The 58,766-nt window shown below is 28.3% G+C and overlaps 3 protein-coding genes and 1 long non-coding RNA gene across 5 annotated transcripts; 2 read left to right on the top strand and 2 right to left on the bottom strand.

Annotated features, from left to right (window-relative positions):
• Window positions 1–2,808: 2,808 nt before the first annotated feature.
• On the top strand, window positions 2,809–18,755 carry LOC145194478 (CCR4-NOT transcription complex subunit 10-like). 2 transcript variants are annotated; one of them, XM_090068276.1, is made up of 17 exons: window positions 2,830–3,151; window positions 3,290–3,335; window positions 3,825–3,914; window positions 6,123–6,186; window positions 6,285–6,346; window positions 11,898–12,026; window positions 14,174–14,254; window positions 14,415–14,670; window positions 14,846–15,048; window positions 15,247–15,368; window positions 15,458–15,619; window positions 15,830–15,925; window positions 16,669–16,782; window positions 16,915–17,048; window positions 17,592–17,704; window positions 17,864–17,939; window positions 18,236–18,755. In XM_090068276.1, exons 1-17 carry the CDS (start codon window positions 3,063–3,065, stop codon window positions 18,574–18,576), a joined length of 2,178 nt encoding a protein of 725 aa, XP_089924402.1. In that variant the 5' UTR covers window positions 2,830–3,062; the 3' UTR covers window positions 18,577–18,755. The 2 variants fall into 2 exon arrangements, with proteins under 2 accessions (XP_089924401.1, XP_089924402.1); XM_090068275.1 differs by having other exon boundaries at window positions 2,809–3,335.
• A 1,768-nt stretch (window positions 18,756–20,523) lies between these two features.
• LOC149881014 (uncharacterized) lies at window positions 20,524–21,008 on the bottom strand. The gene is made up of 2 exons (XM_090067917.1): window positions 20,987–21,008; window positions 20,524–20,900 (listed from the first exon to the last, which is right to left on the bottom strand). The coding sequence occupies exons 1-2, from the start codon at window positions 21,006–21,008 to the stop codon at window positions 20,524–20,526; spliced, it is 399 nt and encodes a 132-aa protein (XP_089924043.1).
• Window positions 21,009–21,416: 408 nt separating this feature from the next.
• LOC145194477 (importin-4-like) lies at window positions 21,417–53,993 on the top strand. Its single transcript, XM_090069357.1, has 38 exons — window positions 21,417–21,498; window positions 21,852–21,972; window positions 22,197–22,286; window positions 29,516–29,595; window positions 31,761–31,802; window positions 31,928–31,958; window positions 32,606–32,707; window positions 32,803–32,850; window positions 34,619–34,707; window positions 36,841–36,883; window positions 37,089–37,154; window positions 37,719–37,820; window positions 37,923–38,006; window positions 38,488–38,622; window positions 38,708–38,761; window positions 39,104–39,213; window positions 39,578–39,612; window positions 39,733–39,806; window positions 39,947–40,094; window positions 41,188–41,258; window positions 42,325–42,370; window positions 45,869–45,927; window positions 46,089–46,146; window positions 46,408–46,487; window positions 46,685–46,728; window positions 47,205–47,316; window positions 47,889–47,983; window positions 49,484–49,561; window positions 49,843–49,900; window positions 50,059–50,164; window positions 51,010–51,200; window positions 51,463–51,657; window positions 51,753–51,806; window positions 51,902–52,056; window positions 52,156–52,291; window positions 52,372–52,476; window positions 53,680–53,755; window positions 53,839–53,993. The coding sequence occupies exons 2-38, from the start codon at window positions 21,904–21,906 to the stop codon at window positions 53,940–53,942; spliced, it is 3,225 nt and encodes a 1,074-aa protein (XP_089925483.1). The 5' UTR covers window positions 21,417–21,498; window positions 21,852–21,903; the 3' UTR covers window positions 53,943–53,993.
• Window positions 41,123–53,413, bottom strand: LOC149881013 (uncharacterized). Its single transcript, XR_016445803.1, has 3 exons — window positions 53,280–53,413; window positions 43,092–43,234; window positions 41,123–41,810 (listed from the first exon to the last, which is right to left on the bottom strand). It is a non-coding gene; the product is annotated as an uncharacterized LOC149881013 (long non-coding RNA).
• Window positions 53,994–58,766: the final 4,773 nt, after the last annotated feature.

Genomic DNA, 58,766 nt, shown 5'->3' with positions numbered 1-58,766 from the left:
TATTATATATATATATATATATATATATATATATATATATATATATATATATATATATATATATATATATATATATATATATATACCCTAATGTAAAAATATCATCATCCTGCTTTTTCAAAATGTTAATGAAAATGATTAACACTCCAGACATTTTTTGTGATGGAACCCGAGCAACGATGTAGAGATCTCGGTCACAAAGAATCTATTGAATTCAACGAATCTTAAGCCAGTGTTTCAATGGATTAGTTTTCCTGTCCGGCAAGCTTCAACCTTCAATTACTAATAGATGAGCACAAAATAATCACTTTAACAAAATATAAATATTGCAGCGAGGACTAGTTAGTCTTAGAAGTTTGATTTTCAGGGCATTGAGTATTTTACAATTACAATTGCATTATTTCCTTTAATTCTAACACAATACTACTGATATTTTTTGTATCTTCGATTTTTGTTTAATTGTAATATTTTATTTTTTTCTGGTTGAAACAAAAAGTTTTAAAATTTTCATCAGCTTTCGGACAAAACAACACTCCAATGAAATATTGAAGAAATAAGTAATTCTTGTGTCACTCAACACTACTGATGCCAAAAAGGCTGGCCTGAGGATAAAAATTGGTTTAGGTTAAAGTATATTCAAGGTATTATCTAGTTTAGTTCAAATTTACCCCGGGTGTAGTTGGGCAATGTTACACTGGGTTTTAGTTGAAATAGGAAAGTTTTAGAAAATAAAAATTTCATATATATCAAAGAATATATACTAACTATAAATATTATTGTGCACCTTCTAATTTCTCAAAATCATATACACTGTATTGTAAACTAAATGCTGTTATTTTTTTATATTATATACAATCGCAAGAAATCGTTAAAGTGCATATTTTCGTCAACACAATAATGTAATTTGAAAGTGTAAAATGGGACAGCACCTGATTAAATGTGTATCATTTCACCCTACCACCAAAGGTCATTAAATTGTCATTATTTCTATTTACATTAGCGTGGTTCTTTTAACAATTATGCAATAATTAACTTACTCTTGTAATAATTATGCAAGAACTAACTTATTTTTTAAAGACTTTTAAAATATATAAATTATTATGCAGTCTAACATAATAATTTGAATATTTTAAAAGTCTTTAAAACATAAGTTATTGAGAACTTAACTTTAGTGTTTTTAAGTTTTTGGAAATTAAATTCTTGGAAAACGATTGTTAGAAACTTTGTAGAAAGAACCTGAAAATATTTCAAAACTATTTAAAACATTTTTATAATGTTGATTATTTTTAATTTATAGAGATATTTTGCTGTCTAAACTATTTCTCCTCACCCTATTTCACACTACTTTTAACTCACAATAGATGTTATGCTGGCCTGAAGGCTTTTTTACGGCTGCATTCAATAGTTTGAAACAAAAAGTTTTCATCATCTTCAAAAATTAGTTTTTCAAAAATTAAAAAACTTTTTGTAACTTAAAAAAAAACTTTACCTTGTTTTACCTTTTAAATTTTTAGAAACAGCTTTAATGACAGGACATTAGAAATTAATATTTTTATAAAATGTTTTTCAATTTTCTGTAATTCTATAAGACATTGCAAGGTGGGTCAGTGACTGGAAAAAAGTCAAAAAATGATTTTTCTATAAAAAAAAAAAAGAACAATTCCATATCAACTCAATTAAAGGAAGTATTTACTACAAATTATGAAAAACTTACAGTTCCACACAAAAATGAATTCACAAAGGGTGAATAGGAAATTTGCCATATCCACAAATTGTAGTTGCAACGCAAAAAAAAAGAAGGCTCAGCTTGTTAATACAATCCAAAAAAAAAAGAATTAAATGCGACATTTTAACTCTTCATAATTGGATCAGAATATAACTCTTCATAATTGGATCAGAACTATGGAATGCTTTCTCAAAATAAATGCTACAAATTAACAATAAACAAGTAGGGTACAATCAGAAAATATTAATAGTAATAATAAGAATAATACTGATAATGATAATAATTAAAGATAAAAAAGCATCCATTTAAAAGAAATTCCGCAATTAAATTGGGCTTTTAGTTTAATTCTTAGGTTTAATGGATCAACATTCATTGATCGTTTTTTCAAAATGCAGAGAAGACAGATGAAATTCTCCAAGTGGAATCAGCATTATTAAGATGTTTCATGTTATTTTTTGCACATTGTTATCAGGATATTTTACTGATTTATCTCTATTTAGAGACTTCTGCATCCGAAACGCTGAACGATAGGTGAACTAATACCCATGTTCATACATACCACAAGGCCTACACCAAAATCTTATGTGTGGTAAATTGTGGATTGAGCAGTTTTATCAATTAGCATGCTCAGTGAGGATATACAAGAGGAAGATAACAAGTACTTTAATAATTTCCGGGAGTCCTTTTCAAATAAAGACTTGTTAAGACTGATGTGCTCATCTGATCTTATCATTAGTAATTTTAAAACACCACATCATCCTAAGAAGGAAAACTTTCCAGATGTTGTGCTGAAGCTAATAAAAGAAGTACTCTTGAAAACTTTGTGTAAAAAATATTGTTATGCTATTGCTGCAATTCTATTTAAATTGTGTTTCATTATGGAACACTTTTCTGCCACAAATATTATTATTCTTTATTTATAAATCAAGCATTTGGATCTGTAATGTGAATGTTCTGTTAAATTTTAATTTTTTTTTTAATATTGGCAATATGGCTTTGTTACTACTTTTGTCCAGTTAAAGTGAATTCTGGACCATCGTGCATTGGTTCATTGGTAAGTTTCCCTTTTCAAATGAATTCTCAGAAATTCCCGTAAAGCCGGAGAGAGACTGAACTTGAAATCAATAAAAGTTAGCAGACTGCTGTCAAATGGTCCAATAAAATCGTGTGAGAGTATTTATTTCAAATTCCATGTTTCCATTCTTGCTTTGTGATGTTGTTTTATTTAATATTTATTAAAAATCTTCAAGAAACATTTAAAATCATTTATTAGAAAAGCGTTTTAAAGTGGAACCTAATTCAATTTTTAAGATTCAAAAGAACATTCAGAATAAGCATGCCACAAATTATGAAGCAGGATCCTCCAGCTCGAGAAATTGCATCGGCCAGAAAGACAATAACAGAACAAGATCGGCAGATAGCTAAGTCAGCATTTGCTCTCTTTAAACAAAAAAGCTATGATGAGTGTTTAGAACAACTTAAAAGATTGTCAGAATTACGACCATATGATGCTCGTGTGATAGGAAACAAGTCTATTGTTGAATATTATTTATCTAATTTTAGCAAAACTGATGAGTTTATTAAGCAAATAAATGGAGCAAAAAAGCAGGTACCTGGCTATATATATACAGAGCTAATGGTGATTTATATTTAACCTTGTATATATTATACTTTTCGTAAAATATTCCTAAGCTATTGACAATCAATATATTATACAAAACTACTTATGTTTTATGTTTTATTACATAAAGTATGTATTTTTAAAGATTATTTTCAATACATTGAAAACTGCAGTAAAATCATTAGAATTAATGAATTAAAAAAGACAAACAATAAAAATCTGATAATTCAAATGTTGCTGATTTCCTATTTCAAAGTCAGATCATAAAATCGTTTTTACTGTGTTTCTTGTTTGTATTCTATAGAAGATAATTATAAGCCTTAACTCCATTTTTTTTTTCAAAATGTTAAAGTAAATGCAATATCTAAATTTTTTTTTTATGCTTCCGAATTAAAAATTGTTATTTCAACTTATTATAATAGTAAAGCTTAAAGCTTTGCTCTGCATTTATGTGACCTTAAATATTGTTTAAACTAGTTGGAGTTCGGAATGGTTAATACTGGGGATGAACTGGATGACATTGACCGAAGTTACTTACTTTATAATCAAGCAGTTATTAGTTTTCATGTAAGTTTTTTAACATATTCTTTGAAAAATTGTTTGACGTTCTACTAAATATTATTTGATTGTTTTTTTCTCTATTTATCATCATCATCATCATCATCATCATCATCATCATCATCATCATCATCATCATCATCATCATCATCATCATCATCATCATTGTCATCATCATCGTCGTCGTTGTCGTCATCGTTGTCATGTTTCCTTTTTTTTAAATTTTTGTATTGTTATGGATCCTAAATAGTATAATTGATAATTATGACAATGCTACCTAAGCTGACTGACTAAGCATTTAATGTACAGAAAATTATGATTTTTTGATTTTTAAAGCTAATTTCTAGTAATATATTTCGTGTTTATTTTGAATACATTATTAACTGTTAACTACCTTAAATATATAGCTTGTGTATTTATACTTCTTAGAGGTAACTAGGATTATAACATAATTATACTAAATATAATTTTACTCTTTTGTTATAAAAGTATAGATATTTATAATCTAATTAGATATCAATTAATATTTTTTCTTAAGTGGAGCTTTTTAAAGTGTTAGACATAATTGAATAAAAATGATAAAAAACTGGATTTTAAAATTTTTTTAAAAATGTTTTAAATCGTTGGTTTTAGGACTTATTATCTCTTATATTCTGGATAAAATGTTAGAATATAGTTAAGATCTAATCAGATATCAACATTTTAATGGAGACAGAAACTAATATTTATTCCTTGGGAAAAAACATTTCTTTTTCAAATTCATCTCCACCTATAATTATACAACATTTAAGGTAAATAATTTTTTAGGATACTATATTCTTGAATAAATAATCAGGTAAATTATTTTAAGTTATGTAAAAATAATGTTTTTTAATGAATAAAAATGCTCAGACCACCTGAAGTTCTTCTTGCAATACTTATGAGTAATATGAGCATGGCCGCCGAGAGGGGGGTAGATGAGGAAGGTTCCCGGGGCCCTGTGTGTGTATAAATCATTTTTTTAAATAATTTTAAAAAGATTTAAATAGTTTTGACTTCTAATAGATTTAATTAAATTTTATTTTTAATTTTCAATGACCAGAGCACGCTTTTGGTCCTGGGTATATAATTGATTATAATGAGGGCCCCTTAAGAAAACTTCTCAGGCCCAAAATTTCTCACGGCTGCTATGAATATGAGTTACAGTTATGAATGCTTTTGTGTAACAGAGCAAAGATGCATTTAAATTATTAACCTTTAAGTGGCTATGATGGATATATACGTCATCAACATATGCATTGTAAAACGCCTAAGACAAACATATTTGCATAAAATTAAATTATGTATACCACTATGTATAAAATAAATATGTTTGCTTGTGTATAATATACGTATAAACATATGTTTTTAGGAGTTGGCGTATCTTTCGTTGCGTTTGAATTGCACGTAGTGGTCATAAATACTTCCATTTAATAAATATGATCCAAAAATATTTAAAAAATAAATTTTCATTTTTAATAAAATGTATATATGCGCTAGTATATATACACTAGTGGATAATAAAACTCGCTACTGAGGAGCGCATTTCGTTTGACAAAATAAACCACTTAAGAGGTTAATTGCTACTTTTTTTCCCTTACTCAGGAGATGTAACATTTTTTATAGAGTTATGTAACATGGTTATATAACAGTTTTTATAGAATTAGCTCTTCTCAGTCAGATAAATGTTTAAGTTTTGTAAAAATGTAAATCTTAGGAACCAATTTATGGTTGAATGCTATTCCACTGTTGTCAAAAATAAGGATAGCTCAAAGGATGACAAAATCTGCATTTATAAATGCAAGTACTAGTTATATATCTGCCAATTTTCATATGGATGCTACCAGTAGGTCAGAGTTAATAAGCACTTTTCTAATTTGCATTTGCAGGCACAATAAACAGTAGTTTCAACAATTTCTGTGGATGTCATAGTTGGATTTCCAAAGTTGGATTTTTGGACATTTGAATGTATCTATTTTGATCCCATGTAATTACACTTTTGGATCAGCTCAAAAGGCATTATACCTTTTTTTGAAAACAGTGATTCTACAACATTATAAAAGATAGACACAAACTTTTTTTTATAGTGTCATTTCTTGATGAATTCACTTGTAATTCATTACAAATTGTTATCACTTATTTTTTAGTTATTTATCATAAAATTTAATTATTTCTTTTACATGGCTTTTCTTGATTTAGATGAAGAAATTTACACATGGTATCAATATTCTAGAAAGATTGTTTAAGATCATTGAGCCATTGGGTTTGTTTCTATTTCTTTATTATATTTATAAATGAAATAGGAAAATAAAAAAATGGAATATCTGTGATTACTGAATGCAACAATGTTTATGTTTGTAGATGATTTGTTAGCAGCAAAAGTATGTATTCTACTCATTGAGCTATACTTACAAACAAACCAGGTATGAAAATGATTCCTTTAATTCTTGCTTATTGTTTTTACTAGTGTATCTTTCTATGAGTACATATTCCATAATACATGGTGCATATGGTATTTAAGGACAAATTGAGATTGAAACTGAATGGGTAACATTTTTTACAAGATTTATTATAATTACATTAAAATTTTTATAAAATCTTAATTGATTACTTGACTCTAAAATTAATCAATAAAATCTCCATTAGTGGCAACAACTTACTCAATATGGGGTTAGAAATGGCTGCATGTCCAAATAAAATGCTCCCTCTTCATATTGGCAGTAGTTATAGCATCCTTCAGCAAAAAAATGGTGTTTTGAGGATGTTTATTAGTCTCACATTCAAGTTCCAACTGTGATAGTCCAGGGGAGTAAGGTTTGGGGAGCTAGGTGGTCATGAGTTCAAAGTGATGTGGTCATGGAAATTCTTGGCCATCCAACCTTGTGTTCTCAATACTTTGTGTGAAGAAGCAGAGTCTTGCTGGAATATTTATGGTCTGTGCCTACATATACTATCAATCCTGGATTTCACAACACTTTTTAAAACCTCAATGTATGTGGCAGCATTAACCTGAAGCCTCTGGGAAAAGAATTGAGGTGGCATAACATGAGTTTTGTTGTGTGCAACTCCTAAAACCATAACAGTAGCTGGAAGTTCTGAATGTAGCCATCTAACATTTCTCTGATTGATTTTTTGGTCTTGATTAAATTACTGTTTTATCTCAGCAGAAAAAACATGTTGGGAGCTTTTGGGTGCTAAAGCTTGTTCAAAAAATGCTTTCCTTAAATAGTTCTCTGCTCATGAGTTTGTGCTGACACAAATTGTCCTCTGCGTATAATTTAGGACTTGTAGTGTAAGTCATTGTGAATGAATTAATGAACTAGGCTGTCAGGAACTTTAAGGTCTTTTGCAAAAACTCCTTGTTAAGAGCCCGCAACAAGATACAATATTAAATATTAGGCTTTAATCGAATATATAAAGTCACTACAATAACGACAACAAAGTAAGTTAAAAACGCAAGGAATAACATAATTAATAAATACGGTTCGCTCAAGCGTTAAACCATAAAGAAAGGGAAATGACGTCTTTAGATCAGAGCTTTTATTATACGACAGTCTTCTCCGCCTTTTTTTTTTTTTAATAAGAATTTTGAATTAATGAGTGATGTAATCGTTTAGGTATTTTGGTTTTTTAATATTTCGTCCGAATCTTGAAAATGTTCTGTTCTGTGTTTCTACGGTAGCAGGGCTTTGAGAAACAAACTGGCCGGGTGTGCCTATTTCTGGTGCATTGATATTTGTGGTGCCATCCATTGAAGAGTTCTCAAGATCATTATGTGGGGTTAAAACTATTTCACTGGTTTCGGTTGATGCATGCCGCCCTTGACTTTCCTGATTGTAGGTATCAGTATCAATAGATATTTGGTCTTTACATAATTCAACGGATTGCTGTTGGATTGGCTCTGCATAACTACTAGATTCTCCCGATGAGTCATTCTCCTGAAGTGGAGCAAGATCTCTGGTCGATACTGTGTCAATCTTACCATTTTGAAATCTGACGCGTGCAAAATAGGGAGATATTGTTTCTATCAGCTGGACTTTGTCAACGAGTGGATCTCCCTTCTGTCTGATTTGCCGTCTGTAAAGGATTACAGAATCCTGCTCAGCTAGAAAATCCGGTAGTACGGTACCTACAATGGATGAACGATGGAAGTTCATCATCCTTTGATGTGGTGTTTCATTGGTGGCAGTACAAAGTAGTCCTCTTACTGAAGATAGAGCCATTTGTAAGACTACTTCCCACTTTTCTTTTCCCAGGTTTAATGTTTTTAGGGCTAGACTAATTGCTTTTAATATAGTACCGTTTGTCCTTTCAAATTGGCCTTTGCCTTGTGGGTGATAGGGAGTAGTTCTGGTTTTGATGAAACCATTTCTTTCAAGGAATTTTTGAAGTTTTACGCTTTCAAATTATGTCCCCCGATCTGTGTGTATTGAAGATGGTGAACCAAATAATGAGAATAGGCTGAGGAGATGACGTATAACAGTATCTGCAGTTATATCGTTACACGGAAACGCAAATGGGTATCGTGAGTATTCATCAACTATCACGAGCATGTATTTATTTGCTGTAGTGGATTGTAGGGGACCAACAAAGTCCATGGATAAACGTTCCCACGGTCTAGTTGACTGAACAAGACGACCTGTTGGAGGCTTGTAGAAACGTGGTTTAATTTCGTTGCACGTGGTACAGTTCTTAGTTAGTTGCTTAATTTCTGTGGTCGAATAAGGTAAGTTTCGGCTTTTGCAATAATGTAGCATTCTTTTAACTCCCGGGTGACATAGTTGGGAGTGGATATAGTGTAATTTTCTTGAGGTACTTTGTAATGAACAACATCGGGAGAGGGCGTCAGCAGCAGTATTTTCGTGGCCCGGTCTATATGAGATTGTATAGTTGACGTCTGCCAATTCTAAGCGCCAGCGAGTAAGTTTATCGTTTTTGATTTTCGTAAACCCCTGTTTGTTAAAAATAAGTGATATTGATCTATGGTCTGTTACAATGTTAACGAGTGGAACCGAGTTGATTAGATGTTTCCATCTTCTGCAGCATTCCACTATAGCTGCAGCTTCTTTCTCAACAATCGCATGTTTCTTTTTGGCATTTGTTAGTGTCCTTGAAAAGAAAGCCACTGGCCTGCCTAGCTGTAGTAATGTTCCTCCAAGGGCTTTGTCGGAAGCGTCTGTTTCTATAGTTAGCGGGAGTTTAAAGTCAGGGGAGGCCAGGCATGCTTCAACTAGTTTATTTTTAAGCGTTTTGATTGCTAATTTGGCATGTGTGGTTAGGCCCCGAGATGAAAAATCTTTCCTTTCTTCAATAAGTGGCAGAGTTAGTTTGGTGCAGTTTTGAATCCATTTGGCATAATATGCAAAAAATCCAATCATTCTATTTAGTTCTCGTAAAGTTTGTGGATCTGGCATATTCATTAAGGCTTCGTATCTCTTAGGGTCGGGTTTTATAGTACCGTTCTCAATAACATGGCCTAAAAATTCTATTTGAGTTTTTTGGAAATTACTCTTTTCCATGTTTATCTCTATATTGACATCTTTAGCCACGTTTAGGAACCTCTTTAGGTTTATGTCATGCTCATGGTCATCTTTTCCACCAATAATCAAATCGTCAAGGTAAGCCTAGGTGTTTTCCAGCTCTTTGGTCTGGATAAATTCGTCCATTACTCGTTGAAAGATTGGCACAGCATTAGTGCAACCAAAAGGTAATCTTTTGAACTCGTAAAGTCTACCATTAGCTTCAAATGCAGTTAGTTTATAGTCTTCTGGTCGTATTTTTACCTGATGGTATGATACCACAAAGCATTGAGCACGCCAAGGGCTGCAGCTTACTTGAATGATATTTTGTTTGAGCATGCGGTTGATTTCTTCAGTTAAAAATGGGATATTTTTGCTCCGTCGTGATTTTGTTGAGATAGGCTTAATTTTATTGATATCTACTCCAGGTATTAATGCATATGTGTTACATATCATGCTGTTTGTAGCAAGACAAAATTTGAGTGGTTCTTTATTTCCTTTAAAGCTGATAATTACGGAAGAATGTTGTGACAGAACGTCCATTCCGATAATTACAGGCGCCACCAAGTTGTCAACGACAAGAAACTGTGCTTTTAGCTTTTCGCGAACCATTAGCAATGAACCTCGAAAAATTCCTTTTACTTTTAGAGTGGAGTGATCTGCCAGTGAAACCTGTGAAGTGCACCGAGTGTCGTAGACAAGGTTCCATTGCATAAGAAGTTCGGAAGTAATGAATGATTTGTCTGAGCCGGTATCCAATAATGCCTGAGTCTTATTTTTGTTTATGGTGACGTCAATTAATCTACTTGGTGAGTTAATTGCGGCTATGGCCGAAGATAGTTGTGTACTCTCATCCTCGTTGTCTGTGCATTTTTCGTTAATTGCGGCTGTTTTAGCGTAATTTTTTTTGTTTTTGACAGACAGACGGTTGACCAGTGACCTTTTCTTTGACAGTTTGTACAGGTAGAGTTACGTGCTGGGCATTTTGCTTTTGGGTGTAACTTACCACCGCACCAAAAACAAGGTTTGATAATTGCTTGATTTTTCGTAGCAGCAAAATTTGGTAGTACGGTGGAAGCCGTTGTAGTTGTTAAATTGAGAGCATCTTCGGCTGCTAGTTCCATAGTAAGTGCTGTTTTATAAAGTACATCTAGATTTTCTTCTGTAGATTCTAGTAGTCGCTGTCGAATAGTTGGTGAGAAAATTCCTGCAATAAAAGCATCGCATATTAATAGACTTCTATGTTGATCGGCGATGAGAGACTGTGTAGGACACTTTCTGGCAAACTGCTTTAGGTTGCACATAAAGTTTTCGACTGATTCGCCCTCCTGTTGTTTAAGCGATCGAAGTTTGTGACGCATCATGATAGCCATTGACCGTTTTTGAAACTTTTGGTCAAGTATTGTTATTGCTTCGTTGAATGAGGTTGAATCTTGAATTAATGTAAAGGCTTTAACTCCACATAAAACAAATAAAACTTCAAGTTTACTATCTGCTGGTATAACTGCTTTTTCTAAATAAATAGCTAGCATCTTTTTCCAGTAAATATAATCCTCTTCGCTTGGATCGTCACTAAGAACTTTTTTAAATATTTTGGCATCCATTTTTATATATATTCGATTAAATTGTTAAGAGCCCGCAACAAGATACAATATTAAATATTAGGCTTTAATCGAATATATAAAGTCACTACAATAACGACAACAAAGTAAGTTAAAAACGCAAGGAATAACATAATTAATAAATACGGTTCGCTCAAGCGTTAAACCATAAAGAAAGGGAAATGACGTCTTTAGATCAGAGCTTTTAATATATGACACTCCTATTGATTTTGAAGGATTTGTCAACAATTGCTTGTATTTGTTGAATACTTTGTGCAGTTCTAATTATTTCAGAACTATCCTTATGCTTTTTGTGTTTTGCGACAGATTGTGTATTGCCATCTGATGTTTCCAATTTATGGTGAATATTATGTACAAATGATCTTAATTTCTTGTGTTAGAATATAATCTTCTATCAATGATATAAAAAGAAAAAAATAAATAAAAATGATTACTTTGAGAAATTACAATCACTTATATGGATGTTCTTAAATAATCATATGCACGTTTTATGTTTAAGCTACCATTTTGTTTCTAAAAAAGAAATTATGACCTTAACACATTTTGCATAAAGCAACATGTTTTAATCGATATTAAAAACACATTATATCTTATAACAATTTATTACATAAAAAGATTAAAGATTCAAGAGATTTTTGATAATTAGTTATGTTATTTAACAATAATCCTATTTTATAAATTTATTGATTATTCTTTTGATGTCTTTGATTTGACTTTAGCAATTCTTTGTTGTTTGTGTCTTATTTTCACATGATTTTTCCCTTTTTTTTTTTCAAAATAGTTCAAATGTATGTAAGAGAATGTAGTTATAATTATTTGTATTTCTACCTTAGCATGAGCAAGCTTCAGGAATGATAAAGTTTGTAGAATCTGCTTTGTTGACTTCAAAACAAAACAATGAGATAAACAAATTAGTTACAAACAAAGAAATGATTGATATCTTTAAACCAAAGATTCATATGGTAAGAAGAATATGGTTCATTGCAATATTTAATGCATATAATTTTATAAATTGAAGTACATTGTAATTGTAAGAAGTATAATATAATTGAAATTCTTTTATTGTTTATTATAATGGGTGATAACTAAAAAATGCAACTAAGTTTGAAAGAACATTATTCCCTTAATTTAATAAATAAAGATAAAAAAGATGCTTTATTTACTACATCATTGTTTTTCAATAACATTCATGTGAATATTATTGAGTTGGTTCTGTGCTGGTGCGTAATTGATTAATTTACCAATTATGTATGTATACATCTCCTTTTTGTGAACCTCAAAAATCTTCATTTAGAGTTAATTTTGGCAAGTTTGCAGAGTTATCATCTTTCTTCAGAAAACTGGCATTCTTGTTATCCTTATTTTCAAGAAATTTTTAGGCTTAATGTGATGTTGTGAGATCAAGCTTAAATATATATTTGCTGGCAGAATAATGTTTTTTGACAAAAAGAATAAATTTACTCTCTTAAACACACTTGTTCATTTTATATGATAATCTAAAATTGTAAAAATACATATCTAGCCTATTTAAACAAGAATTAAATATGCTTTAATAAGGCATGTTGAAAAAAATTAACAACATATATTATGTTCAAAATTAATTGTATTTTTTAGTTATCACCATAACATGTAGTTCTATATCATATTGTCTAGTCAAGCAACTCATGATCATACCATTAGCCAACAAATTCCTAAGGGGAGTTTTAAGTAATGCAATCAAAACCTATACCAGTTGACCATTAACAATTTACAATTAAATCTAGTAAAAGCTAATTTAAAATTTTGGATTAGTGTTGTTTTATTGCATGTAATTGAAGAGAAATCAGGTCTAGGATTTAGAGCTTCATAACTGGATGATTTGACAAGGAATTCCTTTCAAAAAGTGTCGGTGTGTAAAGTCTTTACATATCTATTAAAATTAAAAAAAAGTAATAATAAAAATAAAATGTATTAATATTAAAACTTTTTTTTTAATGAACTTTACATTTTTTTTTTCCCAGTAAGTCAAGGGGATAGCCTTTTTCCCAGTAAGTCAAGGGGATAGCCTTTAGAACTGTCTGCATGTCTGTATGCAGAAAATTCTAGAAAACACTTCTCAAATGAATAGTAATGTTGTAAGGAAATTTTAGAAAATTGCTAGCTTAACTTATGATTTCAACAATAAATATAATAGGATGTTTCAGAATGCAAAACTAATACATTTTCTCTCCAGAATTCACATTAATGCAAGAATATTTTACTCAACTTTGTACTAACTAAGTTATTATTTTGTTATTCTATAAACAAAAACGTTTTCTCTCACAAGTTTACTCAATTATTTTTTTACAGAATTTTACAGAATTAACACCAAGAAATAAGTAAAAGCCAGTGAGCAAATATACTAAGTAGAAACCAGCAAATCAACTAAACAGCAAGATAATAATTAGTATTAGCTGTAGAAAAACAATCTTAGAGGACTGTATCAGAAAAAGTCTTTAGAAAACAAGCATCAGTTTGAATTAGGAAATTTTATAAGTTACCAAACTTACGTACAGCAGCTGCAAAGCTGTGTTAGTTCACTTTTAAGTGAGCATGCTTGTGCAATATATACAAGGTCCAGTCAACTAGTACTTTGGATAGCTAATATATTGTTATATGACTATTCATGATTGTGTTGCTTGACTATTCATGACTACTCATGACTGACACTTGATAGCTGTATGATTCTATCAGCAGATTTTCTTTGGCCTGCTTAATCACCATGTTTTTATTCAATTACGCCTATTTGAGTTGAATAGATGAAGGTTTAAACAAGAATTCAGCTTGCATTTACCTTGATACTGAATTTCAAGCAAAAACTGGAAGCCATTTGGAACAGGGTTCTGACTCAAAATTGCCAAAAAACTTGTTAAATTCCAAATTCTGAGGGAAAAATAAACTTTTATCTATTTTTTTTTTCTCTTATATTTCTTACTTTTTAAAAATAAGAAAAGCTATTTCTTTAAGTATGATATTAAATTTTAAAAAAATGACACGTCTGAATATAATATAAATTCTCTATAATACTTTGAAGAAACTGCAAATTAAAAATATGTAAAATAGATAAAATTTGCTAAACTACTTTATTTAGTTCAAAGTTCGATTTTTAATGAGGCAACCATATAATCAATGTAAAAAAGAGTTAAAACTTGCTATGAATAGCAGCCAAAAGGTAAGTTACCATTATGCTGTATTTTAATGTAAACTTCTATTAGGCTAATATTTTAATTTACATTCATAAGAAAAGATTGTTTTAGCATTTTTTTCTAATTTTATTGAATGTTTTTATCAATATTAAGTTTAATATTAAATTTAATTTTTTCCACTTCTAGTCTGCTGAAGCATTATTTTTGAAAAGCAATCTAGAATGTTTACATGGAAATTACCAGAAGTCAATTAAACTTTTAAATAGTGCTCCTAAATCTGCTGCTATAACTGAGGGTGGGCATGCATTAGCTGTGATGTACTATAATAACATGTCATTTGTACACTTTTGCATGGGAAAATATAATCTTGCTGTTTTGTATGCAATGAAAAGCTTGGATGAAAATATTGCTATCATGAAAATCTTACCACCTATGGAAAAATGTAAGTTTTTAGAATTTCTTTATTTTGTCATTTGTTTTATAAAAAAACTTGATGGCTGTTACTTCATAACTTTCAAATATTATGCTTTTATTTTAAGTTGGTGCTGTTAATTCTTAAGATTGTGCTGTTGTTTCTTAAGATTTTTTATTTAATTTTTTTTTGATGATCTTTTTAGTCAGCAATTCATCTGGTAGGTCTCTCCAAACACTCTCTATTAATCACCGAGCAAACATTATGTACAATATGGGTGTATCCTTATTGTTTGCCAATAAACCAGAGCAGGCATTTGAATGTTTAATGGAGTCTCAAAGTGAATATCAGTGTAATCCTAGATATTGGTTACGCTTAGCTGAAGCTTGCATTGCAGTTTCTTTAAAAGTATGTGGTGTTTAAATATCAATTTTTAGTAATTGAAAGTGTTGTCTAAATAGAATGAGAGAATTTCGGTTCTTGCAATCATCAAGGATATTTTATTTGTTATGAACCTCACTAAAAATCATGAAGTATAAAAGTAAAAGGCCTGCCTTGTTTATCAGCAAAGTTAATATTGTAAACAACAAAAATTTTTTAATTTAGTCTAATAAAGATAAAGAATCAATAAATCAAAAAAAGATGGATTCTATACGAGAAGTAGTTGGAACAGGAACCCATCGGAAAATTGTTATATGTCCTATCAGAAAGACATCTGACTCAAATAGGTAAGCTTTTCATTTTTGTAAACTATTTAATATCATTTTTATCTGATTATAACCAAGTTTTGCTATTTTCAATCAATCTACACAAATAGTTTTCGTCAAGATGGTCAATCTGCAGCAATGCCATCTGCAACACTTGATTTTGGTAATTTATGTTTGACAAATGCAATGTTGTTATTACCTTCTGAGAGATTATTAGAAGAGCAAATGATAATTTTTATGGCCAATCAAAAATTGTCAGATGATATTATTGAGTAAGTTTCTTGTCAAGTTTAATTGCAGCATTTTTATAGTAAAATTTTTCATTTTATGCTTTTAATAATTTTTACTTAGATTTGAACTTTTTTTATATGAACTTGACTTTAAAGCAATATAGACTAATTACTGTATAGTAGATATTTGATAATAATATTTAATTGGTATGTAATTTACTTATGGAAAGTTAAAAACCAGATTATTTTTAGTGGAAATGGCTCAATTAAGAAAAACAATCCAGCGCGATTAATTGTTGACTGTCCTCCTGGAGAACCTGTGCAAATAAAAGAAGCTTATAACTTAAGGTAGTTTTAATTTGAAAAAACTGTTTTAATGCTGAATGTTTAGACAGCATTATAAAGTCTGTATACTAAAACTATTTGTTTGAATTTGAGTTCTATTTAAGTTGGGGATTTTGAGTTTAGTTTTCATTGGAGTTTGTTTATGTTTTAGTTGTTTAGAGTTGCCCTAAGTTTATAGGTTATAGGAGTTTTATCCAGGTTATCTACTTCTTCATAGTGATCATCATCAGAACTATCTATAAGTTTATAGGTGAGTGTCTTGTTGAAAGGCTTGTGTATGGTTTGGTATGAATCATGGTTCAGTTAATGGTAGACTCATTGACTTCTAACATTTAAGATACATTTAAAGCTTTAATAACAAAATCTTAATCCTTAAATGATAATGGCTAATTACTGAATTACTAATTGAATACTAATTCTTAAATCAAAATATGTAAAATAATAATACTAAGTGTTGTTTTTTTTTTGTCTTTTGCATTGCTTGATAATTATACCAACTGTTTAACTCAAATATATTTTTTTGATAATTTAAAATACAGCAATCAAATCTCATTCAAAAATTATCATCTCTTAACACTTTTGGAACTCGTGGCAAAAGTGTCTACTATAGTGTGTAACTATTCTCAACTTTTTAAAAGTCTTCTCTGTCTCTTTGAAAATCTCCCTTTACAGATATTTTTAAAGTTAATACATCTAATATCATGTTTATGGTTAAAGTTTTGACTTTTCATTTTCATATTTTTTAGATCATCTATCTTATGTTGTCATGCTTATATTGCTCTTCGTCTGGGTGATTATTACAAAAGTCAAGAATATTGTCGTGCTTTGTTAAAGATGTCTCATTTAACAGCTCCATTCAAGTATGTTTTTAACAGTATATTCTACATGAACATGGTAATGTTATGAAACTGATGTTAAGAGGTTTTTAAGGAAAGAGGCTTTTTTTTTAATTCTCTTTTAAACGTTGTTGTAAAAAAGTCTTAATTTTTTAGATTTCTAGCACACGTTTATTTGATTGAATCACTGATTAAGTTGGATAGGATCCCTGATGCTTTGCAAGAGTTATCCATGGACAACTTAAAGAAGTTGCAAACGTTTGAACAGGATATGATTTTTATGAAAAGTAGTAAGTGTTATTATAGCACGTACATACTTACACAAGCAGCCAGTTTGTAATGAACTTGATGTGCTTACGTGAGACTAGCAGTAGTTAAATTTTTTTCGTCAAGGCTTATACGAATCTCTACAACGTGTCAAATTTAGTATTTATAAGAGTTTAAGTAATACTTATTAAAAAAAATTTTTTTTTTCGTAAATTTTAAAAAAAAATTTTATATATAAAAAAGAACGAAAAGATTGTTTTTATCAAGTTATGGTGTTTTAAACTTTCCTAAAGTTGACGGAAAATAGATTTAACGTATATAAAAACTTAAATTATTTTTTGCAATTGTTTACAATACAAGAGATAATTGATTTAAACATTTACAAAATTAGATAAAAATACAAGAGATAATTGATTTAAACATTTACAAAATTAGATAAAAATACAAGAGATAATTGATTTAAACATTTACAAAATTAGATAAAAATAGAGATCACTATATTGTTATAATTTATTGTTTACTTGCTTAAAACCATCAAATGCTCTGCATTAAAAGTTTAAATTTAGATGATTTTTTTCCAAAAACTTTAATCGAAGCTCAGGCGGTAATGATGATAAATGTTGCAAGTGCTTATTGCATGAGATCTGAGTACGATAAATGCAAGCATGTTTTAAAACAGGTGATTATTCTGTTGTTTTTTTTAAGAATAGAAATTATCACCTGGTGATTTCGTATCAAGATTTTGTTTTTTTTTTTAATTCTTTTTTATACCTCTAAAATTAAATAAAACGATAACTAAATGTTATCTAATTTAAAATATTTGAGCAATATTTTGCAGGTGGTTCCATTGCCTATCTCCAGATGGATTATGACGCATGCTATTCTCATGTCAGTTTTCTGTGAACTGCAGACAGGTTTGTTAAATTTAAAATCTTTTAATCTTAATTCCAAGCAAGCAAGAAAAAAATAATTTTGATTGATAAATGTTATTTTTGAGTTTTCCAGATGTTGAGTTCTAAGATTAACATTTTAAAATCGTTGTTGATGTAAACAAAAGTCCGATGCCAGGCTTGATGCTACTATCTGATACTGATACTTAATATGTAAAAATTAACATAAGAGATTTAGAAACTTTGTTAAAAATCAAAACATTATAGCAATTTAAAAAATTAGTTCATCATGCTCAGTATTAAATCTATTTTTTATTTAGGTCAGGTCTCTGCTGCGTTAAACCTCTTGAAACGCAATGAAGTGTTTCCTTCAAGTCGGCTAGTTGATCGTATGGAGGCTTCTAGACTGTATTCTAATTTCCAAAATCCGATTCTTCCCCAGATAAATAGTCTAGAATTAAGTCATAGACGCCTTCATTCAACTGGGAGTAGTTTACCGCCTGGAATTAGTAACAATGGATTTCCTAGTGGTAATGTTACTTACCAACCATCATCTGGTAATTTTAACCCAACTATTGTCGGTAGTTTAGCCTCATCAGGTGCGTTTCCCATGTCTACGGATTCATCTTTTTCTTCGCAACAACGTCCTCAGGTTACTTGAAATTTAAGAGACCGCCATATTGAAATGGAATTAGCGTGAACAAATTATAATAAAAATATTTAACAATTTCTTGGATTTTTCTGGAGATCTATTGTATATTATATTAGACGACGAATGACTTAATACAGATAGTGGTGTAAGCATGATGGTTGACCCATAACAAATGAATTCAATAGTAAGCTTTGTCTTTAATTTTGCATAATCTTGGTTTTCTCTGAAATGGTACTAATTCCGCTTTTGGATAGTAAGTTTAGGAAAAGGAAAGTGAATGTATATCACATTCTGACTAAAGATGATGTAATGCACTGAAGATGAATAAAATGTTTCGTTTAAGCAGCTATCCCCGGTAATTTCATTGCAACAGCTATATCTAATCTTGAACGTTTAAGATTCGAGTTCTTGTAAAAAAAAAATCTACTTTGCTTGAATAATTTCAGAAGATATCCTTATCTTTAGTCATGCTATTTATAAATATTTTTAGTTAATTAGAAACCTGTGTATCTTTTTAATGTACGTAATTTATATCTCTTATGTTAAAAATTGAAAATTAAAACCAATTATATATAAAAAAAACTCTCAAATTAATAAGTATATTCAAATTTGCGCCTCAGAAACTCTTAGAAGTCTTCCTGTGCTTAAAAAAAACATTGACATTTGTAGATGGAAATATTGCGCTAGCGCTCTTTAAAGTCTTTGTTAGGCCACTTACTGAATTTGCCGTAGCAATGTTTGCCTATCTTAAAGAAGAAATTAACCTGGAATCAGTACGAAGAAAAGCAACAAAATGGGCTCTAACTCTCAGAAAACTAATTTGTTTAAAGAGGCTTGAAAAACTAAACTTGAACTTAGAGGTGACCGAATATACCAAATAATTCATGGGCGAGAATATCGCTTATAAATTCTTCAACTCGTAGACCACTAGATTCAACGTGAGTTAGTGGAAAAATTCCGCCCGAGACAATTTTTTATTCAATAAAACAGCACAATATCGGAGCGGTCTCTTAGAAAACAGTAGTGCCGTCATCTAGCCATTTAAAATTAGCCTAGACACTTGGTTCAACCATAAATTTAGTAACTCCCTTTATGGATTTGGTGTATTATAGCATGGTAAATTTATCGAAAAAGGAACTAAAAAATTACAAAATAATAATATAAGTTACGAAAAATTACAAAAGAAATAAAAAATCAAAAAACCAAGGCAAAAAAATTAAACATGCATAATATAAAAAATAAAAATTAAATTAAAAATAAAGAAAATTAATATAAAATTAATAACGCGTAGGTCCACCATTTGATTGAATGACGGCTAAACAACGTCTACGCATTGAATTTACCAAGTTTCTGGTAATATCTGACCCGATTTCCGACCAAAAACTCGAAATTAAGTTTTTCAGATCGGCTTTCTTCGAAATTCGCCGATCTTTTAATTTTTTCTTTACGTGAGCCCAAAGATGCTCGATTAGGTTTAAGTCTGGTGATTGAGCAACCCATTCGAGCATTTTGAACCCTGAAACTTTTAAATATTCGACGACCGAACGAGCCGTATGCTTAGGATCATTGTCGTGTTAAAAGATAAAATTATCTTTCAACTCGACAATTTCTGCAGATGAACTTAAATTATCTTGCAGAATTGATTTATCTAAATATTGATCCATTCTCTGATCAATAAACGTCAATTTCCCGACTCCGCTCGCTGCCATACATCCCCAGACCATAATATTACCGCCACCGTGTTTAACTGTGGCATTCCAACACTTCAGTTGAAGCTCTTCTCCTGGCTTCCTCCATATCTTTACAGCTCCATCAGAGCCAAATAAATTGAATTTCGACTCGTCAGACCAAATGACTGAATCCCAGAACTCTTGTGGCTTATCCACGTACTTTTTTGCCCAATTCGAGCCGCTTCTTTCTATTGATTGGGCTTATATACGGCTTGTTGCGTGGTGTTCATCCATGTAAATTCGCTTCATGCAAGCGATTACTAATTGTTTGCGGTGTGAGAGACAATCCAAAACTCTCCTCCAACTCTTTTGCTGCTGCTGTTGTTGAAGATCTTGGATTAATTTCGAATCTTTTGATCAAAGATCGATCTTGACGCGCCGTAGTCTTTCGTTTGCGTCCTCTTCCAGGTTGATTTTCGAGGTTTCCAACTTTTTTAAACTTTTCCTCGATGGGTTGAACGGTTGCAGGCGATATACATAGCGTTTTAGCTATTGATCTTTGGCTTTGGCCATCTTGCCATAACGCAATTACTCGTGCACGAAGTCCGATCGAATGAGATGTGTAGCTTCTTTTAGATTTTATATTTTCAATGCTGGTCATTGCTTGAAAATTTATTAATTTGAATATATAGTTTAAATTAATATAAATAAATAATATAATTAAATATAATATAATTTTTGATACTTACCATTCGAATTTTCTTGTTGCATGTTTAATTTTTTTGTCAGGAATTTTCAATAAAGTTAGTTCTTTATTTTTTTAAATATAACAAATTCAAATTTTTTATTTTCAAACATATGATTTTTAATGTATTTTTTAAGCGCTATTTTTTGGTGAAATTAGTTTTTCGAAAAGTTTATACTTTTTGAGAAAAATGCATTTTTATTAATTTCTATTGGCTGCATGATTAATTTTTTTGCTCACTGTATTTATAATATATAATTACAAACATTTTGTCTGTGTTTGCACGTGTGTGTTTGCATATATATATGTTTTTTTTTTTTTTTTTTGAAATTACATGAAATATTGCATTGAATAACTAATTAATTACAACAATGAAATCCAAATAAAAAAGTTTTGAGAAGTAATGTCAATAAAGAAAACTTGATTGCCGGAAATAACGTTCTCATTGCAAGATTTAAGACAGCAAACCAACCGATATTATTTTTTTTTTATAAGAATCTAAATTGCTGATATTTGGTAAGTTTCTAAAAATATAATGTAGCTTGCATTCGTCTTGAGTCAAAGTACCATCGTGGGAAATTTTTGTGGGAAGAGGGAAGGGAGTTTCTGAAAAATGTTTTTTCGAAAATACCATTTACCCTAAAAACTAATCTTTTGAGAAATAGTGATACCAGTTTAACTCGCAACAAAATACCTCTTTTTTAAATTAGCAACTTAAAAGTAATAGAGTTCGAAATATTGTCTTGAAAAGAAATATCTTATGGAAAACAGAGCGCAAACGAAAAATAAATAATGCAAATGGAATCAAATATGTTTTTATTTTATGAATTTCTTTTTCATAATTTTTTTGATTCTATTTTTCTAACAAGCACCTAATATCGTAATCAAAGCGGGAAATCAAAAATAGCGTGCCTTGAAAATATGGCCTCCGCAGAATTAGAGAAAATCTTGAGAAAACTTCTTGAGCCAGACAATCATATTATTCAACAGGTTATTAATTGTATGTATGTATGTATGTATGTATGTATGTATGTATGTATGTATGTATGTATGTATGTATGTATGTATGTATGTATGTATGTATGTATGTATGTATGTATGTATGTATGTATGTATGTATGTATGTATGTATGTATGTATGTATGTATGTATGTATGTATGTATGTATGTATGTATGTATGTATGTATGTATGTATGTATGCATGTATGTTCAGGCAACTCTTGAGTTAAAGACAGCATTTACAAAGACAGATGTGGTTCTTCCTGCATTGATTGAACTTTTACAAAGTTGCCCAGAACCTACTGTAAGTTTTTCTATCTAAAATTTTGCTATAGGTATATGATAAAGTAAAATAAGGTTAAAATAAAGGTTAGAAATCAACTAATTTATGTTAACAGTTTAAAACAATTACTATCTATGAGTTTTTTTTCTTTCTCATTTTTTTTTCTATTTGTTTTATCATATTTAGTTCAAATAAGTTCAGACTTGTAATCTAAACATTTTTCTTCTTTATACTAATATACTCTAATTAACCTGAAATATACATAAGCTTTTTGTCAAATCTTTCAAAAGTAATAAATTGATAAAATAGTAGAAATCTTTAAAATTAACAATCTTGAGAAAATATCACCTTGGTATTGAATTCTATTTCTTGCACACTAAAAATTATTGTGAGTATTGATTATTTTGAGTGTTGTAATAAAAGGTACACGTGATAAAGTGATGTCATACAGGATAAATAGTCTTCATACAATGTACAATTAATACAATCAGACAGTTCATAATATATATATATATATATATATATACACTTAGGTCGTTAGGAAAGTTCGTAGAACTTCATCTATAAAGATACAATGAGACAGGAAATAATTAAATATTTATATATCATTTTAAACTGTGTTTAATTATGAACAGTTTAAGTACTTGTTGAAGTATTTTGAATGTTTATTAAAAAAGTTATTTAAATTTTACTATATACGTTTTCAAGAAAAAATTTAAAAATGGAAAAATTTGAATATCGAGCATATATTAAAACCCATGCTCTACTCGGAGTTTCAGCACAAGCCATAACCGATGAGTTGGTTTTAGTTCATGGTGACCAAGCTCCAAAATATAGTACAGTTGCTAAGTGGGCTACTTTATTTAAAGATGGTAGAGAGAGTCTCGAAGGTGATCCTCGCTCAGGGCACCCTCAAACCACATATACAGCTGATAATATTGAACGTGTGCGAGCCATTATTGAAGAAAATCCTCATGCAACACATGTTATAATTGAAGCCCTGACATTGGTTAATCGCTTTACAATCAACGAAATCATTCACAATGCACTTAAAAAAAGAAAACTAACATCACGTTGGATACCCCACGAGTTAACCGATCAAAATCGCAAGAATAGAGTTGAGGCATGTAAGGAAAATTTAACCCTTTTCAGAAACGGCCCATGGAGTCGTGGTTTTATTTGAGACAAGTTGGACACAAGTCGGCTAACACTAGTTGGGTCGGTGAAGGTGAAAGTCCAAGAACTATAGTAAGATGCGACAGGTTTCAGCCGAAAAACATTTTCTACATCTTCTTCAAAACAACAGGTGTTGTTCATTTGGGTTATGTTGAAAAGGGAGACACCATTACTAGCGAATATTATATAAAAAATTGTTTGAAACCTCTTATATGCGAAATAAATAAGCAAAGACCTAAAACAGGCACTCAAAATTTCAAATTTCTCCATGATAATGCTCGACCCCATGTAACTCAAACCGTCACAAATTGTCTAAACCAAGCTGGAATCACAATAATTTGCCACCCACTATACTCACCAGACTTAGCTCCATCCGATTATTGGCTACTCGACTTGATAAAAAAAAATCTTGATGACGATACTGACGTTGAAAGTCAAAAAACTCACATAACGAAGCTACTTCAAAGTATACCCAAAGAAGAGTATAAAAAAACGTTTGACAAATGGCTTGAAAGGATGCAACTTTGTATAGATAACAATGGACATTATTTTGAACATTTGATAAAACAAAATTAAAAAGAACTCTTCTTTTTTTTTTTTAGAGGGGAGTTCTACAAACTTTCCTAACGACCTAAGTATATATATATATATACAACTTCTTGCATTCTTCAACAGTTATCGAACTCCAAACATACTCAACTCGTTCCCATAATTCTTGTCGACTGGCTGCTCTTGTTTCATAATTATAAACTCGATTCTTCACAATAGACCAAAGATTCTCGATCGGGTTAAGATCGGGACTTTGCGCAGGCCACTCTAGAATCTTAAATTTCTTCGAATTTAGGAATTCTAATGTAATTTTTGCCTTGTGCTTTGAATCATTGTCTTGCATAAAAAGTGTCGAACGAATTTGCTTTTGCCATCCTCGTAAACTAGGCAAATAGCCATTGTTTAAAATGTCAATATAATGTTTCGCGTCCATTATTCCATCAATTTTTACAATTTTACCAACACCAGACGAAGAGAAACATCCCCAAAACAACAACTTTCCGCCGCCATATTTTACTGTTGGAATAAAGTCACGATCAGGAATTCCTTCTCCAGCTTTTTTCCATACATATCGAATGCCATCAGAGCCAATCAAGTTAATCTTGCTTTCGTCTGTCCAAATCACCTTACTCCGCTCAGCAAAAGTCCAGTTTTCATACGTCTTTGCAAATTCCAATCGTTGTTTACGATGTTTCGGTGTTAGTAGTGGTTTCTTGATCTTCTTTTTTGCCTTGAATCCAATTCTCTTGAGTTCTCTCTGCACTGTTCGAGTACTTACCACTGTACCTTGAGCATTATTTAATTGTTTCTTTACATCGTGTGCTGATTTTGCTTTATTTGTCATGATTAATCTAGAAATTGTTCTCTGATCTCGAGAAGTGAAAATTTTCTTGCGTCCATTTTTGTTGCATTTCTCCTCTATATCGTTTCGCTTCTTAATTTTATAGACTAAACAATAAGATATATTAAGTTCTCGTCCTGTCTCACGAAGAGACAATCCTGATTTAAGCTTCTGAACAGCTAAATTTTCAATTTCTTTCGACACTTTCTTCATTGTTTCAATTATAATTTTTCTGTTGTTTACATTACGAATTTTAAGTTTAAATAAACCGTTTATTACTAATTGAGATATGTTTTATTTAAACAAATTAAAAATATAGCCACAAAGTATTAATTTCGCATTAAAATTAATAATAGCATAAATCGCGACAAAACTGTTTACATTTGACATTTTGTTTCAATAAATAATTTGCTATAAACACTTCTCATTCATTTAAATTCAGGCTCAAAACATGAAACTACAATGAATTACCTTTATTTTGGTATATATATATTGATATATAAACATGTATTTCAATCATTTATTTTAAAAAAGAATATTTTTCAAAAACATGTAAACACTTTTGTCGCATACTGTATATATATATATATATATATATATATATATATATATATATATATATATATATATATATATATATATATATATACAGCTATTCACGAAAGTTTAAACAATTGCAGAGTTTTTATCAAGTATGTTTGGTTTTTGTTTAATAAAGAAAAACTGTAAAATGATATCGACTTAATTTTTTTTATTTATTAAAGAAAAAGTAATTAGCTTTAAAATGAATATGAACATGTTATAAAAATTTTAATATTTAGTTAGAAAAAAGCTATTACAAAAAATCTTATAGGAAAAATAAGAAGCACTAAAGTTTAAACGAATTGCAACATTCGAACAAAAAATGAAAAAAAAAGCGAAATTAATATTTGAAGTGTCCTTCTTTGTTTTTATAGCAAAGATAAACTTGTTTATGCATTGATTTAACTAATTTCATGCACATCACGCGAGGTACCTTCAGCCAGTACTCATTCAAAAGTTGCTTTAAATGCTGAGTTGATTGAATTTCATGGTATGTCAGTTGATTGTCGATCCAAGACCAAATATTTTCGATTGGGTTGAGATCTGGTGTTCTAGGGCACCAGGGCATCACATTCAACTTTTTTTTCAAAAAATATTCTTTGATTGAGTGTGCTGTATGAGCTGAAGCCCTGTCTCGTTGAAAGATGAATTGCTTGCTTCTGCCATACAAGTGTCTTATTGATGGAACTAAACACGTTTCCAATGTGTTCTTGTAGGTGTATTGATTAATTCGGCCTTCATACAGCTCACGGAAGCCTATACCTTTGTGAGAAAAACATCCCCAGATGCCAACCGAACCTCCACCGCCTTATCGACGATGTTGCAAAAACCTGTCTGAATATTTCTCAGTTGCAAATCTTTTGACATAGATTCTTCCCTTGCGGTTTACAACTTGAAAGTTAGCTTCATCACTACAAATAACTTTTGCCCACTGTTCTACAGACCAGTCCAGCCTTTCTTTGGACCACACTTGTCGTTTACGTTTATCCGTGATTGAAAGAATAGGTTTTTTAGCAGCTATGTATGTTCCAATACCTTTGTCCAACAATGTTCGTCTCACGAGCTCTCTGCTAACTTTTGGATTATTTTTTGACTCATTGAAGATTTGTGCTAGCTTTTTGTAGCTGAGTCTGGGGTTTTCTCTGCTCATTCTGAATATACCATTTTTGTCACGGTTGCCCAGTACGCGGCATGTCGGAGACGTCCTTGGTAAGTTCCTAGGTTTTGATGGTTTTTCTAACGCAATATTCAGAAATGTTAAGTATTTTGCCTATTTGAACGTTTGTGTGATTTTTTGTCCGCGCCATACCAATAGCTTGCCATTTGATGTCACTAGAAACTGATTTTCGACCCATTTGCACGCAATTGAAATTAATTTGAAATTCAGAATATTTTAAGTTGATTTTTAATGAATTAAAAGCTGTCTGATGATGTTGTGATGAATTTTTTGATTGAAAAACTACTCAATTATTTGCTTATTAATTGAAAAATTCGCTGCGAGAAAAAATTTCGCAGCGGATTTATCAATTAATTAGCAAATAATTGATCCTAAATAAAATCGTTTAAACTTTTGTGAAACCTCTTAATTTGTATCGCCTACCTATAAATGAAATTTCTGAGTAAACGGTAATGAGTCAAAACCTACTTTTTTTTATTCTATTAACAAATAACCTAGTTACAAAATTGGAAAAACAATTATTTTGATATCTATTTCCGTTAGATTTTTATTCAAGAAAAACCGAAGATTAGATTTGAAAATTCTGCAATCGTTTAAACTTTCGTGAATAGGTGTATATATATATATATATATATTCCCCAAAATAATTCTGATTATCTGAATACAAAAAAAACCCAGATTTTTTATTGAATTAGTTCCTCATCATGGTGTAGGTATTAAACTTGGATATTGAAACCTGTTTTTTGAAGTATTTGACATACTAATTGATTAGCTGCTTGGAATCATTTCATACTATCAAAGGGCATTACCTGAGAATACATCCCTTCTTGTACCATCCTATTTTGTTTTATTTAGTTAAAATTATGCATATTATAAATATTTTATTTTAAAAAAATGCTTTAGTGTAATTTCATTTGGCAAATCAAAGTCTCAAGTTTTACTGACTTACTGAAAATGATTTATTTATTACATAGTAATGTAATTTAGAATATATATATATATATATATATATATATATATATATATATATATATATATATATATATATATATATATATATATATATATATATATAATACATGCAGTACTGTGAATAAGTTTTAGCCCACTTATCAAAACTCATGTTTTTTTAAGATATTTTAAATAATAGCTTCTGAATATTTTTTTATATAAAGTAATGTCTTACTTCAAACAATACTAAACACTATTTTAACAAACAAAAGCAATATTTACCAAAATTTTAAAAAGATTTTTGTATTTAGATATCTAACATGTTTATTTTTATTATATGCTGATCTGAACCCAATTTGTATCAGCTCGTTTGTTTTTAGTTTGCGTTTGCATTTTTGTTTATTTGTTTATTCGTTTATTTGTTGCTGTGAAGGCTTCATATTAGATGATAGTACAGTTTACAAATATATTTCATAGATAATGTGTGTTTAACATCTTTTTTTGTTTTTCTAAGAGCAAAACTTGTTTTAATTCAAGTATTTTTTTTTTCTTTTGCATTATTAAGTTTATTGTTATTAAAGTGCTAAAATGGGTAAGTTTCCACCAGTGGAACGTAAAAAAACTGTTTTTCATGAAGAAGGTTATTCTCAACGACAATTTGTCCGAAAAACAAAATATTCAAGGACAGCCATTAGAGGAATTATATAAAAATAAAAAAAACACAGGATCTCTTGAGGATAAAACTTGAAGTGGAAGACCTCTAAAGCTTACAAAACATGACATAAAGTATTTTAAAAATGTGTCTCTGCGAAATCAGAAAAAAACCGCCAGTGAACTAGCCCAAAATATTCATGCTCTGACTGGGAATAATGTTTCCTCATCTTGCATTCGACAACATTTACTAAAAGCTGGGTTATCGCCCTGATTGTCTACATCCAACAATCAAGCATGGGGGAGGTTCTGTTTTAGTTTGGGGTTGTATTTCATTATCTGGAGTAGGTGATTTTATCAGAATTGATGGCAAACTGACAGGAAAACAGTATAAAGAAATTTTAAGACTTCATGCAATACTATTTGGAATGAGACTAATTGGTAATAATTTCATTCTACAGCAAGATAATGATCCCAAACATTGTTCCCAAATGGCAAAAAAGTATTTACAGGACATGTGTGAGGAGGGAGTTCTCGAAGTAATGAACTGGCCTCCTCAAAGTCCAGATTTGAACATTATTGAACATGTTTGGGATTATTTGGATAAAAAAAAGGCTGAATACAACCACAAAAATGTTGAAGAATATTTCCGAATATTAAAAAGAGAGTGGGCCAATATTCCACAAAATTTCATTACAAATTTATATGAATCTGTTCCCTAGAGATTTGCTTCTATGATCAATGCAAAAAAAGCGGACATACAAAGTATTGTTTTTTCTTTTTATATCATATTTTGTTAAATTGTTTCTAGATATCTTTGTTTGTAATATATGTGTCTATATAACCTGATTTTTGTTGCTTCTTAAGTCTTTCATATTTTTACAATAAAATCAAAAATAATTATAAAATTATGGTGGGCTAAAATTTATTCACAGTACTGTATATACACACACATATATATACATATATAAATAACTGCCATCTTTTTGTATTGAGAAAATGAAGTCATGAGTTTTTTGAAATAAAATATTTAATATTCATCTTTAGAAGTTGCAGTTAGAGGCAGAAATTTTGAGATATTCATATTTATTGTTTTTTTTGTGCAAAAGCCTATAAAAATTAAGATAAAAATACCTAGTTATTTAAAAAAATTGGATTTTTTTAAATAATTAGATATTTTTGCATGGACTTATCTTTATCCTTTAATTTTTGAAAGAGTTTTAGAATGGAAAATTAAACAATTTCAAACAGTGCCCTAAATTCCATGTTTTGTTTTTGTAACAATCAAAGTAAACTTGTTTTGACCATTTTTTGTGTGTATAGATACGTCAATACTGTTGTATACTTCTACGTCGCCGAATTGTCAAACAATGGAATGGCATTAATGAAGAAACTAAAAATAGGTAAAACGTTTATAAATCTTTCAAGATATGTTATACATTATGTTAATACAGTATATGATAGCTAAATACAAATATGATACAATATAAATACGATTATACAATATAAATATAACATGCTATAATAATATAAATATAAATAAAACAATATTTTGTATTTATATTATATTGCAAATGATGTATTTAATTGAAATAATCCTTTTATACCAAATTAACTGGCTTGCATTGATATCAACTTGATTATTTATCAAGCATTTAATGAGCCAATTGTAAAGGTTCAATGTAATGTCATTACTGGTAGATGCTTCCCAAAAATGCTTAAATTTTTTACTAAAGTTTGTGATCAAAATTTGGTCTGTTACAATTATTCCCAGTGCATCTCATCTACAGCCTACTTTTGATAATACTAAATTAAGATCTTTGGTGTTTGTTTTGCCATCTTGATGCATGTATATCTTTCAAAATGAATAAATAGTAAAGAAAGAAATTTACAAGTTGTTTTATGTTCCCATGTAATTAAAAAAATAATCAAAGCAACAACAAAAAAATATAAACAAACTTAAACAATCACTTTATTTTTTAATTTCAGAAACAAGTTGTAGAAATAAGTTTTTAATATTTAAATATTTTTAGTATTTAAAAATGATTTAAAACTTAAAAAAAAGAACAAAAACACTTTGCTCTCAATACTGAATTCTGTTAACAATATTTTGTGGTTTATCTTGACCTAACTTATTCTATTCATTTTCCAAAAGTGCTCCTCTTAATTTCAGCATAATTTTCTGGCTTAACAAAAGCTCCCCAAAAGATCTAACCCCAATGGGAGGTACAGCCTTTTACAGCCAAACACCTAGAAATTAGATTTGTATATAGTCCAATATTTATATTTCTGGGCCACTAAAATCATTTTCTCTTGTTTTGTGACCTCAAGAGTAATTTTTGGACTATAACCCTCAAAAAGTTCAACTGAGTGTGTCCATAATTTTTTGACTATTATTATAATCTACAGTTATTTTTGGTGCCACTTGACATCTGTTCTTGAAAAATAAGAAATTTTGAAAATAAGAAAAACTTTTGAAAAGTAAGAAATTAAGTTTTGGAAAGTAAGACCATTTAATGATGTTACATCTGCAACAACAGTTTCTATATCTGCATTAGACCCAGTTTTTGGGTCTATTTAAAATCAATTGTGTAGGCTACTGTAAATTTAGGAATATTTAGTTTACAAGAATATTCTTGTAAAGATAACTTGTATGTGTAATAAGAATAAGCAATAGCTTTTTTTTACATCAAGTCTCTATAAAAAAAGTATAAATCTCAAAATAAAATATTAAAAGTCTTCACTTTTTTTTAAATTAAAATATTCAATTTATTAACAATAAAATTAATTAAAAAATTATTTTTATTTTGTGATTATGAATCATCAAGCACTTTCATGATCACCACTATTCTAATGTAAGAATGTTAACAGGTTGTTATTTTGTGATTATGAATCATCAAGCACTTTCATAATCACCACTATTCTAACGTAAGAATGCTAACGGTATCATATAATAAATAGTGTGACACTCTAAACAGATACATACATAAAGAGTGGATTTTCACAACATAATTGCTTTTAAAATGAAATAAAATGATTTTTATGTTTTTATACTTTTATCATTTACCATTATGATAGTTTCATATTTAGCAAAGTTTTCCTTACCAAATTGTTTTTATTTACCTTATTGTTAAAATTCTTAGACACATTCTTATTGCTAATAAGAAAGACTTTGGAACAGTAGTACCAGTTAAAAGCTTTGACCATCTGACTTGTTGATTTTAAACTTCTTTACTCTTTAATTTTATGATTTTTCTCAACTTTTCTAAAAATGGCATGTTTTTATTTTCATATTTACATTATTTTCATTTTTGTCATAAAAAATAAAAAATTGTACTAAAAACAAACAACCAATGTAAAGCTTCATCTATTTCTAATATCAAATTGTTTTTACTACTTTTTACATTCCTTACAGGACATGCTAAAATTAAAAAGAAAAAAATCTCCAAAAATCTTTTTTGTAAAGCAATATAGTTCTAGTAAAAACTATTTCTTTCGCTTTTTTGTTAATTTTGTTGCTTTTTTGTTAATTTTGTATAAAAGATTTCTTTTTATATTTTCTTTATAGTTTGAAATCTTTACTTCTGAATTGTGTGACAAGAGAGGCCATGTAAGTGATTACTGATGAATCAAGTTTTCTTAAAAAGCATCAATAATGATGTTGATATGACAATATTATCGGTTGAACTACAAATTGATTTTATAGAAATTATTTGTAATTTCTTTTATTTTTAGACCATTTGTACTTGGATCTTTATGCCAAGTGGTAAGATCATTACACTTTTAAAACAAAAAATAGTAAAATTTGTTTAAAATAGTTAAAAAGTATTATAAAAGAGTTTTTCATTATACTAATATTAAAATGTATTTTAATAGTTTAGAAAATCAAGTTGTTTATTGTAGATGTAAAATTAGACATTTAAATGCTCAACATATAGTAGTATAGCAAGGCAACTATGGCTTACCATACTTCTATAATTGAGCCCCTAATTGCTTTAGGGACTTTTTAAAACATTTTATTTAAATTAATTTATGTTATTAGAGTAGCATTTTGATTTTTAGTAAAATTTTTGTCAATTCTATATATTTAACTAATGTAATAAAGTAAAAGTAGAAAATAAATAAAAGTAAAATGAGTAACTAGCACCTGAGAAACAAGTTGTTAACATTATAGAAAGGATTATAAATTTACCTAGAAACTTACCTAAATATTCTTAAGAATTTTAAAATTTGTTTTTTTATATTTTTAAATTGCTATGACTATAGGGATTTAAAAATATAAAAGAAAAATTTATAAAGTCAACTTTATGTTATAAAGTTGAGTTTCATCAGCTGAATATTTAATTTGCTTGAAAGTTAATGGGATTTTATTTTTTTTCTCTCTCCTTTTTTAATTGTTTTATTTTTTTTAAGGCTGGCTCAATAGCACGTCATGACTTAGCTAATAATGCATGGCCTGAGCTTTTACAATTTATCTCACAATGCATTCAAAGTGGCAAAGCTAACGAACGAGAGGTAAGTTTTTTCCTTTTGCATCTATATAATTTAAAAGTTTTGCAGTTTTATTATTTTGTATTTGTATTTCAACTAAAAGCTCTTAATATTTTTAGGTTGGATTTACTTTATTATGTGCTGTTTGTGAAAGTGCTGGAGAACAGGTATTTTGTTATATTGAAAGAATTTTTACTGAACCATCAAATTTATGGAATTGTAATATTTAGAGATTTTTTTATACTTTTGACTTCTATTTAACTAATTTGATAAAAGTTTCAGCTCAAAATTACAAACAGTTCCCAATCACATTTGACAAATTTCTCTGAAATACTTGCATATAAAAAAGGAGCAATTGCAAAAAAAAAAATGAAGATAAAAAAAGTCATGATATAAAAAGAACTGTCAATGCTGCTGACCAAGAAAAGTCTTAAAGAAGTATCGAGAAGCGTTTTAAATGACAAATCTCAACTGTTAGTAGAAAAAACATGAGTATCACAACATCTTAATCAACTTAATCCTAGTATAGAGGATTTTTTTCCAAATGGTGACTACGTATTTTAACAGGATAATGGTCCCAAGCATACAGTACAATTGAATAAATGATATCTAGAGTCCAATTTCATACCATTTATACTTTGGCTTGCAGTCTCCTGATTTCAATTCTATAGGATCATAAGCCAACAAGTTTTGTTAAAATATTTCTCAACAGTTGAAATGAATTGCCAGTTGAAATGTGCACAAGTCATAAAGTAATCCATGGTAAATAAAATACTAAAGCCACTTAAGACTTTTAAAATATTTTAACTCTTAGCTTCTTCTTTCTAATATTCTATACATAACCATCATAATTGTTTTATGTTACTTATGATAAATATGGTCAAAATGTTTTTTCTTGTTGTTTTTTTTAATAAAGTATAGTGTCTTGTTTTTTTGCACCCCACTGTATATGTAAAGTGTATTTGATATAAAGTTTAGTGGGAAAAGCCAAAAAAGTTGCAGTGGGATTTTGCTAGTGGTGTGGCAACAATATTATTTGGTTGAGGGGATTTACTTAGCAGTAAAATCTTCTGTCACACTTACTCTCAGATGTGTTACCATTGGTAAAAAGAAATGTATCTGCATCTGATATACAGCATTTAATATTTTTCCCTCTTTTAGAATTGATAATTGTTGGAACTGGTTTAATTTTATTTGGCAAATGTTGTATGTGTCATTTGACAAACAGTAAACTCAACTTCACCTTTGCTTATTGAATCTAGGAGCATGCTGAAAAGAGCACTTTCAGGTTTGTATATGAATAGGTTGTATGTATATCACAAGCAATAGCTTGTGATATACATACAACCTTTTCATATACAAACAATAACCAGTTCTTACCAGCAATTCTTTTTGTAAACTTAATTGGAACAGGAACTCCCCTTTTTTCTAAAAAAAGTTCAAAAATTAAAATGATTGTTTTATTAGAAATTACAAAATGACTGTTTTACCCTGATCTTAGTTCTCTTTGAGTTCAACTTTTTTGAGTTTAAAAGTTTTGGGTTAAGCGGCACAGTAACATGCAAATAAACAAACCTTCATGTAAACACTAAAAAACTTGCTTGTGTCTAAGAGAATATTGACTTTGTTAATTTGTCAGTATTGAATTGATTTAAAAGCAAATTAATTTTTTAAAATGATTAAGCCATCTAAAAATTTAAGTAATTATCTTTTGCACCTATTTGTTACTTTAATTTAAAGTTTTTTGCAAATGCCAATGCCAAATAATAGCATCACTAGTTAAAAATTATGGAAAAAGTTGGTGTTTTGAATAAGATTTAGCAAAAGTTACCTTTTATGGATAATTATCCCATAATAATCTCATAGGTTTATATGGGATAATTATTAATACAATTGATAAATATATGATTTTATTTTAATTTAATTTTATTATAGTTAAAACCATGGTATAAAGAACTTTTTCCTGTCTTCAGAACTGGGATATCTGATTGCGAGTCTAAAAATAATCCTTATCTTGCTATAAGGTAATTAGAAAACTTTATGTTAGTATTAAGCTGTCAAGTAAGAAATGAACATTTAAAAATATTTAATGGATTGACTTTTATTGGTAACAGAAAAATGCTTGCAAAACTTTTCATCTCCTTCAAAATGAGTTGATTTATTACTGATATGTTGATTATCTCTATTATATATTGATTATTTCTGTATATTATTTGGAATGTCATTTTGCAATCTTTTTTTTTTTAGCCGATAGCTTTTTCAGTTATTCAATTTCTTTAGCTTTTTATGATATTTTCATTAAACTTGCTCTTGTTATGCTAAATATTTTAATAATACACTTGTCAGTTTTAGAAAAACTAGCAGGTGCAATATTAACTTTTTTAATATTTTACTAAAAAGGAAAGTTTAATTTACTATGATGCAACTTTCTTTGCATTAAAAAGATAAAAGCTTTCCTTAAAAGCTTTAAAGAGAGTCAGCATAAACAGGTTGCAATATACATTTTACAAATATATGCTTCCTACAAGTTGTTTGTCAAATTTATAAAATGTTATTTAAATGTTGTTTTTTATCATGAAGAAACCCTTACTTAAAAAGTATTCAATCAAAAGGGCAAATAGTTAAGTTGCCCAGTCCTTAGTATGGACTCCATACTATATTCACCTATAATATGGACTCCATACTATAGGTGAATGAGATGTTTCAATTTTTTAAAATGAAATATACTTAATAATTAAAAAAGTTACTGTTATATATATTATATAAAAAATTTACTATTGAAATAATCATTATTCATCTTTAATCAAAAACTGCTTTAACACATTACTGTCTATTGATGTATTAATGCATTTTTCTTGTTTAAAATCAGAGAGCTGTAATGTAGTATGTGATTATTTATTACGTCAACTACTTTTGTATAAAAATAACATACTGCTACATCTACCGCAACTGGATTTCAAATAAACAATGGTGCAAGTTTACAGCTCTTTAATTTTAAATTAAGGGAAAATGTGTTAATATATAAATAGACAGTTATGCTAATATATAATATAATAGCTGATTATGCTAATATATAATATAATAGCTGATTTTTTTTTTTTTTAAATTACTTCATATCATAGATCAGTTTTCTTGGCATGAGTCAAGAATACTGATGTATTTCCTGATGCTGAATACATAAAGTTTCTCTGAAGCTTGAAAACCTTATGAATTATTTTATATATTTAATAAATTTTGATATTTGAAGAAAGTAACACTTATTTTGCAAAACTACATAATTGATTGTTAAAGAAATTTAATACTTTTTATCCAAATTTAAAAAAAAATTGTTCTAAGTTTTCTTTCATTCAGTATTTTATTTGACTGCTAATATTAAGAATAATTGTGTTGCAAAAATACTATTCTTTTCTGTAGCTACATTTTACTCTATATCAATTCTATGTAGGCACACATTCTTGCCTATTAGTTAGTAATTTTAAAAAATTTTTAAATATGTTGAAGTAAAACTGTGATGATTTTTAAACTGCAATTTTTGCCTAACATTTACCAAATTAAGCTGAACTGAATGCTTAGTGCATCTCTACCTAGCACTGATACTCTTGTATTGTATGGCTGTGCTCTAGTTGATATTTAACGCTAGGTACTAGTTCCTTTTTCTATTACTTTGCTTTTAGCCATGATCCACTATCATTAAAGAGTGGAAATTTAATTTTTAAAGAATTTAAATAAATTGTTATTTCAGTATTTAAACTTAATATTAATCAATTCGTCAAAGATTCACTTATTTAAAAGAGTTAGTTTTACTGCAGTGCCTTCACCTATGTAATCATCATAGAAGTTTCAATCTTCAAGTAAATGAACATTTTATCTGGCAAGAGGTCATTAAATTTAAAGTTAATTTTAAATTATGCAGAATGCTGCTCTTTTTTAAGTTTTAAATTATCTTTAATTGAAAGTTTTTTATGAAACCTTTTATATGAGACTTAAGCATATTTATTTTATTCTTCATCAAAATTTTGATGAAAATTTTTTTACTAGTTTAAACTTTTTCACCAAAATTAATTTTAAAATGATTTAAAATTGATTATATAGTTACTAAAGTCTCATCTCTATAATAGGATGATTAGAAATAGATAAACTTTGTACTTATTCTCTAGATGTATTTGTCCTCTAGTTCAATTTTTTGGCTCTGATGAAGAGGTATTGAGTTATTTTTGTATGTGTTTTTTTTTTAAAGTAATAATAGTGATAAAATTTCTAATAAAAAAAAACTAAAATACTAAAAATAGCTCTCACTTAAATGTTGAAATCATTTTTTACTTTATTCTTTTTGTATTCTAATATATAACTATTTTTTACAGATTTGTAATTTTAAAGTCCTTTAGCAAATTTTGTTATTCCATAGGTTTTATTAAAACCAATGCTTGGAAAAATAATGGATGCAATAAAGATTTTACTAAAAGAAGATGAGGTGATTTTCTTTTCATTCTTATTTTGCTTTTTAAAGTGTAACTTTGTTTTGTCTTCCTTTTAAAAGTTATATCACGATATTATTTCATTGGTAGTAAAGTTTTTGTTATTATTATTATTTACTATTATTTATTTATTATCTATTATTGTTATTACAAAAAAAAACTTTTATTTCTTGCATTTTAATCATCTTTTTTATGTTCATTTTTAGCTTTCTTTTTTTTTCAAAGCTTTTTATTAACTTAATTTTTTTCTCCTTCAAACAAAAAAAGAAAAAACAATGCAACTCTCAAATGATATTGATTTAAAAAACTCAAAAAAAGTCAAATTATCAAATTAAATATCAAATATTTTGGCACCAGTGAATAACCAGAGTTTTATGCTTTAAAAGTATTCAATGTTTATATAAGTTTAAATTGCTTCTGCATTCTCTACAAAGGTAAATGCTGTATAAAATTAAAATCTTTTTCTCAGTTTATAGAATGCTATTTTAACGCCCCTATGATAGCACTTATAATTCTATAAAACTTTTGATTTTAGCAGAGTGAAAATGTTTTTATTTAAGGATAAAGCAAATGCAGCCTTGGATATTTTTGATGAGCTTGTTCAAATAGAAGTCGGAATAATTATCCCCTATGTGAAATCATTAGTAGAGTTTTGCATGCAGGTAGTGGCTCAAATATAAAATGTTTGCATACCAATAAATAATAAAACAAATAGAATGAAATAACCATCCATTTTATTTAAGTGAAGTAATAAAACTTTTTAGGTAATTAGCTGCAATGATTTTGAAGAAGGTCTTAGAATAAAAGCTCTTTATCTTGTTTGCTGGGCTTGTCGTAGAAAAAGCAAGGTATCTTTTATTTCTCTTTAAAGCACAACCCATCTATACTAAATTGCACATATCTGTAGAGTTCATTTTTGATTTATTTTGAATATTCAAAAATGAAATTTATACATTGAGTTTAAAAAAATTTAATTAACACTTTTGGTACATTTGATGAGTGTGATTCCTCATCGATATGAATAACCAAAGTTACAAATGATGAAATAGACTCATTATTGGAATTTTACAAATGTGTATTTTTCTTAATTTTGTATTCATTTACTTGTTTTCTGAATAAAATAAAATTTTGGTTATGTTCATAAAATAAATGTATTTTTCATGATAAATATATTTATTTATTATATATGATAATACAGTAAAGCTAAATATGTTTAATGTGTTAAAAAAGTTCAAATAAATCAGTGCTGTTTTTACTTAGACTTTCAAAAATCTGCAAAAGCTTTTCTTTTCTTTTCCTTTTTTTTTTTTTTTTTTTTTTTTTTCTCAGATTATTTTAAAAGAAAAATTACTTAAACCATTAATTACACTGTTGCTGTTGTTAATGTCATTACCTGAGGAAGAAGATGATACAGATGAAGATGATATGAAAGATATTAATAGTTTACAATCAGTTGCTAGCCAGGTGAAAGTTTTCATAAAACATTTGATCATTTACTTAGTTTTACCTTCTTTTCATTTAATACAAATATCAACAAATGATTTTAAAGGCTCTTGACTTGCTGGCTCTTCATTCGCCACCTGCTAAGCTCATACCAATATTGGTAAGTTTGTTTTATTTCTATTTTGTATAAAATCAAAGCTTTTTTCAATAATTTATTTCTAAATTTTAAAACTTAATTATTTTTTTTCTAACAAATTTAAGTTCCAAAATTTTAAAATATCTTTTTGCAAGCATTCTCCTAATGTAAATGTATTCTTTATGTGATTTTTTAAAGAGTTCTATTATTCTAAGCAGCAACTTATATAATATATTTAAAAGTGTTTTTTTATTTTAACCAAAACTTTATGTAGTTTCTTTGAAGTGTTCTCTGTTCATTAATCTAGTTTTTGTGATTTTTTGAAATATTCTGTTTTGATAAATATGAGCTAATGTGATTTTTTAGATGGAATATTTGTCAGCTTTATTTGTAAGTGCTAATGATTTTGAAAGAAAAGCTGCATATATTGCTCTTGGTGAGCTGGCAGAGGGTTGTGCTGATTTCATTCGAACAAGGTTTTTTTTAAAGGTTTTAATTGCAAAAAATTCCACTTTACAAAAATGTTCTTCATAGTTTACTAATAATACATCTCAACAAACAGATTATTACATAAAAAGTTTCCTTAATTTCTCTAGTATATTGTTTTATATCTTCTTATTCTAGCATTTCATGGCCAGCTTAGTAATAGAGTATATGGACAATTCTCTTACTTTTTACCATTAAAGTTTTATTGAAGTTAATGTCATTCTAAGCTTTAGCTAATAGATTTAGGTGAAGTAATCACCATATATTCCTTCCATGATATCTTAAAAGATTAATTCTATCTTAATGATATTTTTTATAATGAATTGTTTTGATGTTTAAATTCTTTTTCTTTAGATATTTAAAAAATGCTGTGGAAACTGCTATGAAAGGTATGAAAAAATTTCAACTTTCCTTACAATTTTGTTAATGGAAAAGTAAACTGAAATTAGCCTTTAATAGATAACAATGATTATAATAAAGTAATAATCTTGAGGGTGTTATGCGTGTAGGGCTATCAGATCAATCTACTATTGTAAGAAACGCAGCCTTATTCGCTTTGGGCCAATACGCTGAGCATGTCCAGGTGTAAAAGTTTATAAAGTTTTATGAATTTTTTTGTTTTTAACCTTAAATTAAAAACACGTTGCATAACAATACCTTTTATTTTTAGATTTGTTTTGAGATAATAAATTCTATACACTAATTAATTACTCTCTCTTGAAGCCTGATGTAAGCAAACTCCATAATGATGTCATTCCTATGCTTTTGAGTTTCCTGCAAACAGTTGTCAATGATCCATTACCTAATGTAAACCACAAAGGAACTATTACTAAACTGTTTTATGCTTTGGAAAAGTTTACAGAAGGATTAGGTATCTATATGTATACATATATCAGAAATGCAATAGCATTTAATTATAAAATATCCCCAGATTAATAAGACGGATAACAGCCAATAAAATCTTTTGTAAATTTTGTGTGCAATGGTGATGCAATTTTTTTTTCTGTAAGCAATTGAAAGTATTGCGATTTATCAAAATGTTATGTTAATAAAAGTTTTTGCAGAACAGTACTAAAAATTGCAAAGTAGCACATAAATGAAGAACAGATTTCCTGAAAGGTGAATTTGCTTAAACCTATGATCTAAACTATATTATTTTCTGTATCAATTTTTTTTAAATTAATAATACTAATTAAAAAATAATTTTTTATTTTCACCACCAAACCAAAGGATGAGAAGTTTAGTGAAAATCACAAACATTTAGCTTCTCTATAGTAAATTGTTGTTAAGCAATTTTCGATAATTGAAATTCTATAGTGACATTTTACAAATGTCCAATAAGTGATTTTAAACCAGGAATGTTTCTTGGATGCTTCTTAAGTTTTCAATAAAAATTCTTACAGCAAGTATTACAGGAATTCTTTCATAGAAAGTGATTTAATATAGTAATTTAAGTCTTGTTTTGTCTCAAACACTTACCATAGTCTAGGTATGTTTTTTACTTCATTATGTGGGTGTTTTTTTAACTTAGCCGTATCTGGAAAAATTCTATGACATATGGAACAAGTTACCTTTCACATCTGTGTTCATGTTAATCTTTGATAATAAAAAAATCAAATAATCATAGCTTGGATTCAAATAATTTTTAAGGCTGGTGAAAATATATTTGTGCTTATGTATTCATGTAGTTAACTCATGTGGAAATAATCTGATAATGCTTTCAATTGTTTAATGGAAAAAAGATTATAATAATGACTGATTATTAAAATAAAGTTTTTTCTTCAAATTTGATAATAAAAATTTTTCAGATGGCAGTCTTAGCCATCTGTTAGTTTTTCTTTTTTTAAAAAAAAAATCTTTCTTTAATATTGAAAGATAATTCATACTTATTTATGGTGATTTTTTTTTTTTTTTTTTTTTTTTTTTTTTTTTTAGAGTTGCATTTTTTTCTTGTTTCTTTTCAGACAAAGAGGTTGTTCATATATACACTGATAAACTTATGGAAGCTTTTTTGTATTTGCTGAAAATTAGTAAGGTACTTAAGAACATTCGCATTTTTTCAGCTTTTGTCATTAAAGCAACACATTAGTCATTGTTATCTCACTATATTTACTGTTTTAATTTGTAATAGCCTTAATAACTGGTATATTTATTTTTAATTAATATTTCTATATTAGTAAGTTTAAAAACATTTGTTTGGTTTGTATATGATATATATTTCGTTCCGCCGTAACATATGGCAGTGACTATTATTTTGGTTAAAGACTATTAATGTGTTTCATTATTGCGCTTCTCAAATAACATATATAAATGGTACTTTGTTATCATTTTAGAGGATAAAATTTTAATTCAGAAACTTTTTAATAATGATCTTAGCAATACTAAAAACTTTACCACAAATATTTGGAATGAACCCTTGAAGACTTTGTAAGAGGCTTGAAGAAATTGTAACTAGGAGTTTCTCTCAGGTTAGTTCATCAATTAATAAAAGTTGTTTAAAAATGCTGATACAAAAGTGTGCAACCAAAGTTCTGGTCCCTTTCACCAATGTTCACAAAGAAAAACGAGTCAAATGGTGTCAGGATCACTAAAAAGTAAGATGTAATGATTGGAATTTCAGTGATAATTTCTTTTCAAATATACACAAACTAAACTGGGAGATGGGCTAAAAAGAGGCAGACTTTCAGTAAAACAGGTTTGGACTAGTTGTCATGGTCCTGGGAACCATCAACAATAAAAGAACATCTAATTTACGGATAATTTGTGGAAAAATCAACAGCAAAAAATATATAGAAATACTCAACTGCAAATCAGAAAATCTGACTGCAACTTAATGGAGTATGTCTGTTAGAAATATCCTGCAATCAGCCCAGACCTCAACCTCATCAAAGATGGGATTATGTTGTTTTTTAGGACTCAAATATCTTTTTAGGGAAAATAATTTGCTTTTAGTTATCTTTTATAGTTTTTGGATTATTTAGTGATCACTGTTTTTTGGTTGCTATATAGTTTTAATATAAAATCTTATTAAATTGTTTCTTACAATATTTATTGTTTTTATTAAATTATTAAATACTTTGAACATTTACACTGCATTTAAGGATTCTCATATGCTGGAACTTGCTATCAGTGCAATTGGAGCTTTAGGTAAATTTTACTGTTTTTAATTTGTTTAAAAAAATTATATATATATATATTTTTATATAAAAAAAACAGTAAAAAGAAGCAATCAGATGGGATGCATATTCAGTTAATTTGGTATTTATTATTGCTGCTTTTAACTTGCCCCTTATTTAATTATTGAAGATGGGCTCAATTTAAGATTTTGAAATGATGAAAGGTCAACCTGAATTTTTTGAAAAAAATGAAATAGGGTTTTTTCTGTAGATTTTTTTTAAAAAAAATTCTTTCTGGCATACTTCATTTTTAATATCACCATATACATTACCAATGTCGTAGGTTTGAAAAGAAACTTTTATTTTCTGTTAGGAAAGTTTCCAACATTATGTACTTAGTTTGTTTCAATTTGGTTTAAAGTCCTTTATAAAGATGCTAAAATACCCTGTGAATTTTAAAATAGTTTAAAAGAAGGAAGTTGTCTTGATGATAATATTCAAATGATCCCTTAAAATCAGGGTATTTTAATTCAATGTTTTATTTAATCTCCTTTTAGTATTAAGGAAATACTACAAACTCAAAGAAAAATCTCCTGGCTGATTTTAATCATTATTATTAGATTTGTCACTATGATATTAAGAATAAACAGTTTCAATGGTTCAATAACAGATTTCTCTTTCTATATATCTACTAATACTCATTCTCTATATAATTTTTACATAAAATATGAATTGTGTATAAAATTTGATACCAAAATAACTTCTTTATTTGCGAACTCAGAACTTGGTTTCCTACTTGCTTTCAGGTTTTATTCACCACCAAAAATAGCAAAGTGTATTGGGATGAATCAAGCAACATAGTGTTGGAGTAGCTATTACTTTCATGATGCTTGATCTATAAAATTAAAAAAAATGGTGGTATACACACTAGTGTTATGATATCAATAAAAATATAGTTAAACTTTAAGCCAGGTATTTGAATCAAATGTTAATAAGAATATATTTATCAAAAGTTGATATTGATTTTTGAGTTAAACTGATTTGGAGTTATCAACTGCTTTGCAGTGAATTGGAATTGGATAAATTGATTTTAAATATTAATATTTATACCAAAAGAGCAGTCTAATTAACATTTTAGCTACATAAGAAATTTAAAAAAAATAAATCTCACCGGACTAAAGTATTCTAAGGTTCAGTGTCAAAGTTTTAGAAATTGATATTTTTATAGAAGTTTATATAAAAAACAAAAATAAATTATTTTTACTCCAAAATCAACAATTCCTGATAGTAGACTGTCTCCATGATCTGCATGCTCCTTTTGTCTCTTAAATCTTAAAAATTATTCAAGTTAATCACTTTAATCAAATTAATGAATTTATATTATAGAATTTATTTAACAAACACTGTTAGCTGATAGTAATTTATGTTTATCAATAACAAAAAACAATTTTTAAAAAATTTTAAAAATTGTTTTTTGTTATTGATAAACATAAGCTTTGATCCAGTTTGATTGATGAGAATGAGAACATAGTTTTTTTTTTTTTTGTTTGTTTTTTTACATAAATTAGACAATAAAAAAAACTACATAAAAATATATAAATATTTAAAAAATATATGTTCCTCTAACATCCTTTAGATTATGGTGTTTAATGTACATAACAGAGTAGAATGTGTATTTTCAAAATGGTATTTGTTTGTCTGTTTTTTTTTTTAATCTATATTTAAAGCAATTATTTTTAACGCGACTTTTTTTTGTTGAAAGAAGAAAAAACTACTTAGATTTTATATTTTAGCTCCTGTAGCTGCAGGTTGTAGTTTAAATTGAAAAACTACAATTTTTTATATCACAGAAGTTTTATGTCCACATTTCAAGCCAAAAGCATTTAAACAGTTTTAAATGCATCAAAAACATTCCATAAGATTGTTAGAAAACAAAAAGTATTAATAAGGAATATACACAGTTATATATAGTATAATTGCTCTTATGTTATAATTACATTTATTAATATCTTCAAAAATAGCTAAAAATTGCATTGTACACCAATTTTTAGCTAAAAATTTGAATCATTTTCTTCTTCACAATTGATAACATTAATGGTTAATTTAAAGAATGAACCCTCTATTGAAATCCTGTTAAATGCTGTTGTTGGATGTACACAATGCGATTTTACCAAATCTAATACAAATTGGATGTTTTCTGAACATGGACAAAATTCTTACCAGATTATTTACTTTTTACTGTCCACAAGTTCACACCTTAGAACATTGTAGTAGTTTGAAATAGAAATCTTTCAGAATGCCAACTATATAGTAGTTTGCAATAGAAATCTTTCAGAATGCCAACTAATATTAGATTCTATAGAAAAATTTACTTCTTAAAACTTTAGTAAGAGTAGCAACCTTCTCTTTTGCTTTATGTTTTGAGTAGTAACCTTCTCTTTTGCTTTATGTTTTCTTCAGGTTTGTCAAAATCCAATTTTAGACCCATCAATCTGATTTTCTATAGTCATTTTAATTTTTATGATTTTAGAAACAGCATTGTAAATATAATTTGTATATAAAAACTCTAAGTTATTATAGAGGCTGCTAAGAAAGTATTTTTTCTTTTTAGAAATTTAAAAAAATAATGAAAAAAAACTTTTCCTTTACATTTTTTCATTTTGTAGAAATAAAGTATATCATTACAAGAGTTATTTTCATGAATTTTGTTAATAATTTGTAAAAAAAAAATAAATAAATAAATGATCTACAAATGCTTAACTTATGAGATTGGCAACAGCACTGTTTGATTTACAGTGGTGAGGCTGATCAGCTGCAAAAGTTGTTAAGTAGAAAGAAGAAAAATTGGTTTTAATTAGTAATCTTGCTAGGAAGAGGAAGACTTGCACTGCAACTCCAGATAAATTCAATGTAGAATATCAAAAAACATCTAAGATTTTTTTTTTTCATGAAAATATAGGAAAGAAAAAGGGGAAAAGAATGTGAGTGGATAAAGATCGTTAAAAGTACCTTTAGCTCCCCATTCCCACAAGGATTACTTCTTTTTAAATATGTAAAGGTTTCTGTAGTTGATATCCATAAAAGGTAAACAGCTAAATTTACTCTTCTAGCTTTTAATTTATAATACAATAACTTAGAGATTGGTAGTTAGTAGAGAAAAACACACTTTTTCACAAGAGATTTGAAACTAAAATAAATAGAAAACTGCTAGAAATTATTTAGGTTAGAGGGGGTAATCCAATCCATAATTATAAAGTTAAGTTTAGGTTACTTCACTTACAAATTTCAGAAACTAATTCACATTAACAAGTTTATACATAAAATTGTAATTTTATGTATGAATTTAAAATTTTATTTTAGTGCTGTAAATGAAAAATAATCTTAAACTCCTGTTGACACTCAAATTAATAGTTTTCTTTGTGCTAAAATAATTATTTCAAAGTTAAAAAATTAATCAAGAAAATAAAGTAAAGAAACAATCAGTTTTTATTAAAATTTTATTTAGATATCTAAATTGTATCATTTTTAGCTACATCAGCTGGAGAACATCTCTCAAACTATTTTATCGTTATCATGGAGTATTTGAAAGTATGTTTATTTTTGCTGATAATAATTTTTTCAATAGAAGTAAAAGGAACACTTTGAGTTACTTAAGAGAATGAGAAATTGTAAAACACAAGTTCTTTGAAATTTAGTCAGATTTTTTTTTTCTCTTCTTGTGTGATAGCTACTAACCTCTTTATCTTTAGATATATTTACAACAACCTCCAACCTTAGAAAATTTGGATATAATAGCACAGTCAGTTGGTATGTATGCCCAATATGTAATATAAAAGTAGTAGATTCTTAAGTTCTCAACAAAGAGCTTTTTTATGAACAAGTGGTTTATTTTGTTTTTTCCTTTTGAGATTTTTTTTTCTTTTCCCATCGATAAGTGAAAAATCAGTTAATGTATTTGTCAAAAAGATTGGCTTACAATTTTAATTCAGTGTGATATTATTAATAAATGGTAACTGCCAAAGTTTAGTACAATAGTTTGTTTTTGTAAAATGTTTATTATGTTTATAGATACTCTTGGTGCACTTGCAAGGAATATTAAACCAGATATATTTTTTCCTGTTGCAGAAGAATGTGTACAATTTGGCATGGTAATTGAGTTTGAAATTTAATGAATCATTATTATTACTTTTTTATTCTTTTATTATTCTGTACTTTTTTTACTGCTATGTTAAGTTATTGTTTTAACTTTTTCCAAATTACTTTTCATTTTTTAAATTTGATCAAAACAAAATATTAAATACTGTTAAAACTCAATCATCATATTTGTAACATGTTGTATTTGTAGAAAATTATAGAAGACTGTGAAGATCCAGACTTAAAAAGATGCACGTATGTTGACTATTAAATGTGGGAAAGAGTAGAATATTTTATTGGTTGTTCCAAAATACTCAAATTTTAATAATTTTGTTATTGTTATACTTTTAAATCTAACTTAGTGGTTTTATAAAAGACATTAAAACCATTTAAATCTGTGAAAACAAAAGTTAGTAAATACTGTTAATGATGAGAGTTCAAATGGCCTTGATTAAGATAAAAATGTTTATGAATTCCCTATGCTCAAAACCATGAAAGTGAACTTCTAATGAAATTTTTAGTTTAAATATTTTAGTCAAATATTTCAGCAATTAACTCTGATTAAATCCCAGGCACCATTTAGTCTTTCTATAATACATATATACTGTATATGTGTTATCAGCCTCTAACAGAATGCTGTATGATATAAATAGTTTTCTTAATACACTTTTTTATTCAACTTCGTTGTAGATATTAGAGTTGATGTATATAATTTTGATTTTTTTTTTAAGATATGGTTTGTTCTCAGCTGTCTCTTTTGTGTTGAAAGAAAAAATGGAATCCTATTTGCCTTCAATAATTCAAGCAATGATATTGTCTCTAAACTCAACAGAAGGAATTGTGGTAAGATTGATGGGGATTTCTTTTTTATCATCAAACATTCATTTTTTTAATTTGTTTTATTTTAAGTATTTTATACCAACAATGATATTTCATAAAGAAAAATGTTTTTCTGTTCAGCACTTCACATTTTTCTGGTTATGACAACTTTTTTTTTTTTCTGGTTGGAGTAAATACAAGGAAAATATACTTTTCATTAGTTTATTAAAATGAAACTCAATTTTCACTATAAATAAAGCTTTTTCAGCTAAGAAAACCTTTCTCTACTTCATTTCCAAAAATCTTTTTTTTTTTTTTTTTGGGTTGGTGCTAAATATTCAATTTCTCCCATCTCCAGAATATTCAGCACAGTGTTTAATTATTGATCATAGGGTTGTTAAATTTATATAAATATTTGGTTGTTTAACTAGTATGTATAAATAGTTTTTGACGATGTGTTGACTTTAGATTAGTAATTGCCTCTAATGATATTTTTTTTATTATATCAGTGTGGTTATGACATAATAGAAAGAGTAACAGAAATATCTTATCTTTTTTATTCTGGTCATAACTGAAGTTAAGATTTTTTCCTATAGACTACAGAAACCAGTAGTGATCCATTGTTTCTGATTGAAGATGATACAAATGAAGAAGATATAGAAGATGATGAAGATGAAGAAAATATATCAGGGTTAGGAAATATGATTTGTCGGAAGTGTGAAGATTTTTAATAAGGATCTTTTTTTTGTTGTTAAAAAGTCAGAAAATTTATTTTTCTTTTTTTTTTTCTAAAGGTTTTATTTACATAATTTTTATTTTAGCTTTTAAATATTTTAAAAGTTAAAAAATAAAAATATTCTAAAGTTTTATGTGCCTATTGTTAACCTATTATTATACAGTATCCTTCAAAATTATTCATACAATCAGTATGGTGCATCAAATTTCTTCAGACCACAGTGCAGAGCATTATTAAAAAGTGTAAGAAAACTGGAAAATTGGAGCATCTCCCAGGACAAGGTTGCAAAAGTACTTTAATGATTATGATGAAAGGCAAATATTTTAGAAAATAAAGATTGATCTCTCAATAAGTGTGCTTAAAATTCAAATAGAAATTGAAAGGAACTTGGAATAACAGCTAGTATGTCTGTAGTTGCAAGAGACTTAAAAAGCAACACTTTATGCTGTCAAGAAGCTGTATTTCAATAAGAATAAAAAAATGGTTGAAGTTTGCACAAGCCAGAATACTTTTGGAGAAGTGTCCTATGATCAGATGAGTAAAAATTCAGTATCTTCAAATCTGAGAGCTGTTGTGAGTATGGAGAAACTCTGAAACTAAAAAATTTAAACTTATGGTAAAACATGGTGATGGAGGAGTTATGATCTGGAGTTCTATGGTTTGGTCTGGGGTTGGTAACTTCAAGTTTATTAATGGAATCAATGATGGAAGTATGCCTTAGGATCTTGCAAAAAAATCTCCAATATTTAGCAAGAAAATCAAGACTAAAACAAAAATTTGAATAAGAGGATAATGATCCAAAACATACCGAAAAGAACATTAAAGTATATTATAAGAAAAGTAAGATAAATAGACCTGAACAGCCACCTCAATCTTCTATTTGTTTTTTTAGATGTGAATCAAATTTATTATCTTTGGGATTCTATTGACCAAACCATTCAAATAACCCTCCAAAAAATAAAAATTGCCTCAAAAGGGGTTTTCATAAGCCTGGGACAATGAGTCCTGAATTTAACCAGAATTTACTAAGTTTGATGAATAATTGAATGTTAGCAGTAACTGCTGCTAAGGTTGGTCCAACAAAATAATAATGATAAATTAGTATTTGAATAATTTCTTCCTATATATTTTAACTAAATGTTTGTCATAAAAATATAATTTGTTTGACATATAAAAATTGAACTGTTATTAGAATATAGATAATTTATATAATTTATGATACCTAATTTGTAATAAACAAAATTATTTTTACACAAGTAATGCTTCATTTAATGCTTGTTCAAATGACACAAAGTTTTAAAATCAGTCAATTATTTGCAAAGTCATTGAGGCTCTAGCAAAAGCATGCTGGCATAAGATTAATTGGTCAACATGCATTTGCTAGAGTATCAATTATTAAAGCATACTGTACATATAAAGGTTTATGTGCATTTTAGTTAAACATTTTTTTTCTAGATATACAGTAGAGAATGCATATATGGATGAAAAGGAAGATACTATAAACTCACTTGCAGAACTATCTGAAAATGTTGGGTAAAAGTAATTTGTATTTATAACACATGCAAATAAACGCACTCATCCACACACACTCACATTCACACACACATACACACACTACATTAAGGAAATACTACTTCCAATGAAGGTATATGATTGCCAAAAAAATTAGTATGTCTTGTTGACTATAAATTTATCTGAATTGTTTTTATTTTGAATAGATGAACTATCAAGTTTCAACTTTTAATAGTCTGCTGAAAAGAATTCTAAGCTGATTGCAGTATGATAATCTTACTAAATCTATATTTCGTTTTTAGAAAACCAATGATGTCTTACATGGAAGAAATATTTAAAGAAATATTTCTATTAGTAGATGTGAGGTTTATAAAAACTTTTGATAATTGAAACTTATTTTTCCCAATTTTTTTAATTTTGTTTTAATTTAAAAAATGGTATTGAAAAATATTTTACAATAAATTTTTTTACCTGTGGTAAAAAATATAAATTTTATTTAAACTTATTTTATGCTATAGTATCCTCATGAAGATGTACGTAAAGCTTCAGTAACAGCTTGCTGCCGACTTACATCTGTTATTTATAAACAGCTAAAAGAAAATAGTATTTCTGATTTATCATTTGGTAAGCCACCACCAACAATTGTAATTTCTATAGATTTAAATAATAACCCATAAAAATTAAAGCTTTATTTTTATGGAAAAAAAATCATTCTTGAATAAAAAACTTCAAAGTCAAAAATCTTTCACCACACCAAGAAATTGCTCATTAACAATATCACCACATTTTTATGTATTAAGTAATATATTTTGAAAATGATATTGATTCTTTGTACATATGCTAACACATCATAAAACTAAATATTTATTGCTAGTGTGACAAAGACCTAGGCTTAAATAAAATTGACCAGTTTATTTTAAGGAAAAATGTTGAGCAATTAATTTCTTTGTTGAAATTAGTAAGTTGTTAATTTATTGGATTTTTTTAATAAACTAATGTAAAGTCAACTTTTTTCATGATTTTTCATTTAAGACACTTAATCCTCTTATCAGATTATTGAGCCCAGTATTGGTGAAAACAATACTTATTCATGTTTCAAAAATACTTATTCATGTTTCAAAGTTTTGATAAGTGAATTGTAACTATATCTCATGCTACACTGAAAGTTTCTACCACATTAAAAAAAAGTTTTGTTTTTTTTGAAACTTTCCATTTTCTTACCTTACATTTCAAAACATTTTCTGACCTTACATTTACAAAATTCATAGCGTTCGGAGAAATATATTTTTTTGAAAAAAGTTTGAAACATGTTAAAAGTTGTTCATTCCAAAGTTTTTAAAGATTTTTTATTCAAATATTTGATAGCATGTCATTCTGACCACAACAATAGTCTTGTTCTTTTAAATATTTACCTTAATTTTTTTTTCGGTAAGAATTCTTAAAGTATCAACTATGTAACTTAACTTTAGCCCATTTGTGTATTGCCCGAAGCCTTCCAACAGCATTAAATGTGATAAACAAAGATGATGATAGGTCAGTGGTAATTGCAACTGTGGAAGTTCTTAATGATTTAATAAAGAATCTGAAAGGAGATCTTTTTGTAGAGCAGCAGTATGTTGATGACCTGGCTAATTCAATATTAAATTTAATCCAAGGGAAGGTAATGAAAAAGTCTTCTTCATTACTCTTGCTTTCTACATATGCAACAATCTGGCACATCATTATGATTACATTTTTTATACATTTCTTGTTACTAGTTATTAGTTTCTAAATAAAGTTTTAAAAGCTTATTAATGAATTTGTTATAGTTTATTTAAATATTGATTTACAAACTGAATATTGATTTACAAACTATAAAGGAAATAAATAAGTTTGCAAACATTTACGTTATCCTTGCAAATTTTGTTATCTCACCTTTTAAGACTCATTGTCAGCAGTTTTTGGATGATGAGGAAAGCAATCATGCTTCAATGGATGAGGAAGATTCTCTAGCTGAATTGGATCATATATTAGTAGAGCAAGCTGGAGATCTGCTACCTTCTTTTGCTGAAGCTATTGGCGGGGAAAACTTTAAAAAATACTTTAACATCATTCTTCCAGAAATTTTAAAGAAATCTGTAAGCAACAATTGAACATGTTATTTGTGCATATCTTTACTTATTTTTTAAATTTTCAAGTGGAAAATGTCTTGAATATTTGAAATTCCTTACAGAAAAAAAACAGTACAGCGGCTGAAAAATCTTTTGCTGTTGGAACAATTGCAGAGGTATTTATTTGTGAAGATCAATTTTATAAAATAGATGTATTAATTTTTAATTTTCAACAAGTTTCAAACGTTTGTAAATATCTTCTTTGCATCAGATAATTCAAGCTATGGGTATATCAACCATGATTTATGTGCAGACTCTAGTACCGTGGTTAATACAATTTCTGCAAGATGATGACGAAGAAGTGAGAAGTAATACCGCTTTTGGCCTTGGTGTTCTCTGTGAACATGGTGGAGAAGCCACAAAAATGTATTGTTCAACTAATTGTTTTAATTAAAGTTGGTATGTTTGTAAGTAATGTATATATGTAGTAAAATGACATAGCTACACTCTTCCTTTGTTTTCTAGCTTTTATGTTAACATTCTGCAAGCTTTGTTTAATGTGTTGGCTTTGCAAAAACAGCCTCCACTTGTACAAGATAATGTTTGTGGTGCTGTTTCAAGAATGATCATGGCATCAAGGGAATCTCTACCAATGCAACAGGCAACTTGCTTCATATATAATGTGCCTATATTATATGTTAAGAATTTTTAACATTAAATGTATATGAATGTTCCTCTTAGGTTTTGCCGGCATTAATTGATTGTCTTCCAATTAAGGAAGATGAAAGAGAAAATGAAACAGTAATGAAGTGTCTAGCAAATTTATATAAAGTAGATAGTAATATAGTAAGTTCGTTTTTACCTTTTTCCGAAAAAGAGAATATGTTTTTTATTTTAAGATAATCTTTAAAATAATTATCATTTTAAAAGAAATAACTTTCAAGATCATAAGAGTTTTCTTTCAAAGATGTTACGATGATTGAAAGTAAAAAAACTCACATTCTTTTAGTTTCTTACATTGTTTGTAACTTTCTCCCCACTTTATGAATGACTATTCTTCTGTTTATTTGTTTTAGTTTTTTTGCCCCCTATTTTTGAAAGGTAGATCTGTGTCATTTCGCCAGTTTTTTGTGGAGCTCTCTCAGCATTTTGATCTTCTTTATTTTCTTTTGCTAAATTTTTGTACCCCCTAATTCATCTCACTCCATCCGCTGGCTGCGTCACTGATAGTTTTTTTGATATTTGTACGGTACTGGAATTATCTTTAAAACCGCCGTTATATTTTATTGTTTCATTGTAATAATATACAGCAATACCTGTTATGTAATTTATCAGATTCACTCGTTACAAATTATTATTCTAATATTGAGGCTTTGCTTATTGCAGTATGTGAAAAAAAAAAAAAGACTATATTGAGTTATCATGCAGAGTAGTTCGAAACATTTATAAATCATAATTAAACTTATAAATCTTTTATAAAAAATGTAAACACATCGGCGTTGGGTTTTTTTTTTTTGTTTTTTCAACGAATAAAGTACAAACTTCTGTATCAGTCATTTGAAATGAATCAAGTTTAAAATTCATTTAATTATTTGACATGAATCGAAAATAAAAAAATATATATATGTTAATTACATAGATTGCAATACCTTGCATATTGCATATTTGTTTTTTCTCTTATCTTTTCTTACATTGTTTAATTTTTCACCATCACTCAGCCATGCAATCGTGGAAGTAAACTGTTGTTTATAATAAAGAATGAACTGATGATAATCTTAACTTTTTTATTCGCCCAACTTAATTGAAAAATCGCTTCTGCAATTATACCTGTGATGAAGAACTCTTATTGGTAGCGATTTTTTCCATTAATCGAATTATTTTCGTTTATTTTGCGCATTGTTTTTGTTTACAATATTCTGGCGGTTTCGAATGCTTATCTTTCTTGAGTATATTTTTTACTTTCTATTGCAAAAATAGCTTTATAAAAAGAAAGACAAAAAAAACTAAAAAATGTGAATAATTTGATGACGATTTTTCTGTTCCATTTAGCTGTTGCCTTACCTACAAAAGCTTATTCCTTTGTTTATTGAGGCTCAAAGCAACGAAAAGTCAGGGCTTGAACAAGGTTGACTAATATTATTAATGATGCTTTTAACATCATTAAATTTGATCGTAAGTTGAACTTCCTCCTTTTTTTTTTAAATTTAGATACTCGCGAAAATTTGAAAGTTGTTGTTGAAGACATCCAAAGGAAATTCCCATTAGAGTTTCACCAAATTATATCAACATTGGGAGTTCAGCAAAAAATATAAATGTCGTTATTTTACTGGTAAAAATAAATATAATTTGATAGTAAATAAAAATTGTTTTGTTTTTTTTCTCCAGTTTTGTCACTGTCATACCATGAGTACCGCTTATAGTTCTTAAGCTGAAAATAGTAAACGTGTTATGAGAATTTTCTTTTTTGTATGAAGTCCACAATTAATAAATTTTAAATCAAATGAGTGTCCACAATTATTTCCTTTGAATCCAAAAAATCTTTTTTTTAAACATGTTTCTTTTTTTAAAAAAATTCAAATATACCGTTATTACGTAAAAAATTTGGGAGAGTAGTTTCCTGTAGAGTACTCCGCCTTTTAAAAGAGAAATTTTATGGTTTTTAAATAATCAGTCGATTAAAAAGTAATGATAAAGATTACTCATGATCAATGTTGAAATATCTAATAGAGCAAGAAAAAAAAAAAGTTATTGCGCCCGATATGGTTTTTCGAATCCAACAAATGAAATTTATGCATGCGATGTTGAAGAAGTGGATATATATGCATGAGGTGTTGTGTATGTATTTCAACACCCATATATAAAGTTGGGCTGTAGGTATCACGTTTATCGAAAGGTGATGTAAACGTAATTGCAGTTGATTTGCGTCAAACCCTAGAGCATTTTGTAAAAGTTCTATTGAAATTAACATAGCGGCTGTTATGACTATAAAACATCGGAAAAAGTAGTCTTATTTGTTTTTTTTAAAGACCACGTGTATGAGCATCTCTGAAAATGTTTTTAAAAAAAATTTAAGTTTAAAATTCAACGTTATTCTTAAACTATACTTAGAAGTTTTTAACGAAGACGGGAAATGAAATTAACATGTTTTATTCAATTCTTAATTGACCTAAATTAATGTGTCTGCGTCTTAAAAAATAAAAGAAATATAATATCTTTAGTAACACCTCATAACACTTTTCCTAAGAAATTCCCTCTAAATTAAAATCATTCGTTTAATCATAAAAGCAAGAATAATCTGCAATAATGAAAAAACAATCGTTTTTAAAAATTTATATATTTTAAAAAAAAATCCAATAAAACTCTTTTTCACTTTAAAAATTTGGAAAAATTTTAAGAATTGCAAATTATGAACTTGAGCTTTTAATGTCGTTAAAAATTAAATGAAATAGAAAAATACCAGTACTAATTTAAAACTAGTTTACCAGTAATATTAATATTAGTAAGATATAATATTAGTAAAATACCAGTACTATTTAATGTCCTGCTCGTTAAAAATTAAATGAAATAGAAAAATACCAGTACTATTTAATGTCCTGCTCGTTAAAAACTAAATGAAATAGAAAAATACCAGTACTATTTAATGTCCTGCTCGTTAAAAATTAAATGAAATAGAAAAATACCAGTACTATTTAATGTCATGCTCGTTAATTAAGTGAAATAGAAAAATACCAGTACTAATTTAAAACTAGTTTAAAATGAGTTTAAAACTATAAATATTCTTAGCCTTTTTTTCTTCGTTTTACAAAAATACGAAAACCATTATTTCAAAAGGAAAACGTTTGCAATATTTTATTCAACTTTTTAATTCTTAACAAACTGTTTATCCAAATACAAAACTACGGCTTGGAATGTATTTCTTGTAAATTAACAATCCAATAGGTAAGCCTCATAAAAAGCAATTATTAAGATTTTTAACCGGTTTAAGATTTACACTTTTAAAGCCGGTTAAAAGCGTTTTTACAAGTAGAACTATTATAGCCGGTTATAAGCGTTTTTACAAGTAGAACTATTATACAGTCTAAAGTAAGTAACGAATGCTATTTTCAGGCATCGAAACAGTTTGAAATGAGCTTCGGATCATTTTTTGTAACAAAGTGTGTTCTTAACAGTAAGCTACATTGCAGGTTGCATGAAGTTCACAGTCATGACCAGTTTCCATAATTGCTACATGAATAGGTATACTATTGTTGTATAATATATGCTCTTGTTAGCAACGCACCCTTTTAGATTTAATTTCTTTTGGAAACGTTGTTTACTGCGAACGATGACAGTAAGAATGAACTGTACTCAGTTAACGATCTTTTAAAGGAAAGTGTAGTTGGATGAAGTTTAAAGGAAAAACTACATGTTTTATAAAAATACACACATATGAAGATCTTAAAAATTCTTTCAATGGATTATATTTATTTAAATCATTTTTTTCACAAAGCCCGAACACTTTACGCCTACATACATTTCCTTTCCTTTGCAAAGTGATTAAATATTTTACACGCAGAGTGTAGATCAGATGCCTAGAGCGAAACGCTTGCTGCATGAAAGCAACTCAGAAAAGAGCGCCAGTTTCTTTCAATTGCTGCTCTATGTAACGAGATTGCAAAAAAAAACAACTACTATGCAAATAACGAAACTTTTTGCATTAATTTTAAAATCATTAAAATATCACTTTTAACCTAAAACTATGGATACGAAACTTATTAACATTTCTAAAGCTCTTTGAAGTTATGCCATATTAGTTTCTATACTGAATTAATGACGTCAGAGCATTGTTTAGAGTCATTTTTCAAATTTTTCACGAATAAAAGTTTCTTTAATTGCCTTTTAAATATTTTATCTAAAAAGATATTTTTTTAAAAAACTTTAAATATCTTTTTTCCTTTTTAAAAATCAAAGTTGGAAGTTAATATCACAAACGAATTTCACTTTTTTTTTTTTCAATAATTTGGTTTTATGTTTTCAATTACGAGAAATTTAAGTTGGAATTTATGAGAAAATAAAATACATTAGCTAAACTTATTTTGCTGTACAAAAATATTTTCGTTGGAATTCCACATTTTAGGAGTGCTAAAAATTCTTATACGCTGTTAAATTTTGGAAAAAAAATTTTCTGCGTATCTATAAATTGATGAAGGCAAAGAGCAGTTGAACGGAATTACTTACAGAAATCCCAATATAATTATTTCCTCGATAACAGATACATTGATGGATGAAATAAAGCGAAAAAAAATCGGCGCGTTAACTTACGCTCGTTAAACATCGCGCAACCATGCCGCATTAGCGTTAGAGGTATAAAAGTTGGGCATGCGCATTTATTTTAAGACTTCCACAACTAAATCTTTAGGTTAGCTACTCTCTAATAAAAGAATGTCAAGCGACGCTGAAGGCTTGTGGAGTGGTTTGATTGAAAAATGCTTTCAAGAAGCTCTCTCTATCTATCCTCCGTGCGGAAGACAAAAAATCATGATTTCGTCAAGAGATAAAATGTACGGAAGAAACGAGCTCATAGCAAGATACATCTTATCTAAAACAGGAAAAGTTAGAACGCGTAAACAAGTGGCGAGTCACATTCAGGTACTTGCTAGAAAGCATATGCGAAGAGCACAGAACAACTCACGTAATGAAATAAGTAGCCACGTAAGTTTAGTTACAAGACCAAGGACAATTAACTCTCGAGCTTTAACTCCTTCTGATAGTATTTATACGCCTTTGGATTTCTCTTCTGCTAGCATAAGTCCTCAAACTCCTTTTACCGATGACATGCATCACGTGTTAAGTCATAATTCTCCTTCTCAAGCTCCTTTTAATAACTCAGTACCTTACTACAACGAACATACACTCGTGGAAATAGGTCGTGAGAACTACTTGAATTACGACCAACACAATTTTCTTGATAGTAGGTTTGATCGGCGAAGTCCAATAAGTAACGACAGGTTTCTAAGTTTTAATCGGGAAATTTCGCAAAGCTACCGAACTACGACACCAAACTGTATTTATGGCAAAGATTATTTCTCAAAAAATGACTTGTCACCAACCGAGTATAGAGACAAAAATATCTGTCCGTATTTTTCTTCTGGTAAACCGAGCTTTGACAATGCGTACACAATAGATCAAAGGCCTTGGTTCACACTTAGTCACGAGCGAAATGTTAATCGAAATATACGCAGTTTTAACTCAAAAGATGATTTTTTAAAGCCAAATATTGACAATCTGGATACTCATTTAAATTTTGATCCTTTTAGAGATGACTTTTAGTATATAAAGCTGATGTGATTATAAATTACTGCTTTTTTCTTATCGTTGTACATTTGAAATATTTTTGTATGTTCAATATATATATACATAGAACAAGTATTTGTATGTTCAATATATACATAGAACAAGTATTTTTTTCGTTGTGTTTTTTGTTAGATCATATAAGTTTTAAGAAAATTCCGTTAACCAAAAAAAAAATTCTTATTTTTTGCCCGAAAATATAAAAGTTTTTAATGATAAAAAATTATAAATAAGAAAAATTTTGAATGATGAAAAGTTAAAAATAATTATAATTATAACTAAGAATAGTATTTATGAAAAAAATCTTCTTATTAACCGCACGAGTAAATTAAAGTGATTTTTCTGATGCTTTGTATAACTAAGCGCCAAAAGATTCAAAAGAATTAACAAAAACATGGTGATTTCCATTTTTTACTTATACTTATTATACACACACATACACGAATAAAAAGTGCGCGTGTGTATGTATAAAGTTTAAATACTAGTTTTCTGATATTTTCGTTATAATATACGATTTTTATAGTATATATTTTTATAGTAATATTTTTTTATAGCAAAATTTCCAATTCAGAAAATATTCCCACGACATTCTCCGTTTAAAAAATAATAAAGTGGCAAAATCTGTCACCTGACTTAGGTAAAATGCTTTAAAAAACGTATATTCACGTTGCTTAAACTTGAATTCTTCTCCCCTTCCTCTCCCCTTCCTCTCCCCATCCTATTCCCCCTTTCATTTTGGCCTTTCTGCAGTTGCAGAAAAAATCGATTTGATTTGTTTTTGCATAAAGTTTTTTGACTTGAACAAA

The sequence above is a fragment of the Hydra viridissima genome, unplaced genomic scaffold (genome assembly GCF_058129835.1).
Source record: "Hydra viridissima isolate aposymbiotic clone 2 unplaced genomic scaffold, HvirCarnegie_v1 scaffold_12, whole genome shotgun sequence".
Classification (NCBI taxonomy): Eukaryota; Metazoa; Cnidaria; class Hydrozoa; order Anthoathecata; family Hydridae; genus Hydra; species Hydra viridissima.
This window is presented reverse-complemented; position numbering and strand designations above follow the sequence as displayed.

What these genes read in the sequence shown, in the direction of transcription:
- LOC149881014 (XM_090067917.1), bottom strand. Translation starts at nt 21,008, where the DNA reads ATGCAACAAGAAAATTCGAATG. An exon ending in GCAACAAGAAAATTCGAATG is followed by an intron (nt 20,901 to 20,986) that starts GTAAGTATCAAA and finishes TAAATTTTCAAG; the next exon opens with CAATGACCAGCATTGAAAAT.
- LOC145194477 (XM_090069357.1), top strand. Translation starts at nt 21,904, where the DNA reads ATGGCCTCCGCAGAATTAGAGAAAATCTTGAGAAAACTTCTTGAGCCA. An exon ending in TGTGTGACAAGAGAGGCCAT is followed by an intron (nt 31,803 to 31,927) that starts GTAAGTGATTAC and finishes TTTTATTTTTAG; the next exon opens with ACCATTTGTACTTGGATCTT. An exon ending in TTGGATCTTTATGCCAAGTG is followed by an intron (nt 31,959 to 32,605) that starts GTAAGATCATTA and finishes ATTTTTTTTAAG; the next exon opens with GCTGGCTCAATAGCACGTCA.
- LOC145194478 (XM_090068275.1), top strand. Translation starts at nt 3,063, where the DNA reads ATGCCACAAATTATGAAGCAGGATCCTCCAGCTCGAGAAATTGCATCG. An exon ending in AAAGAAGCTTATAACTTAAG is followed by an intron (nt 15,926 to 16,668) that starts GTAGTTTTAATT and finishes CATATTTTTTAG; the next exon opens with ATCATCTATCTTATGTTGTC. An exon ending in GCAAGCATGTTTTAAAACAG is followed by an intron (nt 17,705 to 17,863) that starts GTGATTATTCTG and finishes AATATTTTGCAG; the next exon opens with GTGGTTCCATTGCCTATCTC.